The following is a 72,089-nucleotide window of genomic DNA, read 5'->3' on the forward strand; positions in this document are numbered from 1 at the left end:
AAGGAGCCAACTTGCACAGCCCCTAACCAGATCCCCAGTGAATTTCACAAACTGTCCACAAGGCCAATATTATTTTCTATAAAGGCAATATTGTAAAGAACACAGTACTCACGTCCACTTGCTGTAGCAAAATAAAGGTCACCCCCCCCAAGCCCAAGCAGGGTGAGTTTGCTGCTAAGGAACGGCACCTGCAAGTTGACTTCAGAACACCCACACCCACCACTGCCACATTCATCCCAGGCTACAAAGCGCTGCTTGGCCAGGGACTGGGCTGGGCTTGACTTTCCTGCCGGAAAAGAAAGCCCAGCTGCTGATCTGCAAGGCTGTAACTGATCTACCCCGGGAGGCCTCTCCGGAGTGCCGTTCCGTGCACACACACACACCCTTTCCCAGTATCTCAGAACCATTCCGGAGGAAAATGCGAGAGAATCTCTGCTTCGTTTTTCCCACCCGCAGAGAGTGTTGAAACTGGCTCAGGAACGCCTGTTCGTTTTGTGTTGACGGCCAGGAGATGAGATGAGCTGAACCAAACTGAAGAGGTCCCTTCCTCCTCTGGAAGCTGCCTTGTGTGAGTCTCCACGGACTGATGACGCTGCCAGCATCGTCATGCATTGGGAATGACTCCTGGCAGGACCGGTGCGATCAAACGGTGAGGCGCGCAAATTCTGGCGCGGAAGCAAGGCCCTCCCCTTTGACACCGAAGTACTGGGAGCGAAAGCGCTCCCCAACTATTCCCGGGGACACATTTCGGAAGAAAGGCGCTTTCGTCCTTACGATTCTGTGCACAGTTACTTGGGAATAAGCCCCGTTGCGATCAGTGAGGTTTCCTTGCAAGGAAGCGCTCGCAGACCTAAAGGCTGAAGTGATGGGCAGCAGCAAGGGTTGCCATATTTTGAAGAGCAAAAAAGAGGACACATGATTTGCCGACTTCTACTTTTAACTATGGATCGCTATGACGATTCTACCCACGGAAGAGAGGACATGCCCTGGAAAAAGAGGACCTATGGGACCCCGAGGATCATCTAGTCCAACTCCCTGCAATTATTATTATTTTATATATTTATTAAATTTATATGCCGCTCATCCTCACAAGATCTCAGGGCGCTTCACAGAGTAAAATACAAGATAAAAACACAGGTAAATAATTTAAACAAAAACAGCAAAACAATAACTCCCCTTCCCACATAATATAGCAATGCAGGAATCTCAACTATATCTAAGATTTAGGCACGTTTGCTGAACAGCTGCGATCATGTGCACGTTTGTCCACAACTCAGTGGCGCTTACTTCTGAGTAAGGGTGCCTAGGATCAGGCTGGGTAGGTACCACCACCGCTGCTGCCTGGGAGGTGGTTTTAGGACCGCGATCTTCCAGGGAACTGACTTGCCCTGAAATCTGTAAGCGCCACCCTCAAGTGGCAAGCGGTGTCCACGTCAGTGAATAGCTACCAGCCCTTCTTGTTTCGCCAGCAACGCCTCTTCTGTCACTTCTCCGTCAACCCGCACTCCAAGACATTTCACCCGCAAATTGTTCGGGTCTTTCCGCACTTACTAGTCACATTGGCAACGTTGCACTTTGAGCCAATGTTTTTCAGAGTGAATTCGGAGCTGTCTGTCTGCACCTTTGGTCCCATGTGGCTGTTATGGGAGAATGAGGGGAGGTTTTCTCTTCCACACTAATGGTCGGTTGTGCTCAAGTTGGGGAAAGTTCTGGGTCTGTAGTCCCACCACCTCGTGTTCCTCCAGCCACCAGGAGCTATGAGCATTTCGTGGGAATAACTTTTTAGCTTTGCTTATATATAATGCCTAGTATTACTGGAATTCTAACCGCATGGGAGGTTAGAAGAAATGTCCGTCTGAGCTAATCCCCGAACTCCCTTCCCTACTTGCCATGTCTCTCCTCCCAACTGAAGGACTGGCACAGGAAAGTAGCGCAAAACAGACGACTCGAAACCACACCCACCCATCCAATTTCCCCACAGAAAGTGAGCTGGTGCTTGTGCACATGCCACCCTAAAGAAAATATTGAGGATCCGTTCCAGATCTTTGACAGGTGTCAGATGGCGGGGAGGGAAGAAAAAGCGTCCTTTTGAGGAAGATATTCCGGAATAGTAGCGGAATAATGACGACGTCGTGTGGCAACACGCCAAAACATCGAAAACAGCAACAACCCCATAAAGTGCGTGTGTAGAATGGCCCTTTATTTTTGCACAAAGCCCCTCCAATGCCGACGAAGTTTTGCGCAAACTTGTGCGCAAACCCTTTCGCGTATCCAGACGCATCCCTGATGCCCAAATGTCGATTCTGAATACCTGCAAGTCTTTCATACATTCACCCTGCACTCAAACATGATCTCTCTTTCACATACACACGCACAGCTTTTTCCACAGGCTCAGTATTTTAAAAATGAAAATAAAGTCGGGGGGGGGGGGAGAGAGAGGAGAGGAAATTCTCGATCGTTTCCTTCGAAAAACCCCAAGAAATTAAAAGTCAGTTTTCCTGCCCCGGAAGGGAAGAAGCAAGATTAGGCCAGGAGACTCTCGGTGTCCTTATGAGTGAGGGAGCTGTGCAGATTTGGATCAACGGATTCCATTTCTCTTTGATCTCCTCATTTTGAAAGGATCTTGATGAATAGTGATCTTCTGGGGCTCCTCATCCCCTTGTGTTCTTTGAGTGGAGAAGCCTCTTTCGCCATCCCCCCACTTTTAAAGGATTATTGTCAAGTTCCTGAGAAACTGAGGACTGCTGGACAATGAAATACAAATCTCTTCCCATTCCTCGAAAGAAAGCGAAGTGTTCTTTTCCTCCTAAACAGGCTGGGGAGGGGAGCGAACCGGAGCTGCAATCCCGAGCGCTACGGCTGGGGAGTCAAATCCCATTGAGATAGTGGGATTTAGGGCTGGGCTAATACGCTGAGGATTGCAGCTAATGTGAAAATTAGGAACACCTTTGGGGCATCTTGAGAATGGAGTTAAATTGAGCGAAAGATTGGTGTGTGGTATTTGGAGGTGCGGGGAAACAAGGATTGGTTTCTTCATTCCGGAGCGCACTCTTGGAATTTCTTTCCAAGACTGAAATCGTTAGAATATCCTGAAAGAACTTCACTTCGCTGGGGTTTTCATTTGAGAGTGTCTGTTCGTGATTACCAGCTTCTGTCGACTCAGTTGGAAAGTTCACGCTTGCCCCCCCCCCCTCTCCAAGCTTTGGCGACCCATAAAATTTCTTTCACTCCAAAAAGAGGGTTGACGGAGGGGAGAAAGAAACTTTTCTCTCGCTTTGAAAACTTGCGGGGAGCCTTCTGTCATTTTTCATGTTGCCACCACAGAAGATTCGGATCATAGGGAACTGAATTTCCTTTCCAATCTGGTTCAGCCCCCTCTACATGTCCACACACCCCTTCCCGCTCGCTCCCTTCCGCGCATTTATTGTCTTCATTTTAATGTTCGCTGGGAGCTTGCAGCAGACTTCTATTTAAACAGAATCCGATTCGGCTTCGCTTCGCTTCCACACTAGCGGTAACCACGGGATCGTTTTCGGGGATTTTTGCCCCGAGTCTCATCTAGCAGTCAATTGACTTTTTGAGAAGAAGAAAAATAAGCGGAGAGAAGGCTATTATTTCTTTACATTGATTTCACTAATTTTTAATTTTTTTGCACTTTTGTCCTCCGCGATGGCCCTGTGAGGCAATGAGGTGATTTTCGTCTTAATGGTCTCTTATTCCTACCCCACCCCTCTATACCTCAAAATGTAGTTGGGGGGGGCTTTCTGCTCATCCTACTGCGTGGGGGGCTCTGGAATAATGTCCCCAAATCGGCACCGAAGACGTCCCCCACCCCCGAAGGCAAGTTGCGCCACTATCGACGCGATACAGTCTTTCCCCCTTGACAAGAAATCCATTGACACTGGTTTGAAGCGGATCCGAATTATATCGGTTGTACTGTCTCTAGCTTTTAAGCCTGTCCCTACCCGCGCCGCGAAACAAGGAAGACATGGGGAGCGGGAACCTTCACACTTCGACGTGAGCTCCCCCCCCCCCCCCACACGCACAGTTTCAGCCCGGACGCTGAAATCTATTAGACGACGGCGCGTCCTCCTGCGCGAAAGAATTTGGACGGCTTACACAGCCCCTTCTTCACATTTTAAGCGCCTTTACTGAGAAAATCCTTCCAACTCCAGTGAACGTGCCGGCATAGAGTTTTTCTCCCCTATGAAGTAAAGAAAGCCCTGTTGAGGTCACGGGAATTTGTTTCGGGGAAAACGTGGCAAGGATGGGGAGGCCGGTGTCCTTAGGATCCGGCCCAAGTTCGGCTAACTATAGGATACTAACCATGTTTACTCGGAAGCAAGTCCCAGTGACTACTTTGGGGACTATCGAATATCTTTTTGCTGAAAACTTGTATGTGCTTGTGTAACACACATGCGGCTTAGATCAGAAGCTAGATTGTACATGACAGTTGAATATGAGGGAAATTGGGGCTTCTAGGACCTGACCAAGAAAGAGGGCAGTAAATATAAATAAAATAAAATCCAAATTATTTCCAGGAGTTGGGCTCAAAGAACAGCGAACTTTCTGCCCCTCTAGAACAGAGAAACTCCTTTCTTTTTTTCTAGCTGTCTCTCCTTATCCCGTCGGCAGCATAGAAAATGTTCTGGAGTGATTTAAGTCCCAACGCTGGAAGACGCTACAGGGGCAGAAATAAAAAAATAAGAGTTGTTTTTTTCTTCCTTGTAAAAGTTTTCTACATTCTGATATTCCTCCCTCCATTTCGAATAAACCAAATAATGCTACAATGATGCAAATAATAAAAACAAGGATCAATTAACACACGTTGATAATTCCCCGCACCCCTTCCTTGTTATTTTGGACGCCAGTTCTAAATAAGCACATGAGCAAATGAGATTTAAATTGGGCCGATATTACTCCTAAGTATTGACAGTTCGAATTATTCGGCTCACTTGTTCCTAGTTTTCAGTGGAAGATCTCTACCTCCGAGTTCAGAAGTAAACCGTCATGGCTGGAAAATCCTACTGTCCCCCTCAGTCAAGCCGAAGTACTTTACTCAAAGTATGATTTGAGCAAAACGAGCTGCTTGGAAGGATGCCTCGCGGTTTTAGCCCCGAGCCACTTCTGCTGAAAGTGCTTGGAAACTCCCGCGGCAAAAGCGCGGCTTCACACGAAACCAGCTGTAGCGCATCGCCGTCCCGTGTCACCGACGTTTCCATGTTATGTACGTTCGAGTTGCTCACGGCTTTTTATCTGGAAATAGGCACACTAAATAGTAAGGGTGTTGTTGTGGTTTTTTGTTTTATTTTACTTTACTTAAGAAAGGGGGCACACACACAGAGAGAGATTTGGGGCATCTTCGTAAAGCTAAAGTCCCACGAGAAAGGGGTTTTGAACAAGGTCCGCACGTGGCAAAAAAACAAGGGCGAAGCAGCTCCAGAAGCGTTGGGCGTGGAAACTGGTCTCACATTGTTATGCACGCCTTAGTTTCACTACGGTTCTGCTTCTAACTTTGCCTAGGATTGCAGTGAAACTTTAAAAGTAACTTGACTTTGTGAATCAGTTGGCGTAATATGGTTCTGCAGTGATTTGTTCGGTAAGAATGGCAATGGGATCGCGACGCACTTAGAGCTAAGGCGAGCGCTGTGTGTGTTTGTGGTCATTTTTTGCTACTTTTCAGTTCCGGACCAACCTAAAGCCCGTCACGTCTTCGAATGGATGGATCGGGGCTCTTCCTGCTGTTCGTTTGAACCGAGCATCTGCCACCTTCCAAATCTCCTTCCTCGTGGCTGTGGGGGCTTCCCTCCCTCCTCCCAGGATGTGCGAAAGAGCCGCCCCCGCGCAGTCCCCGCGATCCGAGGATGACAGTAAAGGGCCGAGTTCCTTGGGGGTGTGGGAGAGTGGGAGTTACAGGAAATGGAAGAGAAACCGGACGATTCCCACCGACCCCCCCTCCCCGCCTTCCCTGGATCTCCCAGGAAAACGCTGGAAGCCTGGCAGACCGGCAACGATGCTGCAGGCAGCCAATGTCTGCATCCGACTTCTTCAAGAGACGTCATGCATTGGGAGTCGTGCTACTCGAGAGGAAATAGCTCGGAGACACGGGAGGATCTGAGAGATCGTTTGCCAGGGGAAGATCGATCGGGAGGCAGGCGCGCCCTGAAAAATCAAGTCCTGCCCCCCCCCAATCATTTCACAAAGTTTTTATTCTGAGGTCTGGCACAAGCCATTGTCTGTGGACTGGAGAGGGAGTCGGAAGAGGGATGAGGATGGGGAAGAGGGCCATTCATTGCCCCAAGGAAGGAGGGAGGGAGGATGGGGAGGCAGCGATGAGGCCTCCTTCCCAGTGCTCCTGTGTGGGAAAAGGACTTCAAGAAGTTTGGATGGGAAAGGGAAGGGACAGGGCCCAGGAAGGGAGGCTCTTCGCGAGGCACCCCTCGAATATCCTCCCCAAAAAGGAAGCAAGACCAGTCGGTCAGACTTTGATGCGCTCAACCGGCTTTTTAGAAAATTTCTAGCATTTTCTTCCTCCTCCTCCTCCTCCGAACAGGTTCGAAACTAAGTTATTATTTCCATTTTCGAGACGATGGTCACCTCCGTATTAGCAAGAGCACAACCCCCTTTCTTAGCCTCATGGGATGGTTAGCCTGAGTGTAAACAAACGGCTCCCAGTTTCGAAGTGATTCGAGGACCGAGGCAGAGAGAAGGATGGACAGTCGGCAAAAGGGATCTTTGTTTGCCGGGACAGGGCTACACAGGACGGCTGCAGGAGGACAGAAGGTGTCGCAGTTCGAGGTGGGAGCGAAGCGCTGAACTGGCCGGACAGGCGGAGCAGGAGCGCGCGGCCCCACTGGGACAAGGGCCTAAGTGTGACAGCATCCCCTTACGCCCTGCTGTCAGTGGTACCTCGTGCACTAGAAGGCCGAGCATTTGCGCTCCGACTCCGTGAATCCGGAGCAGGCTGCTTCGATTCCCTTTACTAATCCGAATCTCCACCTCACCCCACCCGCAGTCCCCAAATCTCGCCGTTTCCGGCTCTTTGATCGACGTGAGATGAAGATAACTAAGCCACACGATTTCGTGCTGGTTTATTCGACGTGCCCACTGAGTCACTGCGGCCTTAAGCAATCTTGACCGCACCCCCCCCTCCAAACTCGGTTAGACGGTTACTCAAATTATATGCCACTGGTATGCTTTGGGTTGCAGCAGCCTTTAAGCCACACAATATGCTGGGGTGTGTGTGTGTGTGTGTGCATGTGTGTATGTGGAAGTCTGGATGATGCTGGTGCGTGCAGGTAAAGAAACCAGCGTGCTGTTTTGCTAGAGCTCTTACTTCCCGCAAGGAAGATGAGAGGGGAAGCAGCGTTCATTGGGCAGCTGCCTGAACAGCCATCCCGCCCCCGTCTAAAAGATTCCTTCCCATCCTTTGGTCAATTGCACTCGAGTTAGCTCAGTCAGTAGATCTCAGGGTCGTGGGTTCGAGCTTCCCGTGGGACAAAAGATTCCTGCATTGCAGGGGGTTGAACTAGATGACCTGCTTGGTCCCTTCCAACTCTAAATTCTATGTGTTACTCCAAGATCCTTCTTGACTCCGCAGTCTCCGACGCCTCCAGGCCTTGTTGGCTGCTTCTTCACCGTAAGCGCATCTCTGCAGCAGGGACGGGGCGGGCGCGTGGAAACCACGGCCTACCCGACGGGGCGGTCTGGTCTGGTCTGCCGCGAAGCAGCTCGCTAGCCTCGGCGGCCCCCTCTCCGCTTCTCTCTGCCGCGGGCTCTTTAACGGCTCATTAGCCAATAAGAATGGCTAATCGCCTCCCGCAGTTTCCCCGCTCCCCGCCCACGGGGGCGGCGCGGTTAGCCATTGGCTGCCTTTGCTCCACCAAAGGGGGCTAATTACCATGCGGCGAGCGGCTCTTATAGGCTCCGAGGGGTGCCAGTCAGGCGCGCCTGCTCTCCGCCCTCCCGCGCTCCAGCCTGGCCGGCCAAGGAGCGCTGCTGCGTTCGCCACTCGCTGCAACCGCGAGCGGGACTAGACGGGAAGCGAGCGAGCGCTGCTGCTGCCGCCGCCGCCTCGCCTCCCCCCCACCTGCCGCCTCCTGCGCTCGCCTCGCCGTCCGGGCCCCGCGAGCCATGGTGCCGGGGTTGCCTCCCGCGGGCTGCAGCCTATGGGCCAGCTGCGCCTGAGCGGCGGCGCCCGCCTGCCCCCCGATGCCCCCGGCGCCCCTGCCTCGCCGCCGCTGCTTCCCCCGCCGGGGCGGAGGAGGCTGCTCGCGCCGCTGCTCTTCGCCATGCTCGCCTTGTGGCTCTGCGTGCTCTATTCGTGCGCCGCCGGGGCGTGCGCCTCCGCCGCGCCGGGTCTGCTGCTGCTGCGCGGCTCGGCGCCTCCTGCCCGGCGGGCGCACAACCCCGCGGCGCTCTCCAAGCTGCTGCTGCTGCGGGCGCCGGGCTCCAAGGGCCAGCTGAGCCCCGAGCAGGAGAACAACGACGAGGACGATGACGAGGACGACGACGGGGGGAATAACAACAGCAACGGGGGCGCTGCCGCGGATTCTCCTCTCAGCCCCATCTCCAGCTTCCTCAACGGCTCCGGCACCAAGCGGCTGCCCCAGGCGGTGATCATCGGCGTGAAGAAGGGCGGCACTAGGGCGCTGCTCGAGTTCCTGCGGGTGCACCCCGACGTGAGGGCCGTGGGCGCCGAGCCCCACTTCTTCGACCGCAACTACGAGCGGGGACTCACCTGGTACAGGTACGCCCAGCCTTGGGGAGAGCGTCCCGGACCTTTAGCGTAGCCTGGCGCCCTCTTCGTCGCGGGCGAGCCGTTAGAAGCCGGTCAGAAGGCGTAGCCCGCCTCCACCGGAGACCCCACGACCCCACCAGGGTGTGAATGGACGGCAACCCGTCCACGTGTCTCTACTGACCCAAAGTGGGAGATTTCCCTCTGCCCCACTCCTAGGGAGAATGCGACTCGCTGAATTCTCTAGCAGTTTACTGGTTACTTCACCCCCCAAAACACACAGGGCTTTTACTGGGTGTTGATGGGAGTTGAGCGGGTAAGGTAAGAGAGAGACCCGGGCCGAATCGTCCTGCTTTTCCATTGCACCAACAGTTACGCGCGGTGAAAGCCACCTCTGAAGCTCTTAGGAGTTTGAGTAGCCTTGACTCCCAAGTAACGGGTTTAGATGCGACTTGTTCGAGGGTTCTCTCTTCTCCCCGCTTTCCCTTCGGGGAAAGAGGGATGCGTTTAAAATGTGTCCGGGACCGTGGATGTGGATGGAAGCGGGAAATAACTGGCGTGGGTCAAGGTGGGAAGTAAGCAAGGGAGGCCACTGGCCCTCCCGGCCGAGCCGCCTTTAGAGCCTATAAGTGGTCCTGCCCACACGCCGCCTCGAGGGTCCTCTCCAAGCCGTGTTGTTTCGAGGCTCCGGTGGCCTCTCCAAGGTCTCCCTGCGTGGCCTCCAGTGTATCAGGCCTCAAGTATCCGTGACCCTCATGATGGACGGGGTGAGACTCGGCTGCCCTGCAGTTATTGTTCCCAGGAGCCCCGGCGTGGATTAATTCCGCTGGGCGTTTGTATTGGGGGCTGTTTGTGTGCGCGCGTATTGGGAGGGTGGGAGCCAAGTGCCAGGAAGGGAAACTTTCCCTCGCTTCCAAATCGCTTTCATGCGCCGTAGCCGAACTCGCTCTAGATCCACCCCACTCTAAAAAGCCCGCAGCCCCATTCAGACGGCAGTGAGGTCCGTGTGTATCTGAGCAGCGCGCCGGCGAGCGAGTTTGAAGGCAGCGCAAGGAGGCGCCGGCCGTGCGCGGAGAGGTAGTGAGCTCTGTTGGGCGAAAGGGAGCACTGCAGCTCCTGCTCCGCCAGCCCGCTCGGGATTCTTCTTAATTTGACACGGGAACCCGGCGATCTGCTGTGCCGACTGAATCTCGGCAAACGCTAATGAAAGTTAACCTTCCATAACTTTCCTGGACCTGCTTTGTGGAGCAAACGCGCCTCCACGGGGTACTTTTTAAGGATCCTGGGATTTAAAACGACAAATAGATCTGGAATGGTTGTGGAGTCCTTTGGGCAGTTTCACGCGTCCTCTGGGGGTGCGAGGATGGTTTTAAGGCCTCGTAGTAGCGGTCATACCCACCCGATCCTGCCGAGTTTAAGTTCTGCAGGACTGGGAGAAAGAGTTGCCCTTCCCAGTCTAGACAGCGGCGGCTCCACTCCGTCTCCTGCGCGCCTTCTTCCTTGTCATTTTCAACAGCAGCTTCTCGCGCGCTTCACATTTCTCGGTCCTTGGCCGATGGACTTCTCTCTTTGAAATGACGCTTTAGAGAGGAAAAAAGGGGGAAAGTTCTAAACAAAAATGTCCTGTTGAGGGTATGCAGGGAAAATCATCCAGAGTTCAAAATGAGAGCAGAGAGTGGAACGAAAGATCTTAGGCAACGGATTTTCTTAAGATCAGCCTGTGTGGTTTGACTTGCGATCTTGATCTCTCCGTTCTCTTACTAAAGGGGAGAATTTTGTTTGGGGGGGGGCAGAAATCCTCCGCTACCTTATGGGGGAAAGTGCTGTAGACACCAGTTATCAAGGCAGCGCCAGGTGGTTCTCTCCTCTCCTTCAGATGCATGGAAGAGCGGGAGATGGCGCGATTAAAAACACCACCACCCTGCAGTTTTTAAAGGGATCTGTCCGCTGACCTTCTGCACTTCATGGGGACTGACTGCAGACCTGCGAAGAGAAGCCTCTGAAGCATCTGTAATGGGATGCGGTCGTCGTCTGTGCAACATGTGTCAGGGCATGGAAATGAATCCTTGTACTGTCGAGGTGTCCATTGATTTATAGGGTGGTGATAACTTGGAGGGAGAGCCTTGTCTGTTATAAATAAAAATGGTTTTGATTTTACATTCCAAGCCCTGCACTCAGTCAGGTGACTTCCACTTCCATTCCCCCCCAACCCCCCCCCCCAGCTTGCAGAACTTTGAGTGAATCTGTGCAGGGAGATGGAAAAAATACAAATAAAAATTCCAAACCTGTGCTATGCTAAGCACATGGCCGAGTTTCTGTTTGTGGTTGTTGTTTTTTTTTTTTCTTAGACCATTCTGTTTTAAATAGGACACAATTTAAAACATCTCACAGGGAAGAAGGGTTTGATTAAGGAAGAGCCAGAACAGTGGCAACAATTTAACATGTACCAATCAATAGATGCAGTTGTTGCTTTCAGTAAAGGAAATTTGAGATGTATTTGTTTTTAAAGTAAAATGGAAAGACACAATGTAAACGTATTTGGAGACGCCAAGCTTTTTTGCTCATTTAGGGTCACACGAATGCTTCTTGGAGGAATTGTGGGCCAAGTGAGCAAGAGTGCGAAAGCAAAGCAAGGGCTTCCTGCCTTCTGCTCTGGCAGGAGGATCAAGTCGCTTGTTTGGTAGGCAGGCTGTGCTTGTCCCCGTCTTCCCGGCTCCTTCCTCCCCGGCTCTCCTTTGTCACTCCCACAGCCCAGCGCCACAGCCTTTGATTAGGGAGGCTAGTGCTAATTTTGTTAGCCGAGGCTGTGAAGAGCCGGATCTCTGTTATCCAGGGCGAGGGCCTTCAAGGTTTTCTAAAAGATCCTCCCCAAACTACAGCTTGTAGCTAATGAGCAGAGCTGTCAGGAAGACGAAAACCATTAAGTGTTGCTAAAGGCCAAACTAAGGGGGAATTTTCAACTAGCTTAGAAGTTGCGGGTTGGGTGGATGGAATGGGAGCCTGCATTTAAAACTCAACTCTACCTAAGTGGTTTAACTCTTTTTTTGGCGGAAACTTAATCACTGGAAAGCCACATGCTTAAAGGGGTGCATTTGATGTGCAATTTTGTTAAACGACGAAACTCAAAAGCCTTAACACGTAACGTGGCTGGGAAGAAGGTCTGTGCTGTTTGTCACTCACAGCCGTATTAAAGTAACTAAAGTAATGATTACCTCCATTGAACCCCAACTTCACAGGATTTTTATTTGGCATTTGGCATGATTTTGGATGATGCAACCACCTTTTGATCAAATGTGCATGTCTGCACTTTTCTCGGGGTCAGTCTTATTTTCAGGATGGCTTTTAAAAAGCTGGGCCTCGCTAGATAAGCTCAGAGAGTCTGGAGTGCCAGTGACTTGATCGAAAAAGTTTGCAGGTTATGCAAATATGAATTATGCAGATTAGCTGGATGTCCAATTGTTGCAGGCCTTGGAAAGATGCTAGTTGAAAGAATGGGAACCAAACATACGACCACCTTAATTGCCTAGAATAATATTCCAGCATCCTTGAGGAAACTGAAATGGGTTTAGCACTGGGTTTATGAGCTTTTTTCTCTTCCTCCCTCCAGCCACACAAGCCATGGAGCATGGGATTCTACCTGCTTGGCATATTCAGCACAATCCTGCAGTTTTACTCCTTTTATTTCCTCTTTCTCTCTCTGGTAAACTCTTTCTCCTTGAGACTGGCTCAGTGTATGCACAGTTACTTGGGAGTAAGTCACTTTGGATTTGCTAGGGATTCCTCCTGAGTAGACGGGCATAAAAATAACACTGTATGTAGCAGCATCTCTTTTTAAGACTGGCAGCCTTGCATATAGTATCCAAGCTTAGTTGAAGCCACTTTTATGTCAGCTGGAACAATGTTGCCTTAAAGGAGATGACATGTCGAAATGGCAATAGTTACAGGTGCTGATCTGGCTGGTGGCTTTTATTTAACAGGGATGTAACAGTTTTCCTAATTAAGGCCCAAATGAGCCCTTCTAACCCCCTCCCCCCCACTTTGCCAAATAGTCAATCTGCTGCTATTTAAAGGAAGGACTTCTGTACAAGAGAAAAATCAATGTGTAGTTAGGCAAATGATAGTTTCTTAAGCTAACTCAATATACACAAACTTGTTCTTTTGAATTGAGGTATACTTTTTCCTAGGAACTCCCCCCCCCTTTTTTTTTGGAAAATAAAGACAGACTCCAGCTTAGCACTGCTTTGTGTTGAAGCGGAATTATTAAGGGCAGCTTGATTTCAGCTGCAGCGCACAACATGCTGCTTTAATCGTGGGCTTTGTTTTGTTAAATCACTGTCTACGAAAACTCTGAGAAATACTGGTAGCTTGGTTCTCTCACAAACAATTCAAGCTGCTGTGAAGTTGTCACGTGACACAAACTGCCCGTGCAGCAACGGCAAACCATTTTTCAGCTGAGTTACTTCAATTTGATTATTATTGAAACTAAACCATCTTAGTCTCCTATATGATTTTAACAAGCTCTTGGATTGGGGTGTTAGTCCTGTTTTAATAAGACTAAATTGCCTTATGGTAGTTCAGCTGGGGACTGTGACTTATGAGTGGAAGCCATGATACGTAAACAAGAATAGATTTGGGAGGGATCTATAACGGAGGCAAGAGCCTGAGTGGCAGATTAATGATTTCTGCTTTAAAATACTTTAACAGTTGCAATCAATTAAATGTAGGCTTTAATTTCACTCAGCAGCACCCCCCCTCCAAGAAAGGGTGCTTAGAGTATAACTTACTGTTGTAAACAATGCTTTCTTTAACAGAACCATGTCCCGTCCCTTCCCTTCAGCAACCAAATATTAACAGAAACTAAACCACTATGTGTGCCTTTTCAAAAGTAGTCACCTCCCTTTCAAAAAAGAAAAGAAAAGTAAGCCCCATTTCAATTAATTGGAAATCTTTCCTAAAAGTAAAGTATATAGGACTTCAACTTCGTAAAAACTCCACTGCCAAGTGCTTGAACTGACGTATGATTTTGAACGCTATCTTTCTCCACATTGCCAAAGCAACTTCAGAGTTGGTGATATGTAATGTGACAGCATGTTAGTAGAACCACACTGACTTTTCCTAATGATCTATGTATACTACTGAATTTTATTTTGGCTTTGAATGGCTTCTATTTTTCCTCTTTACTGGATTGACACCAGACTACTGTACGTCTATAGGTTACATTTTTATGGGACTCCTCCACCCTGTCTCTGCTCTAATAGCTGAATTTGCTCAAGTTTTGGGTTATGGCTCAATTACATTATTACTGAGACAATAGCCACAAATCTTAATTCAACTTACTTGATTTTATGGGGAAGAGAAAACTGTGGTAATATAGCCATTGAAGTAAATAAGAAGTCTTTTTTCAAATTCTGCAAAGGCTATGAGTTTATTGCAGCTAACTCATCACGAGGAAGCCATTTATCCACAAGTGTGACCAGGATTAGGGGTCTAGTTTAGGATATTATTTTTTATCAAAAGGCTCGCCTCTGAAGGAAGATGCAAGTGTTCATCGTCAGCAAATTCACCTCTTGTGCAATATGTTTCAGCAGGAGATCTGCCACTTGGACTATTTGAAATCTACAAATTTTGATGAGGTTGGTTGGTTACTGCCATAACAGGCTTAATTTTTTTTTTATTCATTTTATCACATTTTCTGTCAACATTCAAACTAATCTCCCAGTGAAAATTTTGTGATACTTTGGTTAGTCCTACTTAAAGGTATTGCTGTGGATTTTGGAGATTTTTTTTTTAAAAAAACTATTTTTAAAAATTCTTATGGAAGACCCTACTTCTGGTGAAAACTAACAAGGCATTGTAGGGGTTGTGTGTGTCTGATCAGTTAAGCACCCCTAAATTAGTCAACTAATTTTTTTAGACCCTAGCCTAGAACAGTTGGCTCTTTAAGGGAAGTGGAGGAAATGACTCCTTGGGATTTTCTGTTCATATTGACTGCAAAGCTTTCAATGTTATCTATGATTAACTTCAAGGTTAGCCACCTTGAACTATTGAGAAAAAGTTGTGTTTTAAAGCAAGCAAGCTTCCATATGTGCAGTATCAAAACTGACTTGGGGGGGACGGACACTATAACACACCTAAAACATTTCAGCCTCAGACAGTGCAAATATACATATCTGCCCAGAAGTTAGCCTTGTTGCATTCAGTGATATTCATTCCTCAATAAGTGTGTACTGAATTACACCTTAATTTCTGAGTTAAAATGTTAAAAGTAATCTCAAATGGAAATGCTCCTGAGATCTAAACAGCAGCGTTATCTCTAACTTTGCTTAGGAAAAGGCAGCAAGCAACTCTATATATGGCTCTTGAGTTAGCAACAGCTAAAGAGGGTAAAACTGAGAAGAGAAAGTGTTCAATATCTGCAGCATCTCTTTAGCTATTTTTGGAAAAGTTTGATCCTCAATAGCATCCATAGCATTTTAAAAAGAACTATGTGTGGCTGGCTAAAGAACTGGCTGTCATGGTTTTATTAGCGAAATTATGTTAAAGCATCTTGAGTTCTGTATTAAATTAGCGACCTAAATTAGACTGTAAAATGGTTGATTAATCCTTCCCATGTAAAGAATGGGTACGCAGCTAATTGCAAATGAGATTCCCAGATCCAGTAAGTGGAATAAGTCAATATTTAAGAGAACACTTTGCTTTAGGGATGGGATTGCCTGCACTAGCAGAACCACACTACTTACACTTAAATGATTCACCAGAATAAAATGCCTCTTGTTTTAATTAATGTATCTATTAGTCTAAGGCCAATTCAGCAGACATGCAAGCAGTTTTCCTCCTGGAAAAAACTACTTCTGTGAAGCTAGTAATTATGCAGTTACAGATATGGGGCTCCAAGCAAAGATCGTGGTGATTATAATAATCTTAAGACTATGAGGTATCTATTTTGGATTTGGCTTATTTCAGAACATGGAGCGTAGTGGGACCTCTGAAGAACATCCTGTGGTATTCTGACAAATGTTGTCATGAAGTTGTGCAAGCCTAAGCACATTTACAGAGTTAATTAAACTGAAGTTGCAGTCCTAAATGTGCTTACCTGGGATTAAGCCCTACTGGTCTTGACCTGTGCGGATTGTGGTGCTACTCTACTAAGTATGTTTAGGATTTCATGGATGCTCAAAGGTGAGCCCTGCTGTGCTCATTTGTACCTACCCCAGATAAGTGCACATGTGTTTCCAAGCAAGAAAATTCAAACCCGAATGCATTTTTGTATTCTGATTTGTGCACAACTTTAGTCTGAATCGGTTAAATGGTAAAACACCCCCTACCTTTATTTTGCGTTTGTAATATGTACGCAATTGCTAACCTAGAATAATTTTATTTTCGATCTTAAAATCTTATGCCACCCCGATCTCTCTCCTCTCAGTTGTTTGTCATGGGAAGAGATTGCTGAACTTCACACACCAGGCAATGATTGTAGTGCAAGTTTCTTTTTGAAAATATCTCTGCTTCTGTTGCACAACTCCAAAAAACAGCAGCCTGATAGCTGAAGGTCTTTGGAAAGTACCATTTCTGTTTAGTGGCTTCAAACAGAAATGTTTCGGTAGGAAAGGAAAGGAAACTGGATCCAGCTATTAATGCTAAATAGTTACAAGCACTAGAGTTCCTGGGTTTTTTCTCTCTCTTCGGCACTGACTCTGGAATCCTTGTGGACAAAAGCAAAGTGGGAGAAAATGGCCCTTTTTGCAGCCAAGCTTGAAGGATGCAATCACTTTCTTTATGCACTCGAAGGCTTCTTAAAACCTTCAGAATAACTTTCCTGGTATTTGAACAATGCTTTCAACCTAACTTCCCCATGGCTATGTTACCCTAATATAATATAATATAATTTTTTTGGGGTGGCAGCAGTTGTGAAAATGGGAGATGTGGGTAACTTGCTGAAATATGCACACACACAGTCTACCAACCTCTTACCAAACTCGTGAGCACAAGTTTTTGCACTGTGAAAATGGTTAATGTGGAGTGCTGTTTGGCCATTTAAGAGTATAGCAAACTACACAATCTCAAGAATTTTTGTACCAAATGGTGTAAGTTTTGAGGGAAGGTTGTCTGTGTGTGTCCCTATGTTCGGCTGCATGGTTTCTGGTTTTGGGGCCTTGGGCCTCTCCTTATCTGCTTAGAAATTCTTTCTACTTACTGTAGATAGAAATGTCTGGCTGTGGAAGCAGTGCCTAGAATGCCGATGCTTGATTCCTAATGAGTAAAAACAACAACACCCAGACATTGACTTCTGAGAACTCCCAAATTTTAGTCAAATGCTAAAACAAGAACATATGATACAATAAAGTATTCCAGTAGTCTTTGGACAAATGTTGGATGCCATTTTTCAGTAACGGGAATTGTTCCTGTCTGCCTTCCCATCGTGCTTGTTAGGTTTTCCATATGGCTTCCAGGTTGATTAGCAAATATGTGGGAGAGAATGGAAAAGAGCTCATTGTTCTCTGTTTTGGATGCTTTGCTGAAGTTGTGACCCTTATGACTTATAAAACTCCTGGTGTCCTAAGCTAGTCCCACCGTCCAATACTGAGATTCTTTAGTAGGAGGAAAGCATTCTTTTGGGGTGGGGAGAACTGCCCCTCCTTCCCTGCGTCCAAATGAAGGTTGCTTGTGCATCTTAGACCAATAGAAGAAGGGCCCAGAGACTTGGGTTTTATACACACTATACCTTTAAAGCACATTCTTTCCCTCAAAGAATTATGGGTGCTGTAGTTTATGTACCACAGAGTTACAATTCACAGCAACCCTTAACAAACTACAATTCCCAGAATTTTTTTTAAAGAGAAATGTGCTGTTAATGTGCTTTCAAGTTATAGTGTCTTCACAGCATTAGTTGTAGACCTGTATTTTCTTCTCCACCACAATTAATTCCATAGGGAACCTTCTGTTTTCACATTTCTGGTAACTTGAGAATTCTGAACGTACTATCCTTTCCTACTTTAAACCTTGGTCTAGTAAGCTGAGTCTGTGGACTGATACATGCTTGCAGAGTTGTATTTGTACGCACTGTCTGTTCCTTTATTTGGGAAGGCTGGTAGTGGTAGCACCCCTGTTCTCAGTGTATTGGACTGGAGATTAATATGGTGTCAGACTGGTAGGATGCTGACATGTCACATCAGGAAAAAAGCCTATCAATTACTCCCTTGAAATCTGGCAACATGAACTCTTGGGCTGCTTCTAGGATTGGTGCTTAGATAACATTGGGACCTATAAGCAATTGACGTACATGCTTTTTAAGCCCTTGGACTGGGAATAAAACCACAGAGGGAACTTGGTATAAGAATGCCTTTTAAAAGAATTGAGGGTGTGTTTGCTACCCTGGGCTCCTTTGGGGGAGGAAAGGCAGTATAATAATAATAATAATAATAATAATAATAATAATAATAATAATAAAAAATGGATTTCTTATAACAGCTCCCCCATCCAAAAAAACAAATACTTGAACTGAAAAGCTGGCCGCCTTCGTTTTTGAAAAATGATTGAGTGGAATCGTAGACACTGCTTTAACATTCCGAACTTTGTCCAACTCTGTTGCCTGAAACAAACCGTAGAGCAAAGTTTTGTATCTGATTTCATGTTGCATCAGCTTCAGGGGCTCTTCACTTCTACTTCAGAATATACTTACAGCCTCTTGAATGAATGAAGCTCTTTGGAGACAAGAGCCTAGCACAATTCAAGATGGGGGTCTCCCTACTCTTTTTCATCCACTCTCCAAGGCACATAATGCCTTCCAGTTTGATTCCAGCAGGCCCCAAATCACAATGTCTTAGTCGCAGCATGAAGTTATGAGGAAAATGGCCCCCAAAGGAGGGACGGGCTCTTGTGATCCATCAGCAAGGCCCTTGTGTTTCTCTGGGAGCCTTCCTTCAGATTGCAACAGGAGCGTTGAGTTGTTCAGACAGATGGCAAAGATTATTTCATGTTGCTGAGATTTCAGTGCACTACTGTTTCAAGCATGTCTCCCAGTGCGGCGCAAATGATGCGTTCTTCCCAGCACGGCGCTGACGGGAACTGCTTTGTCTTCCCTGATCATGTTTCACAGCCTCACCTGTTGAGGAGTTGATTCTTCCCACCCCAACCCCCCACCCCCGAAGTTGAGCATGCGCCGGAGCGGACATATTTGGCTGGTGAGTCCACTCATGGCTCTGAGTTGTGGTGAGACTCTGGGGTGAAATGGAACGTTGCTGAGTAGCGTAAAAAAGTGATGATGAAAACTTTCTGCGTAGGCTTTTCTCTTGGTGGTTCGGGGATAGTAGATCTTTATTTAGAGACCCATGTTTCCCAACTCTTGCTCTTTAGCAGACCTGTTATTAAGAGCGGAAAATGGGCATTCCTATTTGGCCTATTCAGGCATGAGCAGAAGCTAAATAACTTTTTCATTGTGTCCGTCTCAGCTGCTGCATTTGCCAAATCTGGATGTCTGTATTATGTGCCATTTCTGAATAACATGCGCAAATAATGAAGGTGTGTATTTATGTGTACAAGTGCCATCCTAATTCCCTTCACCTTGCAGCTACAGTTTGGATTTTAGAACCAGTTGTGTGGCACTTCCAAGACCTTAACAGGCCAGTTCTGATGGCTCGTGAAGCAAGCCTATGCGTTTGTGTAGTCCATCATACTCTGGGCCAGCCCACCCATGAGGCAAGGTGAGGTGACCACCTCAGATGGCAGGATCCACAACGGCAGCAGAATCCAATGTAGAGCCTTATTCCCACCCCCTCTTGCATCTGATGTAGATCTTCACTCATCCCTTCTTTCTTGGTGGGGAGGGAGGCACCATTTTGTCATTTTCTTCAGGTGCAGAAAGGTCTCAGGCTGTTCCTAGATGCTCTTTATTGAGAAGTGACTGGGTATGTATGCTGCTAACAAAGCCCTCTCCTCCATCAAAATGGCTGCATTCATCTACATCTTGGGGATTGCTGTGTTCATACATACGTACATCTCTGTGAGCATGAGAGGCAACCTGCGCTGAAAATGCTGGCTGTATCCAAGAATGCCATCAAGGCCTGCACATCATTCAATCCAACAACTGTGTGAAATGTCCAGCTTGCCCTTTTAGATGGAAGGCTAAAATGAGAAACTTAAATCTCCTCTACTGAATATAGCGCCTGGACATTCTGCTTTGCAGCTTCCGATAGTTAGTGCTGAAAGATAACCAACATCCTTGCTCTTTTGTTGTTGTCGAGGACTGGTGATCAGTGAGTCAAAGGGATAATATATAGGCCAGAGCTCTGCTGGGTAGCAAACCATATGGCCTCAAAGCACAACAAATTCCAGGTCCCATATATTCCTGTAGCCTAATTACAGGGTTGGAAAGCAACCAAGGCTGCTACCTGTTGTCACTGTGTGGTGTCTGAAATGATTGAGGAGCTCTGTTGCTCTGTTGTGTGATGTTTGCACTCTCAGCACCGAGTTCTGCTGCCCTCGAAACAATTTAATGCTGGGCTCAGTTTCCCGGGTTTAATGTGTTGTATCTGGCTTTAAAAAATATTTTAAAATCCTTGTGCCAAGAAACATGAGCTTCTTTGACTAGCGCTCGTTATATATAATGTGTGCTGCATGCCGCCTCATTAAGAAATGGGGAAATCATTTTGTCAACTGAAGTGATGACTGCAATGTATATGTACATGAAATTGCTTGCCAGTTCTCCGGATTGTCAAACAGATTTGAAAGCCAATAACAGGCCAGCAGCCCCATGACTGGAGAGATCAGGCTTGCTTTGGCTGCATCAGTCACTGACATCCACTTGGCCACCCTTGTGTGTAATGCTAAAAGAAAAAAGAAAAGAAAAAAGGTACTTCTGTTTTGGGGCAATGCGTAGGAGGGTGAAACCTCTCCCATTTGCTTGAGGACAAAAAGAGCAGCTGAGAGCAGCTCTTTCAAACAAGATCCAGTGGAATATATAAATTTGCATTAATATCAATCACCAGCAAAAAATTAGTTGCATAAGTGGCTGTCAGAGATGAATGAGATTACTTGCTGCTTTTTGTTTTAAGCAGCAAATCAAACCTAGCATCTTAACTGCTGCCTTGGAGGTGGGGAAGCTGTTCAAAAGGTTTGACTTGATTCCTGACAATAAATCACTGGCTTTACCCCCAAATACGGCTGGGTGATACATTGATATACCATCCAAAACTGGTTTGAAATCCATGTCGTGAGATCCGTTTTATAGTTTTTGACCTGGCAATATATTGTGAATCATGGTGTTTGTGTGTGCTATGCAAAAATCACAACGTGGGAAAACCCTTCTCCAGGGTCAGGAAGTCTGTGCCCCTTCCAGATATCGCTGGACTACATCTCCCATCATCACTGACTGTTCGCCAAGATAGGATTTGAGTCCAACATCCAGAGGACCTTGCAGTACCCAAAGTTGAAATGCATATCTGGTGTGGTGTTTAGAGGTGAGAGAAAGTGGTGGGGGGCATGGAGGATGGAAATACAGTTGGAGGATGGAAATACAGTTGGGAGTGTAAGCAAAAAAACACTAAAAGCCTGGTTGGTAAAATATGGATTTGTTACTAATTTCTCATTCTTGGCGATGACATTCTGTCTTCTGCTGAAATGTGTTTTCTCGGTCAGGCTTTTTGGCTCCAATTATCTCATGAGAGAAGAGGAAATCTCTCATTGGATTATTTGTGAAGTGAACACACCAGATTAGAACAGTAGAAAAAGCAAGGCCTGCAGCTGTGGTTCCTTGCAATGTATTGTTTATATTGATTTATGCATATGCAAGCAACGTTGGGCAGCTGACCACAAGTGCTGGGACCAAAGAAGGTTTATTTCTTATTTAAACATCCATAACAAAGCATCATTTTGCAAACTGTCATAAGCCCAAACAAATTCTCTTCCCATCACTTCTCGTTTCCCAGAAAATTGTGCTCCAACTTTGCTTTATAGGAACTTCCGTATCATAGGATGTTGCACCCCTGATTCATGACTCGTGTTGTAATTTACCATTTTACCTGCAATCCTTCCATTTCTACCATTCTGTAGATCTGACTGGGAATGTCTCAGCATGGTCTGATGTGCTGGAGCACAGCAAATGAAAACAGGAAATGTGGGTTTGGGGGGAAGAAAGAACAGTTACCTGGAATATTGAAGTCCCCTCATTAGAAGTTGCAGTTTCTGGGTGGAACCCAGTATCATATAAATGGACTTCCACTTGCACAGTGTGATTTCACCCTCCTCTTGTTCTGCCCCCTGTGTAGAGGGGACTTTTGAGGGCATTTGGGGGACTCTAGGGGCAGAAGAGGACAACAAAAGTTCTGTTCTGCGTTCACTTGGACAGCTTGGGATGCAACTTTATAGTGAAGATGATAGGAGATGTGAGCTAATGGCTAAACTTGCTAGTGCATCCTTCAGGCAGGAAGACTGAATCTCTGGCATCTGCTTGAAGGAGGAAAGTTGGGTGTTGGTGCTAGGTAGAGCTGGTGAGGGAAGAATAGCTGGCACATCACTTGTCTTTTCTCTTAATATATTAATTTGCTTAAGTGTTAGGCACAGATGTGGTGGGGGAAATTCTGATCTCTTTCCATTTATATATTTTCTATCGCCTGACAAGCTTAACCATCATCTAGATGGTGTTTGGCTGATCTTTGTTGGGGAGGGTGGGGTGTGGAGCCAGAGGGTGACAACTAGTCAGCAAGAGAAAGGACCAGGCATTGATAAAGTGGGATAGCAGGCTAGTATTTCACTCCAAGCCTTGATGTGGCTAATCCAGAATGCAGCAGCTAGACTGGTGACTGGGAGCGGCCGCTGAGACCACGTAACACCAGGCCTGAAAGACCTACATTGGCTCCCAGTATGTTTCCAAGCACAATTCAAAGCGTTGGTGCTGACCTTTAAAGCCCTAAATGGCCTTGGCCCAGTATACCTGAAGGAGTGTCTCAATCCCCATTGTTCAACCCGGAAACTGAGGTCCAGCTCCGAGGGCCTTCTGGTGGTTCCCTCACTGTGAGAAATGAAGTTACAGGGAACTAGGCAGAGGGCCTTCTTGGTAGTGGTGCCCGCCCAGTGGAACACCCTCCCATCAGATGTGAAAGAAATAAACAACTACAGTGGTACCTCGGGTTACAGACACTTCAGGTTACAGACTCCACTAACCCAGAAATAGTACTTCGGCTTAAGAACTTTGCTTCAGGATGAGAACAGAAATCGTGCTCTGGCGGCATGGCAGCAGCGGGAGGCCCCATTAGCTAAAGTGGTGCTTCAGGTTAAGAACAGTTTCAGGTTAAGAACGGACCTCTGGAACGAATTAAGTACTTAACCCGAGGTACCACTGTATCAGACTTTTAGAAGACATCTGAAGGCAGGCCTGTTTAGGGAAGTTTTTAATATTTGATGAATATTGTATTTTAATCTTTTGTTGGAAGCCGCCCAGAGTGGCTGGGGAAACCCAGCCAGATGGGCAGGGTATAAATTATTTATTTATTTGTTTGTTTATTTATTTATTTCAACTGACAGGGGCAGGGAACTCTTTGTGTTCTTCCATGGTTGTTCAGGGCTCTCTCCTGTATTCCCTGGGTTTGCAGCAGGGTGTAGCCAATGTGAAGCCGTCCAGCTGTTGTGGACTACAACTTCCACCCTTCCTCTGTGTGCTGTGCTGTGGTTGGGGATGATGGGAATTGTAGTCCAAACATATGGAGCACACTGTGTTGGCTACTCCTGGTTTGTAGGTGAGGTGCAGACCTTTCCATTGATGCTTTTTGTAGCTGCATGATTTTTGACTATTTGTATTGTGGTTGTTTGTTGGCTTTGTAAATTTCAAGGAATTTGGAAACTGCTTGTTCATATGGTTTATGCCAAGAGTTGGGAACCTGTGGCCATCCAGAGAATGAATGCTGTCTGCAGTGAACATGACAAGCGGCTGGGGATTATGAGGATTATTGTCCAACAACATCTGGCCACAGTTCTCCATCCTTTCCTCAAGCGGTCTTGCATCTTCTCCAGCATTTTTACCAAGGCTATCAAAGAAGGGTTGTATTTTTATTTTTTGGATGGGGGAATATATGGAATATTCCCTTAGTGCTGTTCCTTCCTTCAGCAAATCTCTTTTCCCCAAAAAGTGGAGCACACTATATGATTGGGAAGGAGACACAAACATCTCTCATCCACCTTTTCCTCTGGAAAAATGAAAACAGTGAGGGCTAAATGAAAATGCCAGCTTGTCTAATGCCAAGCCATTAGCCACTGGATTCAGGATACAAAGAGTATTTGTATGTACTGGCACATCCCAAGTGTTGAAGGCCATTCCTTGTTTAGAGTCTGTTGGCACACACTTAAGAGCGCCTCGGGATGCTTCCACATAGCCTTCTCTCCCTCGCCCCTCTGCATATAAAGAGAGCCCATCCTGCACCTTCAACCTGTGAATCTAGCTATTGGCACCATTCACTTAACTGGTTTATTCCAGAGAATCCCAATGATGTTCGTGTCTCAAACTGTTGCACTCACACTTTCCCAACATGTCACTCCATTAAAAAAAATAAGTGTCAGGTTCAGATTGCTTTTGGAGTTTCTTGCACGATTGTAATGCTATTTCCTTACTTGGTTTGAAGGTGTGGCTTGCAATGTACTTGGCGATGGGGCTGGTGTGTAGCCTTTCTTCCTCTCCCCATTACCTGCTTGCTGCTCCATCATGTGGCCTCTTCATAACCATTGCCCTGCTGTAGCATCTGGACCGTATCTGAAAGTGAGTTTAAAGGGGGAAAGGATGTGAAATGACCACGGGTACCCTTATAGGAGGGACACGGGTGGCACTGTGGGTTAAACCACAGAGCCTAGGACTTGCCAATCAGAAGGTCAGGGGTTTGAATCCCCGCGACAGGGGTGAGCTCCCATTGCTCGGTCTCAGCTCCTGCCAACCTAGCAGTTCGAAAGCACGTCAAAGTGCAAGTAGATAAATAGGTACCACTCCAGCGGGGAAGGTAAACGGTGTTTCCGTGTGCTGCTCTGGTTTGCCAGAAGCAGCTTAGTCATGCTTGCCACATGACCCGGAAGCTGTACGCTGGCTCCCTCGGCCAATAAAGTGAGATGAGCGTTGCAACCCCAGAGTTGGCCACGACTGGACCTAATGGTCAGGGGTCCCTTTACCTTTACTCTTATGGGGGAAAGGTGGGCAGGGAAGATTTACCCCAGTTGTAGCAACTGGTAGGAATTCTTGTGTCAAGAGAGAGTGAAAAGAGAGGACAGGCTCCCTCCATATGTAATGAATTGTCTGCAAGATGGAATCTCAGTAAATATAGTGAGTTATGCTGAAGTTTTCCCTTCTATACAACTACTAAATATGCAAAAGCCTCTTTTTTTCACCTGGTCTGTATTGTGCAAATAATAGCACATTAGGCTCATGCTTGTACAACTTTGAGGAAGTTGCAAAGCTGTGCATAATTCCCTTGAGTCCTTCCCTGAAAGAGATGTGCTGGGTGCTATTTGATCTCAGTCTCGTGGTTGGTGACAAATGTCTAGCTTAAATGTGAGTGGATGTGAAGTGGCCTGAGAGCACCCAAAATATCTGAATGAAGTTCAGGCAGTGGGGGCTTCCCCTGGGCCCAGAGCCCTCCCAAGACTCTACTGATTTTGGCAGCAGTAGCAAAAAGAAAAGAATAAAAGAATAAAAATAAAACAAGCTGGGATGGGGTTCCACAGCTTGGAACCAATATGTTCAGCACCCTAATGGGGATGTTAATAATCACCTGTAATTAGCTGAAGTGTACATGTGAGGGTCACACCCACTGCTACTGTGGAAGGTTGGCCAAGGGTGAACATGATCCTCAGGCAAAAGGAAGATTGGTCAACTCTGGAAGGGATGAACACCACAGACACTCTCTCTGTGTACTTCCAGGGATATGTTGCTGCACAGGCATGTGCTTGGATGATTCAGATGAGAGGGGGCATTGACTGGATTCAAATGCTCCTCCTACATACCTCTTCTGAACGCAATTGCTTCTCTGGAAGTGGCAGCTTCCGGTAAGCCAAGAGGAAGCGGTGCCTGCATCCTGATGAACAGCCAGTTTCTTAATAATGGTGGAGGAAAAGGGAGCCTTTCTTAATTACAACCTTGCTCTGTCCCTGTCAAATTACTGAGTTGGAAATGCAGAGTCTTTCATTAAAACTTTATCTATGTAATTAGAAATTATATATACCTACAGCAGAGAGCACCTTCATGCCTCAGTCGCTCTCTTTAAAGATACCTTGATGCTATCTGACTAAAGCCGGGGGTGTGATCAGAATCCCCTTTCTTCAGATATCAGAGCCTTTCTGTCTCCCCAAGAGGGAATGTAGTGTGGTGCTCACATTTTAGTTCCAGCTTTTCAGCCTCTAAGTTTCTGAACTCTTCCCCTCCCAGCCACTCCCAAATGCGTCCAGTGCATCATTGTTCGGGAGGCAGCTGTTCTATTATGCATTCACCTCCTGAGTAAGCCTCGCTTACACAACCAAGAGTGTAACATCCAGTAGGGCTACTGGATCAAACCAAAGTTCTATGTAACAAGCACGATGTTTCCTACAGGATCCGGCTAGATGCCTCTCAGAAACCCAGAAGCAGGATATGACAGTAATGGCCCTCTCCTGTTGTTTCCCAGAGGTAAACTTGTATATGGTATGGAAGGTAATATAAAGCCAAGAGAGCCTTACCCTCCACAGCATTTTCTTGTCTTTTTTAAACACATCTAAGTTGCTGGCCACAACTGCATATTATGGTCACAATTTCATAGTTGAGCTGCCTTGGGCGTAAAAGTATTTGCTTTTGTCTGCTCACAGTGTAACTTCAATGATGGTATATGAGATAGGGAGGAAACACTTTGATTCAAAGAACTCCAGACTTCTATGCACCATGACAGATGACTCCTCCCTAGTACTGTCTACCAGCTTATCTAGGCAAAGGTTGACCTCTACAACTTTCACATCAGGCAGGCAAGTGGACATGCAGTCTACATGCCCATCACAAACCTCTTTCTATTGATTGAATTATTCACTACGAGGAACCCTCTCCCACTGGAGGCACAGCCTTGTCACAGGAGGATATTGGTTCACGCCTCCACATGGAATAGGTTCCTTCTAAGAGGTTCCTCTTTCTTGGGGCACCATCCTCTGCCCCTGAGACCATCCTAACAGTACAGGTGATTACCCTGGATGCTGCTATCTCATCCCCAAAAAGACTCTTCTATCAGTTTCTGTGTCTCTCAGCTGTGTGTCTCACCTTGGCCTCATTTCTCTTGAGAGCCAGGAGCTCATTGCACCAAACATGGTTTTCGTCCAGCAGACAGGTAGTGTCACATGTATAGCTATTTTCATAACTGTTTCGATTGGGTGGCGGGAGGGTGAGTTTGAGGGCTTTTGCCTTTTCCACCCTGTCACTGAAATCACACAAGTGCCTAACTTGCTTGTCTGCTATACTGTTTATCTCAACGCTTTAGCGCTGGGGTGGAAATGGTTTGTCTGCTGGGCCTCACCTTATGCTCTTAGCGGATTGTTTATCCCCTCGCAGCTCTCCTGTGAATCCTTGTCTACAGGAAGGATTTTGATAAGTCTACTTCCCTCCCTGCCATTGTGCCTTGTTTGGCTATCTTGGGTTATTCACAGGGCACTGTGCTTCTCTAGAGAACCCCAGTTCACCCCACCCACTCAGACTTAATAACCTTGCTGCTGTTATGCTTGTTTATCTTAGGAAAGGGAGGCGAGTTGGAACAGCTCATCTTGCCAGAGGTTTTGGACACTGTGCTGCAGCTCTTGCTCCTGTCGAGGTGGCAGTTCTGAGGGCACCGGCTTTGTTCTACAACCCGGAGCCATGCTGATTTTCTCTCCAGGCATGCCTGGGAGCTGATGTTCTCTGTTCATGACCAGGCTAATTCAATTTCAGATGCAGTGTCTGTCTATCTCTTTGACTAATCACCAATCCAATAATGGGAGATTGGAGAAGGCAATCCCATTTGTATTAAAATGCATTTAAGGCTCAGTGTGCAGAGAGGATCAACAGTGTATTAATTTGCTAGACCTCTTATTCCAGCGTGAGGAAATTATAGTGCAGCGCACATTGTCTGGGTCACCTTCTGGCTGTAAAGTAGTTTTAAGGAGTGACCTTTTCAACTTCTGACCATTTTGTACCCCCTTGTGAAGCAGGTGATATGGTTAAGGGTACACGTCTCACATCTTGTCCATGCACTGACCCCTCTGATGTGGTTAGGAAATATAAACCCTCTCAGAAGCTCTTGAGAACTTGTAATAACTCCAGCTACGATTGTAAACATTAAAGATTGATTAGCCCAATTTCTCCAAACATTTCTCTACTGCCTGATTTGCACAGGGACACAGGAGACTGCCTTATACTGAATCAGACCATCAATCCATCTAGTCTGGTATTGCCTGCAGCAACTGGCAGGGGCTGTCCAAGGTGTCATTCCAGATTCTCTCCCAGCCATACCTAGAGATGCTGGGGATTGAACTTAGCACCTTCTGTACACAAAGCAGATTCTCTGCCACTAAGCTGTGGCCCTTCCTCATTAGAAGCCACGTGCAAACAATAAGGAAATAGTAGGTACTGTGCAACTAATGCAAACTGCAAAACATGCACTTGAAACGACTGCTGTTAACGAGTGAGCTGTCCTGGCTCCGGTGAGTTCCTGTTTTAAGAGCATTCAGGAAGCTGTGTACTCAATCTTCTGAAGGAAGTGAGAAAGGAGAATCTCAGTTCTGCTTCTGGTGATCTGAATGCAATCTTAAAGAAGGTCATAACAACTGTGGTGGTGGTTTTTCAATATATATAAAAAAGCTTCACATAGAGAAGTCCCCTTCTTGACCTCTCACGGCTTCTCCAAGGTGGGAAGCCTGTGCCATAGGGAGAAGTCAGTGAAAAGGCTTTCAAGCAGCTGCTCCTTGAGAGCCTTGGTCCAGTGCACCACGGCACTGTTGGATAAATAGAACAGCTTCTGGCACATTGAAAGCTTGCTTTCCTTTTGTGTGCTTTGCCACCAGAGTGGTGTTGGTACCTCCCGTGCAGACGGGGCCCTAAACAAAGAGCTTAATAGCAGGCCGATCACATGGCTTCTGCCACCATGTAGCCAATCCCGTTCAGGGGTTTCAGCCTTGTGCAAAGTTATAATTGGCCTCTCCACAGCAGTGTGACTTTTTGTGCTCTTCAAAAGCTTTATACAGAGGCTGACTGAGAAGGTGGGAGGGTGGCTTTTGTTGAGGGAGGGCACAGAGACCCAATTGTGAAGGTGGATGGGTGATACTAGGGTGGCTATAGATGTTGTATCTCTCTTCACTCAAGTGCCCATTAATGAAGCCTTGACAGCCATTCAAAACAAATACAACCCCCCCAAATACATCCTGGACCTGACCAACCACTGCCTAACCAACACGTACTTCATCCACAATGGACAAAGATACAAACAGATAGAAGGAGCACCTATGGGATCACCCCTCTCACCGGTCATCGCAAATTTGTACATGGAACACTTTGAAACCAATGCTTTAGACAAGTCAGAACACAAACCCAAACTTTGGCTCAGATATGTTGACGACACCTTTGTAATTTGGCCACACGGGAAAGAAAAACTAGATAGCTTCCTCACACATCTCAACAGCCTACACCCCAAAATACAATTCACTATGGAAATAGAAGACAACAACCAACTCCCCTTTCTTGACGTCCTAATCTACAAAAAACCTGATGGCTCCCTAGGACACACTATCTACCAGAAAAAAACACACACCAACCGCTACTTACATGCACAATCACACCACCACCCTGCACAAATAAACTCCGTAGCCAAGACTCTCATCTCCAGAACCAAACGCCTGGCTGACAAAGACCACTTGACAACTGAGTTACAGAATCTCTCAAATGTGTTAATCGCCAATGGATACCAGAAAAACAGGGTTACGAAGCTAATCCAAAAAGAAACACCCCCCAAAAACCAAGACACAGAAGAAAACAATGGCATGGCCCTCCTTCCTTATATCAAGGGCACTACAGACAAAATCAGCAAAATCCTCCATAAACACAATATCAAAACAGCCTTCTGCACCAACCAAAAAATAGCCAATATCCTCAGAAACCCAAAAGACAAAATCCAGCTGGAAAACCAAGGGGTCTATGAAATACCCTGCAAAGTCTGCCCAGCCACGTACATTGGACAAACAAACAGACGAATAAATGCACGTATCGCAGAACACAAGAATGCCGTCAAAAAAGAAGAAAAAACTTCCTCTCTTTTCCAACACATGAAAGAAACAGGACACGAAATTAATTTTGCAGATTCCAAATTGCTCTTTAACATGGAACATCACCACAAGAGAATAATCATGGAAGCCATCGAGATAGAGAAACACCCTCACAACATGAACAAGCGTGACGACACGTCCCGCCTGCCAGACATCTGGAAATTAGCCCTCCCCACAAAAACCGACACCAGAACCAGAGGCACACAGAACGCCGTCACCAATCAACCACACCAGACCCAAACCCAGACCCTCTCCACAGACATATTACAGACTCCATCCAGTAGCCAAACTATAGTGGCACCTCCGGATGCTGTACCCCCCTGCAATCCCTACACAGATCTGGCTGGCACAAGGCACAAAACCACAGCTCGCCCCTATACACGAAGCCAAGCCAGAGCACAACTAAATGCAGCACAGCCATCTTCTCAGAAAAACTCTTCACAAGCTCAAGAGGTCAAGACACAAAAGCTTTAGCAACTAATCTACACTTAATGACCCACCCAGTGGTATTCAGAATATCACTCATGAAATCACTCAAGATATCCCTCAAGTAATTAAGGAACAAAAGAAGAAGAGGCACACTAATCTAGGAACTTCCTCTCTGCCCAGAACGTTGGAGGCTATACACCACACCCCTCAACAGTATTTATAGGAACTCAAACACCAGATTCTGCTCTGTTCCAGTAACAAGAAGCCGAAAGCACCAGCCTGAAGATGACGAGTGAGACCTCGTCGAAACGTCGCACAGACACCCCGACTCTTACACGGGAAGACACCCGAAGACACCAAAACCTGCATATATATATATATATATATATATATATATATATATATATATATGGGCTGGCTCTTGTCAACCCATTCTTGAAAACAGCCCACAGGCATTGAACATGGCTCCCTGGAAGGAAGAATATCCTGCTGAAGGGAAACAAAAAAAGCAAATCTTTCCAACAAGAACTCCTGTGGCCAGCCATTATTCTTTGGACGTCTCACAGAAGCTTGTGTTTCTGCCTGGCTCTCCCCCACCCCCATCCAGTGAAATCTGGTTTGGGGTAGAATTAAAGGGCCCATTTCTCAAAAGCTGTAGATCAGAATACTGAATACCACAAATCCTGTCCTTGCATTGCGATTGTCAAAGGAAACGACTTGGCAATAATAATAACAACGGACACCTTTCCTTTTCAGTTTATTTGCTAAAGTAGGCAAATAAACAAAGGTTAACAAAAGTGTTCAGGCCATTTAGGGTTTGGCTTAGGAGTGTTTTCTTATGGACCATGCTATATCCTTTGATGCTCACCTGTTATTGGAAGGTGGCTGTTGGGCAAAATGAACCATTGCCCTAACACATTTTTTCTTCATTTTTTATAAAAGTGTCTGTTCCCCTAAAACTCGGGTAGTTCTTCAATAAGACTATTTTAGCTTTACTGTGTTTAAAGTTTCCTCTCATAATTACCTTGGGCTATATCAGAGATGTCTGTTGTAAGGTTAGTGCTGCATTTTTGTTTTTGATTTTTGCAGTGTTCACGTGATGTCATTGGCATAAAAATGCCAGCCTATATTCTCTCTCCCCCCTCCATTTAAACCTGCTGTATGTAAGCCCAATCTTTGCTTGGTTTAATTTAAGATGGTAGAGCAGTGGCTTTTACAATTCTCATTGAAGTTTACTTGGCCGAGTTGAGCCTTGCTTGCAAGATGGAAGGAAGGCTGCTGGCAAAAGAAGCTTAGTGGCAGCAGGAACAGACAGGTGGGTTAAAGCACAACTGCAGACTGCATGCAGAGCATCTTCTCATGGCCAGTTTTTGATATGCGGCTCTTGAGAGTAGCACCACAGTTCAAGAAGGACACTGACAAACTGGAACGTGTCCAGAGGAGGGCAACCAAAATGGTCAAAGGCCTGGAAACGATGCCTTATGAGGAACGGCTAAGGGAGCTGGGCATGTTTAGCCTGGAGAAGAGGAGGTTAAGGGGTGATATGATAGCCATTTTCCAATATATAAAAGGATGTCACATAGAGGAGGGAGAAAGGTTGTTTTCTGCTGCTCCAGGGAAGCGGACACGGAGCAATGGATCCAAACTACAAGAAAGAAGATTCCACCTAAACATTAGGAAGAACTTCCTGACAGTAAGAGCTGTTCGACAGTGGAATTTGCTGCCAAGGAGGGTGGTGGAGTCTCCTACTTTGGAGGTCTTTAAGCAGAGGCTTGACAACCATATGTCAGGAGTGCTCTGATGGTGTTTCCTGCTTGGCAGGGGGTTGGACTCGATGGCCCTTGTGGTCTCTTCCAACTCTATGATTCTATGATTCTATGATCCAACATGTCTTCTCAATTGTTACCCTGACGGTTAAGTTAGTTGTCCCAGTTAATGTGAATGCTTTGAACCTTATAAAGAAATAAAAAAATCAGTTATTGTGTGCCTCAGATATGCCCCTTTGGTCTATTTCCAAAACTGGCTAATTTGGTTAAGTGTAGACGGTACTGAGTTTTTCTTACCTAAAACTTGGTAGTGATTTCTTCCATTTTTCTACAGATTTTAGTGAAGAGTGATTTGGAAACAGTTTTGGGATGCTGTCCCAATGCTACCACATTATTGCTGTCTGGAGGGACTTGTAGTGTGACAACGGCAGGACAATGATAAAACAAGAGCATGTGTGTTATAAACAGTTCTGGGATTTCAGCAGGAAATTCTGGGATGGACTGTGGTTGGAAATAAACCACCCTGAAACTTCTTCAGGTACAAATGTTATTTTAACAGGTATTGAATATAACTGACCTGATAGCACTGTGAGCCCCAATCTTTTCTTTTCTTTATTGTTAATGTTGCTTTTTCTCCAAAGAGCTCAAGATAATAGCACACACACATCTCCCCCTCTCCATTATACCAATCCCACCCTGTGAGGTAGGTTAGGCTGACAGTGTCTCTCAAAGTCACCTGATGCATTTCATGGCAGAGTGGAGATTTGAACCCTGGTTGCCCGGGTCCTAGTCCAGCATTCCGGAAAGAAATGAGAGCTCCAAAGAATAGTTGTGGCCTTTCTCTTTTCTTAATGCTCTTTTTTACAAAGATGAGTTCCTTCTTTTTATTGGCCGTTTTAAATGTTTCTCTTCTCCCCTGCTGCATAGTCCTGGGTGTTGTAGTCTGGAGCTGGGATATTCAACAGACTAAAATATTTATCACCACAAATCTCTAATAGTGACGGTGGGACTTACATCCTGGCAGTGAGTAAGCAAAATTGAAAGAGTAGCTTCATGTGCCCTGGCAAAGAACTTGGAAAATATTTTTTTCCTCCACAACCCCCAAAGCATCTTTGTTAAAATATATCAGTCCTACACATATGCATTCAAAAATAATACAGTGGTGCCTCAGGTTACATATGCTTCAGGTTACATACGCTTCAGATTACAGACTCCGCTAACCCAGAAATATTACCTCGGGTTAAGAACTTTGCTTCAGGATGAGAACAGAAATCGTGCTCCAGCGGTGCGGCAGCAGCGGGAGGCCCCATTAGCTAAAGGGTAAGAACAGTTTCAGGTTAAGAACGAACCTCCGTAACAAATTAAGTACTTAACCCGAGGTACCCCTGTAAAGTGTATGGGTTTTGTACAGTCCACATGCCCTTAGTGGCTAAACTTTATATGGCCTTTTGAAATCTCTAGAAGACACATCTTCTCTTCAAGGGCAGGAGAAATATCTTTTTCCCCAGGTCTAAATCTTCTGCACTTCTCAATCGAATGCCTGTTAAATCTGTTCTTGTAGGAGAGCTAAATCCATAACCGGAGCGATTAAACCAATTTGGCTACATGGAAACAGGGTCTAATTAATCACGCTGTCCAAACTCCTCTTGCTTTATGGAGCCGCTTCTTATTTTACATTCCTTTCTTGCCACTTGAAAAGCTTCTATGTTAGTCTTAACTTCTTTGAAGCAGATCTTATTGAATTTAAATGTATTCACTCAACCATGATTGCTGCCGAAAAGCCCTTGTCTGTGCTGGCAGTCCATGTAGGAGGAATAGTGTTTGGTCTCCTCCTCCTTTCCTACCTCTCTCTCTCCCCCCTGCCCGCTCCCCCCCCCAACATGCAGCAGGCAGTGTGAGGAGTTGAAAGATTACTCCCTGGCCAGGATAGGTGGACAACCATAGGTGGGTGAACAAGCATGGGGGGATATTGCAATGCAGCGAGAAGCTCTTGCCTACACAGATAAGTGAGCATTATTCCAAGGAGTCCTGCAGATCCAAAGCATCAAATGTTGGATCCAAAATGTGCGAGTGCGGTATGGGCTACCAAAATATGTAGAAGTGATTCCTCCTCCTCCTCCTCCTTTTCTTAATGACTTGTGGCTTGCTTCCTTAGCTGCCTGTAAAAAAGCTGCTGGTGCCTGGTTATTTTGTGGGGGGTTCTGAGCTCTTGAACCAAGAGAGAGAGAGAGAAGCTTATGAATAATGCAACTTCAGTGAGCGAAGGGATTAATGAAAGCACAACCCATTTGGTCCGATGGAGGCAGAGTCCTCATTGGGTGCCTCTGCCAACTGAAAACATTAAAGAGGCCACTGAAAACTCCTGTAAACTATGCGTATAATTATTGGTGCCTCGTCTTGTGGACTTTGCGCAAGAAAATGGAGCAAGCAAGGAATGGTGGTTGAGATGCGCTTGCATTTCTCTCCTAGAGCACAGGCCTGGTTGTGTTGTGCAGATGGAAACATACGTCCTGGATGTTGGTGGAATAGCGACTGTAGTCGCAGGACTAAGTAAGTAATGAAGAAAAGGGTGGTGGGAATTAGCACATTGAAAAGCGCCTCTTGTGTGGAAAGTCCTTGACCACTTTTTTTTTATCTCTCCCTCCCCCACCCCCGAAATTGGCTGTGTCTGTTTTGAGTCATTTCATTTCCAAGAAACCTTTCTCCTCCTCCTCCTTCCCTTAACATGACCTGCAAAAAGCCCATGCAGGAAATGGCTGCAGATTACTCGACTACCCCTCTGGCCAAGCCATGTGAAATGAATGCCTGATAATGATGAGAGAGTGTCTAAAGGAACGGCTCCGTAAACAGCAGTGAGCTTTTAATCTAACCACTATCCAGTCATCTGCACTTATTTTCCGCTCCTTCCCACCACCTCCTTTTCCTAGCAGGCATAAAACCTTGTAGCCATTAAAGTGGTGCTGAGGGGATCCTTCAGACAATGGAAGGGGCGCCGAGTGGGACAAAAGGAATTCAGATGCGCTCATGTCTCTTGGGCAAGTGAGAAGCAAGGGGAGTTCTTGTAAACGGCAGTGGAACTGGTGTGTCTTGAATGATGCTGACAATTAGGAGTGTCCTGCTGGTTTTTCTGAAACAAACAAATACAAATACCCTGTATAAAGAGTCTAATATTGCTTTGTGTTAATCATCTCCAGCATGTCATTCAATCATGCAGAATATTTACTGCTTAATTCTACCTATTGCCCCAAACAGTTATATTAATAAGACAGCCTTCTCTTCAGGAATATGGTTGGAAGTGAAATCCTATATGCCATGAATCGAGGAATAGGATAGCTAGTATGGCAGAGCTGTGTATGGTCAGTGTTTGGGTGGGAGGCTACCAGGGAACTCCTTGTACTTAGCTCAGCTTCTAGAAGGAAGGAGCGATATACAACTGTAATGTGTGAAAGGTTCACAGCCATGTGGCTGCCATCGTCTAATTTGTATTTACTATGGCAATCCTTGGTGCACCTATAGTGCTGATATACCTATGGTGGGAAATAGCTCCAATTCTGTGTTGGTTAGGAGCTGTTACCTCTCTCTGTAAATCAACTTGCACCTGTCTGAAAGCTTCTCACATGTGAAGGCTACCTACAGATGACCTGGCTTCTAGCAGCAGCTTTATTTGAGTCTCGAAGGTACATATGGACCTATCACTTTCTGGCAAGAAGATTGAAGGCCAGCAACGAGCTAATGACTATGAAGGGTGTTGTTTCCTGCCATTTCTAAAAAAGCAAGAGGCTCTCAAAGCTTACGGTGGTCTGCAAGTGAGAGGATGACCTGGCAATCTAAATTCCAGTATATGATGCTTGTCTCTGAAGGCGCCAGGGTAAAGCATGAGGTGATTGAATCTAGTTGAAAGCCACTTCTGCATTATTCACCACCTTGTAAGTCATGTCAGGGGTGCCATAGCAGTAGATTCCCTACATCAACAGGGGATCACACAGTTGGTTTCCAGAACTATCCACTTACTCTTACCAGGCTCTCAAGAGTCCTTCCATCTCTGCTGCTACTCCTGTGCAATTTGCCCCTTAAGCACATCCTTTCCCCATCATTGGAATAGCTGAAATTTCCCCATCTTCATCCCAATTGATGCAGTTGTGAAGCATCTGCAAAACTGCTAGCAACCAGTGCTGGAAAAGAACATTATTTCCAGTGTCTCCAGCTGAAAACCATTTTATTTGCCCCCCCTCCAGTTGCTTGATTTTTGGCTGTGGAGATCCAACCACCTTTCCTTTGATAAAAATTAGAGAGGCTGTTGAATATGCAATGACTGCTAAAGTGGCTGTGGAAGAGGGTGAAGTGAAACAGAGCAATTCTTGAGGTGGAAACCAGGAGAAACATCAAGACCAGTTGCTTGCTTTTAACAAGCAAATGGCCCTATTCTCTGGCTGCCCCATTGGTTAAGAGGAAAACTCTGCACATGCATTTCTGCAAAGGCACCAGATCACTCTCTTCTGTTTCGTGTTTGCTCTTTACTCTTGATATATTCCTATGCATCTTGGTTCTTCTGTGTTCCAACCTGGATCATCTCAGCTGTGCTGCTGCCTGGCACTTCTGTTTTTGTAGCTTCTGGCCTTGCAATAAAAGCTCAAGAGCCTGGTTGTTTGTACCTGTCAGCTTGTTGTTGTAAGCCCAAGACAGCAACAGCATGTAAAATACTTCTCCTCCCCCCCTTCTGCCACATCACTAACAAGAGCCCCCCCTCTCAATTTTCTTTATTGGGAAGTGTCAACAGATTAGTGGAGAATCCCTCTGTGCAGACAAAAACCTGCCACAAAAGGCATTAGGCTTTCAGCTATTGGATTACCACGTGGCCACCTGTCAACTGACTTTGTAAATGTATCTGTCTCCAAACTGTTTTTCGCATTAGAGGGCTGAGGTGTTTTTTTCTCCAGGAATGTGTGTTCTAAATGACTATTTCAGAATCCTGCATTTAAGCCTTTTTGGGGGGTGAGGGAGGAGTTGAGGAGATTAAAGCTGTCTTGTGCAAGAACACTAATGTAATAAAATCTTAAGTGGTTAACGGGCAAAGCGGGACAGTCTGTCTGCACGGTAAATACATTGCTTCACCTAGCGCCAGGTGCCTTGTGGGGAAAATCTTTATGAAAGGAGTTCTCTAGCTCCTAAGAGTTTCTTTGTCTGAGATGGTTCTAGGAGGTAGGGCTCTATTGCTACCTGAAGCAGTATGCATGGAAATGGTTTGTGTGGTGGGTGCTTGCATCTTGGACTTCTGTGACCATGCCCCCAATTTAGAAAATATTGGTGATTGTCAAAGGTTTGTTTTTTGATAGAACCTGCATCCTTTGAATGGGCAGCATCATTCAGTTGATCACCTGAATCACATTTAAAGTCATATAGTGAAATAAGCTGTGGTGAGCCTCAGACATAAACTCTGTTCCCCTCCTCATCTCCTCTCGTGCATACAAGGAGATGGGTGCATGGGCATAGGTGGGGGGGATGCATGGGGGCAGCTGCCTCCCCCCCAGATCAAGTAAATAAATAAAAATACTTAACTGACCAATTGCATGGCAGATAACTTGTTCTGCCTCCCCAACATAAAGCCTGCCTCCCCTAAAATCAATCATTGCTTTTTCCCATGGATGGGTGGACATTTTATAACAAACTGTTATTCATGAAGGTGGAACTCTTGGTTCATTCCAACCAAAGTAAGCTTAACTCAGCCAGAGTTGAAATGTGGTGGGCACCAAAATTTAAGCAAGTTATACAGCGGTACCTCGGGTTAAGAACTTAATTCGTTCTAGAGGTCCGTTCTTAACCTGAAGTGTGCTTTCACTAATGGGGACTTCTGCTCCTGCTGCGCCACTGGTGCACAATTTCCATTCTTATCCTCGGGCAAAGTTCTTAACCTGGAGCAACCACTTCCTGGTTAGCAGAGTTTGTAACCCAAGGTACCACTGTATGTGGCACAACTCATAATAAAACTTCCTGACAAACCTCCTGAAGTAGGAGTGCTTAAGATACCTCATGCGAAGTGATTCATAAATGAAATAAACAATGCCATTACGGAAGAGACCTTTGGAAGAGATCTTGGCCTTTTGATTCACGATGTACTTAAGTCTGAAATGATGCTCTGTTGTTCCTTGGCTGAGTAAGTAATCTTGCTGGGTATTGTCAGTACCAAGAACTGTAAAAGAGTGCTGTAATTCATGCCCATCAGTGTTTTTAACCACTCTGTGCTTTTCTTCTCCTTCCCTCTCGCTTTTTTTTGGCAGGGATTTGATGCCAAGAACTCTCGATGGGCAGATCACCATGGAGAAAACTCCCAGCTACTTTGTCACCAAGGAAGCCCCGGCTCGCATCTCTGCCATGTCGAAGGGCACCAAGCTCATTGTGGTGGTGAGAGACCCGGTCACCAGAGCCATTTCTGACTACACACAAACTCTGTCCAAGAAGCCTGACATCCCCACCTTTGAGAGCCTGACCTTCAAAAACAGGACTACGGGCCTCATTGATACCTCCTGGAGTGCCATCCAGATTGGCATTTATGCCAAGCACCTGGAAAACTGGCTCCTGTACTTCCCCATTGGGCAGATCCTCTTTGTCAGTGGGGAAAGGCTAATCAGTGATCCAGCTGGCGAGTTAGGCCGAGTCCAGGACTTTCTGGGCCTCAAGAGGATCATCACGGACAAACACTTCTACTTCAACAAAACCAAGGGTTTCCCATGCCTGAAAAAGGCTGAAGGCAGCAGCAAGCCCCACTGCTTAGGCAAAACCAAGGGGCGGACCCACCCCAACATAGACCAGGAAGTGGTCCAGAGGCTGCGGGAATTCTACAGGCCCTTCAACATGAAGTTCTACCAGATGACTGGACATGACTTTGGCTGGGATTGATGGTTTAATGCAGAGGTTCTTGCCAGAGTTAATCCCATCATTTCAGCTTGCTATCCCCCTTATATATGTAGATAGGTCTATATGTAAAATGTACAGAAATCTATTTTATAATAATTTATTTTTAATTCTTAAGCAATTAATTCACTAAGCTGCCTAACCACACTGTAGCAGCCCATAGCTGTGTTTTTAACATTCCACAGTGCTGAATCCTTACTCTGCTCTTTCTCTTTTTTGTAGCCTGGTTCAGTTTGTGCTGGAAAGTGCTTCCAAGTATCTTCTATGAGAAAAATTAATATAAAAAGAAAGGTTGGTGGGTAAGGGAGAAAGAATTTTTAAAAGCACAATTTTATTTTCCAATACGGGTACTAGGCATTTTGAAACACTTTTGTGAAAGGCCCTCCAGCTAGCATATTTTGCCTTCCCTCTTCCAGATCAACCCACTTGCAACTGAGTTTTTGGTTGGCTATGAAATTTCGTGGAACTCAAAGCATTTAGGCCTAGCTTAAGCCTTTACAGGTGGGCATGGCATGAGTGCAGAAGGAGATTCTCTCCAGCCATATAGCTGCTGCTGCCTGTTTCTCAGATATGTTTTCCTGGATGTGTACAACTCTCTCCTTGTAGAAAGCTTTGCTACAGTAGTTACTGAATGTTCTACAGTTTTTCCTTCTGCTTTCTTGACCTTTAAGCAGATTTCCTGGACTGACAACTATGCATATTTGGTCCAGCTTTAACTTGTTCCTGCTGAAAATGTGAAATGCTTCCTTCGGGCACAATTCATACGGGGTGCTGCTTCTTCTTCTTCTTTTAAAAAAGCTGGTCTTGCAGAAGAAGACCATGCAGTCTGAACTTGTATAGTGAACCACTCCCTGCTATGTATAACTGAATGATAGGCCTGATTGCTGATAGCCCTGCAGTCAGGGTGCTCTCAGATTAGAACATGCAGAGTTACATGCCTCATCAGCCTTTTTCTAAGAGAGTTAATTAAATCCCCCCCTCCGCTGGTGCTGAGCTGAAAGTTTTGGACTTTCATATGGGGTCAAGTGGGATGTGGGGGGGAAAGTATGCACTTCATTAAACCCTTGAGAGAGGGGTTGGAAATGATCATGCAGGGACCATAGACAGTCTGAACCTTGCCAAAGAATTTCACCCCCCCCCCAAGACTAGCAAACAGCCTATTCCTGCCCCTGCCCTCAATCACATTATGCTAAGGTGAATTGAATGTAACATCTTGGCACATTTAATTGGACCTCCAGGAGAATTGCTCCCAATGTAGGTGCTTCATGGCAACTTGAGAAGGTTGGGCATGTCTGACCAATGTTGCGGTGAGTGAGCTACCATCTTGTATTAAAACCTCTGTTCAGCTGTGCTCTATCTCTTTCTCTTTCTGTGTGTGCTTCAGTTCTCAACACATTCTTGAAGTGTCCCACATTGGACACAATATGGGCATAACTGTCAGATTTATTTTGAGAAGTAACTGCATAGGGAATGTGGGATTCCTCAGAGGGCTGTATACAATTTGTGTGTCCATGAGCACTTGCACATTATTCTAAGGATGCAGACATTCATATGAACATTCAGCCTCTGTGTTGGCCATCTTTGGACCTATGATGTTTATTATCACCTGCTGGTGAGGCAGCACTCTAGGACAGGCTTCCTCAGTCTTGCACCCTCCAAATTTTGTTGGATAGCAACTCCGATCACCCCTGACCATTAGGCACCTTGGCTGGGGGGGATGACCGGGATTCCAAAAACATCTGGAGTACCAGAGGTCCCCCTTCCTGATTTACATGTTGAGCACTACAGAAGACATTAAATAGACCCCTTGCTATAGACCTCATTCAATCCTTTACACCAGGGTTGGTCAGCATGTTGTCCTCCAGATGTTGCTGAACCACAACTCCCACAATCCCATGCTGGCTGAGGCTGATGGGAGTGGGACTTCAAAAACACCTGGAGGAATGCTACTATAGAAAAAGTTGCTTGAACCCACCTCCTCCCTACTAAAGTGAGATGCAACACATGTGTCCTTAGCCTCTTCTTTCTGGACCCCCCCCCATAGAATCTGTGACATGCTTATGTGATAACCACGTTGTCAAGCCATGCAGCTTCTCTTGCTCAAGGAGATTGTAGTGGGTTTTTCTTTTATAGCTCTCCTTTGTTTTCCATTTCCAAACCTTTTTCTTAGTTGGACTGCAGAACTCAGTGCTTGGACTTTCTTCTTCTTCTCTGGGTAGGTTTGTAGCCTGATGCCTTCCTCTCCATTGCACAAATCAAATTGGCAAAGTAGTTATTGTATCCACAGAACCTGTTCCGAATGATTTTATGAAATAAGTTGAGTGATAACTCTGCCACTACTTCACCGTTCAGTATCTTGAACAAAATTGGCTGAGCAGATTATATAGCAGAAATATTATGAAACCAGTTAAGACCTTACCTACATATCATGGTGGACCTTGTACCATATGGCATTTGAAACTGTCCAAGCTAGCTTCCATACATTAACTTTTTAATGTCCACGAGAGGGTACCCAGTTGAAACTCAGAGGTGTGGTTGGACTTGTTTCCCCCCACATGGTAACATTAATTTATGGCTGAGTTCCATTCAGCAATACGTCCAGATTTTAGCAATATTTTTGTGTGTGTGTTTGCTGTAACATGATACATCTTAGACTAGTCTACTTGTAAAGGAAAGCAAAATGGCAAGCAAAAACTGTAAATTGAGTATTTTGTGGTATGTACAACACAAATTAATTTTACACAGAGGTTTCTAGGAAAATGAAATTTTGATTCATACTATTTCTTTGTATGAAGAAATAAAATATATTTTACCAAACCATGGAGACCACCTCATTTTCCTTTTCAATGTGTGGGTAAACAGAAATCAAAACAAAAGGTTTGGCTATCAGAGGAATCCAAATTGGGGTCAGGGGAGTGGGGTGGTGGATAGACTAGTGCAGTGACTGCTGAGGGCAAACGGCGTATCCTCCACCACTGTTTCATTTTTTTAAAATGTTATGTATTATTTCACTTTTTATATAATAACCCTCTCCTGGTACAAATCTCAACAGTGAAATACAGAGCGGTTATACATACTCTTATCAGTATCGTTACAAATTACCTTGCTCCTTGCATAAAGAAGTAAAGTGCCACATGTAAAATAAAACAATTTAAATCCACAGTATAGGAAATATAAAGATGCAGATGTCCTCAGGAGAGCTCTCCATAACGTTCTGTGTTGAAGATGGATTCTCTCTGAGGTACAGATGAAATAAAGCCATACCATTTTTCATGGAAAGTGTCCCCCATTATTATTTACTGAAGGGCTCTCATCCGGCCTCTCTGAGGGGAATGGAGCAGCTTTGGATTGAGCAGATCAATGGTCAGCTCTGCTCCATCCCCATGATGCCTTGCTTTGGGAACTTACACTGGCAACTGGCAACAGGAACACCAATAGCATTTGTGTTCTCTTTGTTGCACATTCTTTAGTAGGAGCCTTCATGATGGTGGAGCCCCCTGGCTGGACACCTCTGCCGTATCCTAACCCCCTCAATTATGGGTGATCAAGGGATTGCTCTCAGGTCTACTTTTGGGATTATTATTCCACAGAAAGCAATATTCTACACAGGGATGTTTGGAACAAATTCTGCCCCTCAGCCCAATTTCAGAAGCCCTGTATAAGCAATCGGATCTCTTGCAGGAGTACACTATCCTTCCCTTGTGGCTGTACTGGGCAGAAAGAAAGAGGGGAAAAAGAAAAAGGAGTATTCAGGAAAGAGAAGGGGAATGGTTCTGCTAACTGCTGGCACAGATGGATTATCCCAGAGGGAACGAACCCCACATTTATTCATTCACTCTGAACCCCCTGATCTCAGTAGCACTGCACCGAGAGAGTGTTGTGGTGCATGTCCTCTATTTTGGTGATGCAAGGTCTCAAGAGCTTCCCAAACATTTTGTGCCTCTGAAAAATAACAGGATGGCTCCATTTTAAGGTGACTCTTGATAGAGACTTCATTTGCAAACAGTTCCTTGAGGTATTGCGATCAAGTTGTTAGCAGCAGGTTTTTGAATTAAAAAACATCAGCCAGATTTTCTCTAGAGAGTATAAACTGGCATTTTGATAGCAATGCTGTTGTGAACTCTGCAAAAAACAAAAACACACCGCATGCAGGAGGAGGAACAACTGTACAACAAGTACCCACGTGGAAGCACCCCTGGCCAGAGATTTGGCAGCTACTAAAGTGTTAGTGAAGAGACAAGAAGGGTTGAGACAGACCTGGACTGCTTTCCAGGTAGAAATCGCAAAGCAAACTCTACTGTTTTAAAGCCATGAATGGATGTTTATTTTTCATGGCCTACAAGTTTCCCAAACCCACCTTGAAATATATACTCTGATCGGTAATTTTGCTGGGACCAAAACAAATGCTTCATATTTTACAACATACTAAGAGATCAGTCCCCCTCTTCCCATAATAAATTAGGAGACCAGTTGCTTAATGATTAGGGAAATACAGATGTTTGAAATGCAGGCACCATTTCTTGAAAAAGCAGCCTGGTTTTCATATTTGTTCTGGAGGAGGATAGTGAGAGGTGCTTTTATGCTAAACTTTTTTAAGGAAGGTGGGAAAGAAAATAAGCTTCTGCATATCTGGGTGTGTGCATGGGGGGGGGAAATGGAGCACTCCAGACAAATCCAAAATACGGTAGTCTGCAGCAACTGACCCACATGTACTTTTATCTCTCTCCCACCCCCAGCAATAAAAAAAGAAGGACTATTAGGTTTGCAAATTAATGCAGGAAGTCACAAGCAGGTTAATAGTCTATTTTCCTCACTGAAGAGATTTGCTTCGGATCCAGTCTGACAGCCTGTGTCCTGCTGTAGCCTACCAGCTTCCTCTAGGTAAGAAGCTGCAGCTGCATCTAGACTTCTACATGCGGTTGGGAGGGAGTGGGTAGGTGTAACAGGATTCCTCTCCTTCTCCACTGTATATTCAGGCTTGCAAACAGACCAGGCGTGGTTCAGCCCTAAGTCTCCAATTGTGTTGGAAGAACTAGTCATTCACCCTGAGATGCTGAAGTAGAGGAGAAATGGTCCAGCATGGGTTGTACCAAAAAATGATTTGTCACCATAAGGTAAAGGGACCACTGACCATTAGGTCCAGTTGTGGCAGACTCTGGGGTTGCAGCGCTCATCTCGCTTTACTGGCCGAGGGAGCTGGCGTATAGCTTCTGGGTCATGTGGCCAGCATAACGAAGCCACTTCTGGTGAAACTAGAGCAGCACATGGAAACGCCATTTACCTTCCTGCCGGAGCGGTACCTATTTATCTACTTGCACTTTGATGTGCTTTTGAACTGCTAGGTTGGCAGGAGCCGGGACCGAGCAATGGGAGCTCACCCCGTCACAGGGATTCGAACCGCCGACCTTCTGATCAGCAAGTCCCAGGCTCTGTGGTTTAACCCACAGTGCCACCCGCGTCCCCTTTGTCGCCATAAACCCTTAGCTAATTGGGTGACTTGAGCCTTCCATTCAGGGAGAAGAAAACAGTGGAGCAGCATTCACAAAGCCTTGTTATTGCAGCTGATTCCCATTGTATGCCACAATCTAGGCCACCCCTACGGGATCGCACCCACTGAAGACAATATAAATGGTGGTTGGGGATTGGTAGCACATTAATACGGATGTGAGGTGATAGCAGTAGCCGATCCTTCAGTGTGGCGGCCGCCTCCACTCGAGAACTTCCAGCCCATTCATATTAAGCAGTCACCTTCACTGCATAGTTCTCAGTGCCTGCCAAAAACTTTTTTTTGCAAAAGCAAGTCTCCCCAGACATGTAAATTTGACATGTATTTTACTACATAACTGTATTTTATTATATATCTGTACAGTCATACCTCAGATTACAGACGTTTCAGGAAGTACCGGAACGGGTTACTTCTGTGTTTTGGCAGTTGTGCATGTGCAGAAGCGCTAAATTGCGCCTTGCGCATGGGCAGACGTGCCAAATCGCAACCTGCGCGTGCGCAGATGCGCCACTGTGGATTACAGATGCTGCAGGCTGCAAATGTGCATCCCACAAGGATCACGTTCGCAACCTGAGCGTCCACTGTAATTGCATATATAGCTAAACCACTGAGCCTCTTGAGTTTGCCAATCAGTAGGTCGGCAGTTCGAATCCCCATGACGGGGTGAGCTCCCTTTGCTCTGTCCCAGCTCTTGCCAATCTAGCAATTCAAAAGCACGCCAAAAAGTGTAAGTAGATAAATAGGTACCGCTCCGGCGGGAAGGTAAACAGCGTTTTCGTGCGCTGCTCTGGTTCGCCAGAAGCGGCTTAGTCATGCTGGTCACATGACCTGGAAAGCTGGCTGTGGACAAATGCTGGCTCCCTCAGACTGAAAGCAAGATGACTGCCACAACCCCATAGTCGATTTTGACTGGACTTAATCATCCAGGGGTCCTTTACTCTTTACTCTTTACCTTTACCTACCTTATATAGATATACCTGATTTTTATCAGTAAATTTAACATATATTTTATATTCCATGTAAAACACCGAGAGGCTTTGATGATGAAGCAGGATACAAATCCTGTTACATAAATTAAAAGTAAATGCCCTCAAATGTCACTGCTTCTAAGGGGAGTGACATTTATTTTTAACAGGGCAATGAATTTATTTCTTGCATTCCTAAACCAATTCCCAGTAACAGCCCTGAAGCAGTTTGCAATAAAATTAATTAAATTAACAATAAAATATGATTGCACGCTTTTGAGCTCCATACAGCATAATAAGCAAGAAGAATGACATTTGGTGCATCAGTGGCATGTAGTGGAAAATGCCTCTGCAGATGGAACACTGCGGTAGTGTGGACAACTGTGAGTAACAGGAGAGGATATGCCCACTGGAATCCTTCAAGACTCAGGAAGAGATTACACACTCACAAACAACAGCAAAAGTTGCCTTATCATCAAATAACTGATCAGTGCTGGTGATCAGGGGAACAAGTACACCGTAAGAGTAAAACCATGCAACCTGACACTTATACTTGCATTGCCAGGGCATTCTGGGCTCGTTCACACAGCCATCTGGTGGCCACAAGAAATGCCTTTTAACCAGCACTGGCCAATGTGAGCTGTGAGTTAAATCTTGCAAATGGTGCTTCTAGGAGTTACACAGCAGCAGCCTGGGAACTGGCATGCACATGGTTTTCAAATGTTCATCCAATGATTGTGAAGAATGTTGGAGTTTGGCAAATGCACTGCAGCCTTGTGTAGACATGGTCTAGTATGACTGCTGGTTGAAATGAAAAGGAAAATGTTTTTTGTCGTGGCAAAGAAAGCCCTAAGTTTAAGTTTCACCAAAATGAGATGTAGCTACTCCTGTATTGATAAATGTGCCATGGGTGTCAGCACAAAATGGCTGCCATGGCAGCAAGAAAGAGCTACTGGTACTTTATACTGGTGAGTATACAGTAGAACCTCGGGTTACAGACGCTTCAGGGTACAGACACTTCAGGTTACAGACTCTGCTAACCCAGAAATAGTACCTCGGGTTAAGAACTTTGCTTCAGGATGAGAACAGAAATCGCACGGCGGCAGCGGGAGGCCCCATTAGCTGAAGTGGTACCTCAGGTTAAGAACAATTTCAGGTTAAGAACGGACCTCCAGAATGAATTAAGTTCTTAACCCAAGGTGCTACTGTACACACATAAAGTCCTGAGTTTTAAATGTGGTAAAGATGGAACTAGTAAGTTAACTCTGCATCTTGCTAGCTCATACTGACACTGACTGACTTGGAGAAGAAGCAGGAAAGCAACAAATGAGGAAGTGATCTATTTTACCGACAAGTAGTTACTAAAACAGAATGAATCCCTAAGGAGGAAGAGCAGCTTGCCTTTCTGCCTACTGCCCCCCACCCTGGTTCAGATAGCTTATTGCTAGCATTGTTGCTTTACTTCCAACGACGAAGGCATTCAACTGGCATGGGAATCAGGGCCACCCCAAGGCATTTTGCTTCCTGAATCAGAGAACAAGATATTCCCCTCCCATTCCCCTAACAGAATCCCATTGGCCTGGTGGTTGATTCTTATGTCAAAATTGGCAATGAAATGGCATCTCCCGCTGTATCTGAAGGCAATAGGCAAGCACAGGGCAGTTTAGCTTAAGGGACTCAAGCAGAATAGAGCTGCTGCCTTACCTCCACCCACCCCAAAATCTGCTGCCTGATTGGGAGTTTAACATCAGGGTGTGTCAATCAATTGATTCACAATGTAAATAACAAGAATAAATATGCACAAGCCTACTAGATGCATCATTTACTTACCAGCAAAATGCCCAGCTGTTGGGGTTGTCATGGAATTGATGGGCACCATACATCACTGGGGCCATCAGAGCGCACAAGCGCTTGTGTATATACATAGACCTTTCACATCCAATGGACTCTCTCTCTGTAGACATCAGATTACCCAGTGTAAGGGAAATGCAAAGCAATTGCTACAACGTCCCCAAATGCAGCACTGAATCTCTCTCTCTCCCCCTCACCGCTGGGTTGAATCGCAGTCACTCATCTATTAGGGAAAATAAAAACATACAATTTCTGACACCATCTGTATCTGACACTGATTACTCTGATTTCTTGGAGCAGAACAGCTTCCCCCTACTCTAAAAGTCTTGCCAATTGCCGTCGGTTTACTTAGCCCTGGAGAACACAAAAGGACCGAGTGAGAATTCAGTGTGCACGTTCTCCCACTCTCCTTGAAATAGCCTACTTTAGTTCTGTATCTTGGTAGTGTTAGAGTATGACAGAAAGACAGACTCACTTGTGCTTGTAAAATGTAACACTTAGAAAATCAGCATGTAATGTGTGGGTCCATTATTAGGACATGTGCAACTGGCTGGAGTGGTAAACAAGCTTATTATGGGGATGAAAGACCAATCCCTAGGATGTCTCAGCTGCAGTGCCCTTTGAAAACCCTCCTTAAAAATATGAAAAGCACCCTGCTGTCTATAAAGAAAACTTAAATCAAATTTCAGAATTATATGTGTGTTTTTCAAACGATGTGAGTGAAGAGCTATAGCTGCCTGCTTTGACATCTGAGATACTTAGCTCAGAATTTATGTGTCAAAAGCTTAAAAGCTTAACCTAAGCAACTTTAAAAAAGCACTATATTTCCAACTAATTAAGTCATGTCATCCAAATATGATTTATTTACTGCCATCAGTCATGTCTACAGCAGAATTATCTCATTTTTTGATTTCTAATGATTTTCCCTCTCCTCATTAATCTGGTTGTGAATTATTTTTAATATATCTTTATGGCATGAAAGCAAATCAAATCATTTAAAAAAAAAATAGCCAAAGGTAATTCTGCACTACAGCTGAATGATGGACGTCAGAGCTTAGTTCTGTTCCTGTGGTTTGACACAAGCCTTTCTCAGCCAAAGGGGAAGAGTTTGCTACACAGCCTCACTGAGAGCTGCTGATACAGAATGCCATCCCACCTGGAAGCAGGTCCTCTTACTCAGCTGTATTTCTGGATTTCCCTTTTCTTAACAGGTATCTCCTGTGCCCCTGGCAACCCCATTCCCCCAGAAAAGAGGGTAAATGAGAAAGCCCAGCGTTTGTCAAAGAACACAATGCCTGTGAATGAGATAATAAAAAAAATAGAACATAATACATTTTTTTAAGACTGGGAAAGCTGAGAAGGAGTACTTCATTAATGCAAAAACAATTAGCTGGCACTTCTAACAATGCACAAGGGTCAACCCTAGATTTCTCCCCCGAGGAAGTAGCTGCAGACCCTTAGACAAAACCTCCACAGAGAGATCATTTCCAGCCAGAGCTGCTGCTGGTACCATTTCCATGTCACAGACCTCTATTATCTCCATGTGAACCATATTTCTCTGCAGCTCACCTAAGGGCAGATCTTTCTAAGAGCTTAATTGCAGGTAGTTTGTTAGTTGGTGACATTCCTGGCAGAGAGCGTTGGCCTGCAAACCTGTTGCACAGCATGGTTATTAAGGTATTGAGGTATCCTTGCATATATCACGTTTAAGTAGCATTTTTACTGCTGAGTGCTGCGATGGATGTTTAATCTGCATGAACGCACAGGATGCTAGTGCAGGGAAACTACAGATGTCCACTTAGAATGATATATTTGCAGTTTTCCGTTCTGCATCTCAAACGTGGACATTCAGCATCTTCAAGTTCCGTTTGGAGCCAAGACACAAAAGCAGTCAGAGTGTCAGAGCAGAGCTGGGAAGGTCTCGGGTTTAAATTCCCACTTCAGCAAGAAACTTCCTGGGTGATCTTGAGCAAGTTGCTCTGTCAGTCTGGCCTACCTGACACGGTTGTTCTGAGCATAAAATAGGAGGCAGTTGTGAGCAGTCATGTCTCTGGCTCCCACCATGTAGGCTTAGAATCCAAAACCAACCTTGTAAATATGAAAAAACCCCACTAAGTAAAGAACCTTTTTTCTTCTTCACCAATGGGACTTCTGTGTGTTCTGTTTACCTTTTAAAGCAATGCTGGTGATGTGTGAAGGAGTGAGTAGGGGGCTGGGATAGGGTAGCTCCAGCTTCCGAGCTTTTAACTCTGCTATATACAAATCAATTATTTTTCTTTGTTTTTAAACCCAAGTATCAATCGGTTAGCAGCCTTTTCTATTACCGGCTCCCTGACCCTTTTTATTGGAAACACCTGGAATTGAACCTTTATTCAGTGGATCAGGCCCCTGCTTTGCCACGTCTTGTGTCATTATATCCCAGGTGAGCATCTTCTTTAGTAATGTGGGCCATTTTCAAGTGCATAATGAACCAGAGGGCTGTACGTAATTTGCATTTTTATGCGCATATAATTTGGATGAATGTGGTAGGTATTAAACCATAGCTAATGAACATGAAGCATTTCTCTGCTGATGCCACTCGAGCCATGAATCTTTTTACTCTGAGCCTTCATCTTCATAATATAGTTGCCGGCAACTATGTCTTTCAACTACCAGAGGAGACCAATATGAGGTACAGGTTACATACGCTTCAGGTTACAGACTCCGCTAACCAAGAAATAGTGCTTCAGGTTAAGAACTTTGCTTCAGGATGAGAGCAGAAATCGCATGGCAGCGGTGCAGCAGCAGCTGGAGGCCCCATTAGCTAAAGTGGTGCTTCAGGTTAAGAACAGTTTCAGGTTAAGTACGGACCTCCGGAACGAATTAAGTACTTAACCTGAGGTACCACTGTAGTATTTACTACCCCAAATATTCAATAGCAGGCAAGATGAGCTGAGAAACAAGATTTTTTAAAGCACACACAGGCAGATTATCTTGTTTGCCTTCCGAGCCCTATATATGCTGCTTAGACATCTCTTAAGCACGAGGACTAGAAACCTAACCTAACTTTCAGGATTTCACCACATTGCCTGTAAGCAGTATGTTGACCACCCCTGGCTTAGACTATAAGGTTGATGACACAGGACCACTAGGACCAGAGGAAACACCGGCATATATTTTGTGATATTATGAAATACTGCCCTTGATCAGGGGAGTAGCAGGAAAGGGAAACAAATCTTGAGAAAAGGAAATTCTGGGGGTGATTCTGTCTTCCCCGGAGGCATACCCTTGCTCCTGATATGTTCTCACCAAGAGTTCATTGAAAATATCCTCAAAATGCTCACTGCCGCTTAATGCAAGATGCCAGGCCCCAGGTCTATCATGTGAGGAAGAATAAATTCCTTTGACAGGCCTGCTTTCCACTTCCCAGCACAGTTATTCTTAGTGAAGCCTTTGTTATAAAAAGCATGGCTGAAGAGTTCACCGTAACATAACATCAATTGACCCAGAGATCAAGTATTGGATAAATAATAAATGGGAATAGCAAAGTATCAATGAGCGGTGTCTGTAGCTGACATCTGTTTTCCTACCGGCCTGCAGCTATGCTGCTCCAGGCTGTGATCTTGTACGCTAAGCAAGGTCAGGCTGGGTCAGTGCTTGGTTGGAGAGAAAGATGCAGATTCTTGGCAACTGGGAGCTGCTCATGGTAGCTTACAGTGTACCTGCTCAGGCCAAAGTCAGCAAGAATGGTACGCAGCTTGTGAACTTCACCAAGCAGAAAGGTTTGAAATACTGGACAGGGGTCTCCAAAACTGAGTTTGTGAATGCACACCTGCTTGCAGACACCTTCACTGGTCTCCACACCCTACTGAAATTAGGTTTGAGAGAAGCATTCTGTTGATGCCAGCAGCACAGCTTGCAGCATGTGCTTGGTTGTGGCACGTGTGTGTGGTGCCCACAACAGCTTTTTTCAGTTTGCAAATGTGTGCATGGGGCCCCCAAAGGCTGGCGACCCCCTGTACTAGAAGCTGCAGATAAACATATAAATAACTGGGAAATCGTGGCCTCCTCCCAGAGAGCAAGTGTTGCGGTGAGTTAATCAAGACTGATCTCACCGCTGTTGTGGGTGGGAGCGATTGGATAGCCACAGCAACCCAATTGGTGGTCCCTCGGTGGCTGGGGTAATTCTGGCCAATGGGATCATTCCATGCATTAACCGAGGGATCTATATATACTGCTGCACATTGCATAGAGCTTCCTCTTTTCACCTCGTGCACTGGATCACCCGCCCACCCTCCCTATATTTCGGGTTCATTATGACCTTGCTATGCCATCATGGGTCATCTGCTGTTGGGACAGGGGCCCAGTAGGAATTTTCCCATTTGGCTAATTGGCTGGTGCCACTTGGGTTTCGCCTGCCGCATAGCAAATCATCACAACTTTTTAAGGTTTGGCGGTTAGGCATTGGTTCAATATGGAGTGGAGGGGAGGTTGTCACACCTGACCCTCCAATGCGCAAAGGGTATTCCGTTAAAAGAATCCAGGGGCTCGCCTTGCTTTTGTCCGATCCCCTTCCAGGGGTAGGGCCACACCAGAACCCCTGGGAGCATTTGGGGTGAGCTTGAGTCAGAGACCAGTCCAATCCTCCCCCAGGATGTTTACCCTTACTGACCTCTGCCGGAGTCCAGTCGTCAGTGCTGCCCTGCCAAAGTCAGGTGCAGCTAGTTGGGAACCAATGCCTAAACATACCACTCACGATCTGTAATCAATAAAGTTGTGGCCAAAATTATGCCAATAACCTTGAACTAAATTTTGTTGTGTCTTTATTTATTGGGGGAGGTCTTGGGATCTTAAAGGTAAAGGGTAAAGGGACTCCTGACCATTAGGTCCAGTCGGGACAACTCTGGGGTTGTGGCGCTCATCTTGCTTTATTGGCTGAGGGAGCCGGCGTACAGCTTCCGGGTCATGTGGCCAGCATGACTAAGCCACTTCTGGCGAACCAGAGCAGCGCACTGTTTACCTTCCTGCCGGAGCAGTACCTATTTATCTACTTGCACTTTGACGTGCTTTCGAACTGCTAGTTTGGCAGGAGCTGAGACCGGGCAACGGGAGCTCACCCCTGTCGTGGGGATTCAAACCCCTGACCTTCTGATTGGCAAGTCCTAGGCTCTGTGGTTTAACCGACAGCGTCCCCCGCGTCCCCTTGGGATCTTAACACGCAATCAAATCTGTCCAGATAACATTCTGGCAAATACAAATTACATATTTGCAATGTACTTAGAAGGTGATAAATTGGAGCTCATTGTGAGTGCATTGTGAAGTTGGGAAAGTGAAATGCAAACCAAACCAGAAAGGGAAACCCAATGATCCCCAAACAAACAGATGTCCCCTATTCTATCGCCCTGCAACACAAGCAAACTTTAAAAATATACACAGCCGAGAGGATTCTTTGGCTCCTGATAAGAAAATGTCAAGGGCAGTGAGGAGAGGAGACTAGAGATAACAGACTTTGCACATGAGTCAGTGTGTGTTGGGCATGGTGATGAAAATAACTTTAGGCTGCAACCCTATACACACTTGCTTGGGAAAATAGACCTGCTTCTGAGTAGCTATGCATAGAACTGTATGCATTCTACTTTCTAGACATGGAAATTTAACCTTAAAGACATGTGCATGTTTGTTGCAGTTCCAAGTGCTGGGATTTTGTTTTAACACACTCACATTACTATTGATAACATATTTATGCATTTCAGATCTTGAACATCAAAACTTCACTCATGGTGCCTGAACCCAAGCAGGTTGTGCCTTTAAACTTGGAATCTTGGCTCCTCCAAAATGTTACATGATGTGCGCTGCACACAGAGAAATGGATGAACTGGACTACATATACTGGTGTGTGTTTTTTAGAAGGTAGTATAGCATTGCATGCAAAATCATACTTCATCTTCCCTGATTCTCTTCTAGTGTGGCCCCTCAACGTGTTATTTCAACATGGTTAAAAGAGCATCTGAATGGGACTGTGGTTTGCCATTTTATACAAACTGGGTACTGTGGTTGATTTTAACTTTGGTTTATCCTAAGAGACTTATCACTTTATACCAACTAGAAACTTTGGTATAACTAGAGTTTATCCTTGGAGTCTTGTTCGGACAAACCATAGGTAAACCTAATCACACTTTGTCCTGGCTTGCATGAAACACCAAATTGTGGGTAGTTGAAAGTAGAAGCAAATCCTTTCAATCTCCCAACCTTCCACCCATACCTTTGCTGAAGGAAAAGAAAAGAGGGAAGAGGAGAGGGTACAAGTCCAGGACTCATTTATGCAAAACCTCACTGCAGTTTAGTGTAATGTCCGGATGCAGTCAATAAGTAGGGTCAGAGCATAGCTTGGGATAAGCAGTCCATTGGAGTGCTGTGCACACCTTATCCTGGCCACCCACCTGTGAACTTGTTACTTAGAATCACCTGTCTGCTCTTCGTTAGCAGCAATCATTGGAAGGAAGATGGGAGCAAGGATAGCAGTGGGCGGCTGAAAGGATTTGTGACCGAAAGATTCATTGCTGCCCCTGGCAGTGTGGGTTAGTCCTGTATAGGGGCCACAAGAGTGCATCCATCTCATGTCAGGTTTCCTATCTCTCATGCCTTGCCTTCTCCATTTCACAAAAGCCAGGTGAAAATGGGGCCTAATATCAACCACATTTTTTATTTGATTGATTCTATGTACTAATTGCTTCCTGTGTGTTTTAACAATAAAAACATACATAAAATAATTTCATGTATAACATGTAAAATACAATAGAGATACAGACTGGGATTGGTGTTTTGTTTTTTTAAGGGTTGCTGAGAAAGGAAGGTCTTCAATGGGCCCTGAAAAAGACAGCTCTTGTCTGATATGTAGTGGGAAGGTCTTCCAAAGCGTAGCTGCCACTATGCTAAAGACCTAAGTCCTACATTGTATGGAATGGGCTCTCTGATGGGATGGTATCTGCCGGAGGCCCCCTCTTGAAGTGGCCAATGGGGCATATAAGACATGAGATGATCTTGCAGGTGTCCTTTTAGGTAGATTGTTGCAGGTGTGTGCAAATAGTAAGAGGCACAATACTGGTAACATATTGCCTTTTTATTGGACCAATGCCTGTTGATATATAAAGATTGTATTACATCTTCCGCACTGCACAGAACGCTTTGTCAAGCAAACCAACAGAGTCTTTATTCTTAGTATGCTCTTTTTCACAGTGCTGATGGTCCATTTCAATCCCTGGAATATGAAGGAGGTGTTAGGAAACGCAATGCAGCCTTATGCAGCATCCAGGAGTGCTTTTACTTCCCAAGGCAGCGCTGGTATAGCACAATCTCCTTTTGCACCTGCACTGTCCTGGGAAGGAAACCATGGCATTTTTGTTCCCCAGGGCACTGCAGGGAAGGGAGAAAAATGCTGCTGCTTCACTAGTGCAGTACTGGTGAAAATCAGTATTTCTGCATCCCAGGGCAGCCCTGGGGTAGTAGGAGAGTAGTCGCTCCTCCTAACCCAGCATGGAATGAAAAAAAAACAGGGAGAGGGAGCCTCTTCTCCCTCTGGGATGCCACTATTGCAAGAGGGTCTTAGTTCTCTGGAAACAGAGCATCTATCCTTGACCGATGGCTCACCAACCTCTGTTTAAATACCTTCAGTGAAAGGGAGTCTGTTGTCTTTTTCATTACATAGTTTGAATCATCAGGAAGTTTAGCCAAAATCTTGGCAATTTCCACTCATTCATTCTCATCCTATCCTCTGGAGTATCATGTGGAAGATAGTCCAAAGGTACAATCTGTTCAAGGCAGGCCTTATAATTCACATTATAGACCAAGATATGGCCATGTGTCAAGAGCATGCAGACTCCTAAAGAGCTGACATTTTCACTTGCTCAAAACTGTGTGCATGTTAATGCATGCAACTGGATGATTTTAAATACCCAGATTTGCAAAATGGTTAAGGGAAAGGAGCAGAACTGTTAGGAAAGCAAGACCCATTCAGTCCAGTCCTTAAAGGTCCACTTGGTCTTAAGTAGTACCTGAGCCCAAACTGACAGTGTGGATATTGACTTAGGAGCCAGGCAACTAATGGACGCTTCTAGGTTTTGTCTCCTAGGCAGAAAGTTAACAGAGACAAGATCTAGTTTCCACACAAACAGGATCTCGCACCATCTGTCCTCTGTGAGGAGGGGGAAGTAGCCATTTGTGTCCAGTGACTGTGCCTAACCTGAAAGGGGCTGATGAATGGGGGGTGGAACCTTTGACCTCGAGGTCACCAAAGGTTTGAACTATGTGCAGGCCAGAATGCAAAACTCAGGTTGTTAACAAGGGGCTTCCTCTTCCCAAAGTGCCTGCCATCACTGGTGAGGGAGACAGATGACTTTCCTTCAGTGAAGGATGTTTCCCTTGCCTCTCTTGCTAAATCAACCTCCAACCGATCTTTCTTTCTCTCCTTGGCTCCTCCGGGGTCAGAGCAGATGACTTGGCAGCTGCTTAAAAAGCCTTAACTGTGGCTGCAATCCTATACACACTTTCTGGATCTGTTTATTTTCTGTGTTTATATCCTGCCTTTATATCAAATGATCCTCAAGGATCCTCAAGTGATTATAATCACACACATACACAAACTCACTCAACCAGGAGTGACGAGCACAGTATTGTGGAGCTGACCTCCCAACAGCTATCATCGTTGCAATTTATGGAGACACAGTTTGGGGGCAGGGTGAAGGTGGGGGCACTGGATTGGCTCTGCCAGTGCAGCCAGTTTGCCACTGCCCACCAATAAGCATCAGCGACACCAGTGTTGGGATGGTGATTCCTCTGCAGCAGCAGCCCATCACACTTATTACTCCTGCCCCCAGTCCAGCAGTTCTTAGTCCCCTGACTGTTGGCTGAGTCCAGAGTATGCTTCCTTTCAGCTCTGCAGCCCCAGGGCAACCAGCAACGGGACTCTCTGGTGGGGAAGAGGGAGCTAGCTCTCTGTGGCTGCTTCTTCTGTGGCTGATGGATGGAGCCAGGCTGGTCTTCCCATTGCTATTATATTGTTTCTAGAAGGCAGGGCGTGCAACTTACCAGTGACCTTTTGTCACCTAACTGACAACAGAGAGAAGAGTGTACTTCCCCTGGAAGTATAAGATTGCATTGTTTAAACCGCGGGTGGCACTGTGGGTTAAACCACAGAGCCTAGGGCTTGCAGATCAGAAGGTCGGCGGTTCGAATCACCGTGACAGGGTGAGCTCCTGTCACTCTGTCCCAGCTCCTGCCAACCTAGCAGTTCAAAAGCATGCAGTGCAAGTCAATAGATAGGTATCGCTCTGGCGGGAAGGTAAATGGTGTTTCTGTGTGCTGCTCTGGTTCACCAGAAGTGGCTTAGTCATGCTGGCCACATGACCCGGAAGCTGTACGCCGGCTCCCTAGGCCAGTAAAGTGAGATGAGTGCCGCAACCCCAGAGTCGTCCGCGACTGGACCTAATGGTTAGGGGTCCCTTTACCTTTATTTGGAGAGAAGGGTGCAATCACAGGAGTAGTGTCATTTGGATCCACTTCAATCTGGGTTCAGACTGGTTTCAGATCAGGCAGAAGGAGACCCTGATACTCACATTCACCTTTGGTTCCTTCAAGCATAATATCCTTCTGATTGTATGAGATGGGCAGTGGAAGCACTGTCTTACAATATTTCCATTCCAACCTTCATAGTCAAGTCCAGAGAGTGGCATCGGGGAAGTGATCTTTGACCCTTTGCTGTTGGCATCCGTCTGTTTTGGGAGCCAATGGAGGAGTGCACCTTTGCAGGTGAAGTCAAACTGTTGGAGTTACAATGCCTCCTGTGGCTGTAGAGGCAGATATGGAAGAGACTTGTTCTGTTGTAGCTGGGGCAGATGAAGGCATCCAGTTGTGCTGCTGCAGATGCACGATGGCATTTCTTCTCTCTGCTCTCTTCCCAGTGGTCATTCCTCCTTTGGTCACTACGGTTGACACATGACCTGACTGTGATATTGGGTTCCACAAGGCACCATCTTGTTCCCAATATTCAACATCTATATGAAGCCATTAGGAGTAGTCAGTAGGGTTCAGCAAACGTTTTGCAGCATAGTGCCATCAGTATGCTGATGACATGCAAGTCTATTTCTCCATAACATCTGAATCAGGAGTGGCTGTGCAAGCCTGAATGCAGTGGTGGACTGGATGAGGGTCAATAAACAGAGCTTGAATCCTGGGAAATTGAAGGCTCTGAGATAGGAGTTCCTGTGTCGAAAAGATAGATCACTTGCTTGTTCTGGATGGGGTAGAACTCCTTCTAAAGAAGCAGGGAACAAGCTTGGTGGTACTGTACTTTGCCTGGTGGTACTGGATACTTCTTTGCCATTACTGACATCTGCAGCTATCAATGCATTTTACCATACCAGCTTCATCTGATATGCCAGCTATATCTGGTACCTGGCCACTATAGTCCATGCATTTGGTAATCTCAAGAGTGGATTATTGCAATCTACTCTATGTGGGACAGACCCTGCTTCAGATGTTCCAACTATAAGGTCACCCAGAGGAGGAGCACTGTTAGTTGTCTCCCATGTTACAGAGGCCCAACTGGCCTCAGCTAGAAGTCAAGCATTTAGTGTTGCCTGTCCTATGCTGTGCAACACTCTTTCATCAGAGTTCTGATAGACACCCTTCCTATTGACCTTTTGATGCCAACAAAATTTTTTATGCAGCTAATTATATTTTCTTGATTAGTCAGTCATTTGAATTATGACATTGTTTTACACACACACACACACACACACACACACACACACAGCCTTGATATTTTATATGAATTGGCAATATAAAAATACTTCACATTCACATTCAGAATATATTGTTGTTTGGTTTACCTAGGATTAGGGTCAAATGCTTAATGTTCAGATCACACTTTCATTTCTACATCCTGAAAACTCTGCTAGCACAAGTGAAGTCTATGGACACCCTCCAGTGGGAGGTTCTTCTCTGCACACTCCAGCAGAATGAATGAGAACCGCACAAGTAAATATTATTACAGTATCTGTTTATAAGGTAAGCAAGTTTCTGTAGCGTAATTGTGGCTAATAGTAAAAGAAGTGGGGGGAATTTTTCCTCCACTTTAATCAAGACTGTTACTATTATTTGACACTAGGAGGTCTCTAATGGAGCCCAATGTAATAGGAATCCTGCTTTTTGTTAAAAAGAAGTCATGATTTTTATAAAGGCATCAATTATCTGAGCTACTTATGCCTGTGATCTGTGCTACTGTTGTTGACTTGGTTTGCAAATATGAGCATTGGTACATAATCGTTTCTTGTAAACATCTTAATTAAGAATCCATCACATCTGGTGGAATAAACTTTGGCTTAGACGAAGGGGAAGGATTAGGATAAGATTTAGGGATATATTTAAACTGCAAACTGCATTTGGAGTTTAGAATGCTAAAAGGATTAAAGCTACTGCCTGGCGAAGACTGAGCCACCAGACAGCTACTTAATTTAATGTACAGTACTGCTAATTAACTCTTTGAGGACTGTAATGCGTGCCGAAAACATCAGCAGGTGCATACACAGGGATGTAATAGGCCTGATATGACATGCGTTTAGTGTGTTGCTCAATTAAGCGGCATCAAAGCATTTTACATGTTATCTTGGTGGGCCACATTATGGTATTTATGTCACAGGAACACTCCCTACATGGAACCAGTGTCAATGCCATGTGGGAAGGATTAATGCAAAGGATTAATGCATGTCATTACTTTCCAGAGAGATACAAAAATGCTAAGGATTTAGGAATCAATTGGCAACATCTGTATCTTTCTAGGACCCAGTAATGTGTATGAAGATACCCTCCTCCTGCATATTTTTGGCCTAGTTGCCAAACTACTTCCACGTGACAGACATACCACCCTGGAAGCAGCCCTGATAAATCCAAAACAAGCATGACTTGAGAAGAAGATGGGACCAGGTCTTCCCGTGCTTCTTCTTTGTTTTTGTTTTTATAATTTATTTATTTGGTTTTTCAAATTAAAGTTTTACAATCACATATCCAACATACATCATAAAAGCAAGATTCCAAAGAATCTCCTGGACTTCCTTCCTCCCCTTTGTGGGTCCTATTGTTAGTCATTTCCTCCTGCATCTTTTATAATAATCCAAATCTTTTACATCTCCATTATATCAAAAATTCACAATTAAACCACAAGTGTTATTCCAATCCTATTGATGATTTTAACTGTTTACAATAATTTTTAAGATAAATTATAAACTTTCCCTATTCCTTATTAAAATTTTGGTCTTCCTGATTTCTGATCCTTCCGGTTATTTTTGCTTGGACAGGTGGAGTCCCCCCCCCAACCCCAGGCGACCCCTGAGCGGAATAATGACTCAAGACAACGTGCTTTGGGATTAAAATTGGCCACAACTTTATTAAGTTTCAGATGTAAGGAGACCTTGGCTCAGGTATTGGGTGTTTATCCTTCCCAGTCCCCAGTCGGGGATCTGGGAGACTTCAGGGTTATCCAGAATGTGCAGGGATTGGGCTGGCTCTGGAGAACATATGTCCAAGCAGAGAGCCTGCCCCCCATTTCGCCGCAGTCACAGGGGAGAGCAATGATAACCTCTCTGTGTGTGGCCAATGCCTCTCCTCAAGACCCCTTTAACAGGGAACCCTGGGATCACCGCCGCAAGGGGGGTGTGGGTCACCACTTCATGCCCCCCCCACTTAGGAAGATAGACGAAAGGATTCCGCCCAAGGCCTGAAGCCGCCAAAGTTGTGATATTTTGCTATGGGGCAGGCAAAACCTGCTAATGCAGGAAAATTCCTTTCCAGTCCTTCAACAGCAACCCTGACATAGCTGTGCCTGCGTACCTGTGGAGAAGAGGTTAACCTGCAAAAGAAGGCTTAACTGAGGGTGGGAGAAGCTCTGGAGCCAACTGATGCTTCGTAGGTAAGATTCACCTTCTGATGTGTGGGCAGGGTGGTCCCTCCCCCTACCTGGCCAATCCCCTGGCAACGCCTCCCCAGGCGGGATTGGGCGACTGGCTGAGGTAGGTGGAGACCTCCAGGTATCCAGCCTGGGAAGGATGAAGCCAGCCCGAACTACTGGGATGGGGGGGGGGCTGTGCGCAACCATGCAAAAGGCGCCCCCCATTTGATATGGGGAGTGGTCATTGCCATTTTGGCATAACCCATCAACTGAATCTGCCATTCTTCTCTGGCTGGGACTCTACCTTCTTTCCATCTCTGGCCCAGGGGTCTCCCCATGCTTCTAACCAAGCATGTAAAGAAGGCGCCCAACTGCCTTGTGTCTCCTCTCTCATCACTTGTCTAGATTTAGAACATTCCAAGTAGGGAATACAGTATCACCCACTGAACCATCCTTCAGGACAGGTTGTCGTGGTCAGATGCGGTGACAGCCTTTTTGTGAAAAGACCCTGTGCTAAGAGACATTTCTTCCTACCACCACTTCTAGTTTAATAATACAGCACTAGGTTACAGTCATGCTTACCAGGGAGTAAGTTCCATTTAGGTCAATAAAGCAAGTTACTTCTGATTAGGCATGCATGGGATTGTGCTATTAATCAGGTGCTGCGCTCATTGGATCAATGTTAATGCTCCACTGTGTCTGCAGAATATTCCTCCCCAATAGAAAATAATGGGTCTGTCCTTGGATTTCTCTATGCGAATGCACTGAAACAACCACTGGATTATAGCTCTTAAATTTCATCTAATATTGTATGGCTGTTCCACAACATTAACCCTCAGTGTTCAGGTGTCCCTTCTTACAGAGTCGTGTTGCTGTTGCTGTTTTAAACAAATACAAAAGGACCTCCCCACCCACAATTAAAAGAATTGTGAAAGATTTCCTGTGAAATTTTATGATCAAATTATTTGACATTCTGCCAATCTTTTAGGATCATTGCTAAAGTTACAGTGCTATAACCCCCCCAGACCTTTTTTTATTCTGAATTTCTTCTTTTTGTACCTCTGAAAATGCTAGACCTGAATCAGGCTTCCATGAGTAATGCACAGCTTTTAACAGGACGGCGTTTGCGGACACACTAGTATCTTTCATGTCAGTTAAGACAGTGTGCATGTAATGCACGGCATTAATGGGGAATCTAATAACGTTCCTGTTGGAATTCTCTTCCCATTAAATTGCCAGCAGGGAGCTATACTGTATGTTTTCTGCAGGCAGCATTGTTTAATGGAAACTTTACACAAATTAGACGGAGGCCTTTTGGTGAAGTGGGATCTCTAATTTAATTGGATTTTGCTGCCAGGAGGCAGGGTGTGCACTGCTCCTCTGGACTTTGCCAGCAAGTAGCCAGTCAAAATTAGGCTGCGCTCTGAACGCTAGACTAATGGCTCTTCCTCAGCCTCTTTCCGAAAAGAACAGTGTGGCTTAGTTATTGCTAGAGCTGTAAATGGCGTAAATAAAGTCCTCCAGGGGTAATAGCAGGGAAAGACAGTCTCATAAAATGCCCTAATCCTAGGCTGCGAGGGGAATTCCTGCCCTCCTCAATGGGAAACGTGGAAAGCAAGAAAATAAAAAAATAAAATGGAGAGCTTGTGGGTTTAAGAGAAACAAAAATAAAATGTAATCCAGTGCCAACACATATTTCTAAAGCTTCATGTAACAGAACACTTTGCTCCATGGTGGCAGCCTGGTGCCCTTCCTCTTCCCTCCCCTCTAGTGTAGTATTATAGGCAGAAACATTGGAATTATAAGCAGAAACATTGGAAACAAGTTAATCATGCCTAATACTTGTATCTGTTCAAATACCGTATTTTTCGCTCTTTAAGACGCACCTTTTCCCTCCCAAAAAGTAAGGGGGAAAGTGTGTGCGTCTTATGGAGCAAATGCAGGCTGCGCAGCTAACCCAGAAGCCAGAACACCGAGAGGGATCGCTGCGCAGCGATCCCTCTTGCTGTTCTGGCTTCTGGGATTCAGAATATTTTTTTTCTTGTTTTCCTCCTCCAAAAACTAGGTGCGTCTTATGAGCTGGTGCGTCTTATAGAGCAAAAAGTACAATAATCAAATTCTTGATGTTGGATACATTTAAATCCATAGATGTAGACTGCTGAAATGCAAGCTTTTGGGGTACTTATGGTAGTTATGAGTTAGCAATATTTCTGCACCTTAGATACGTAAAGAAAGAAAGAAAAATGCATAAGCAATGAACAAAAATTTAGCTACTAGAGAGACCCTTTCAAGAGAACAACACGTGTTGTTGTGTACAGGAGGCCAACACTGTGGACCCTGTGACAAGACTAATGGCAGGTTACAAGTAGGATAGCCACAGTTTCTTTGTTACATTTAGGCTGGAAATAATAACATGTTTCCAAGACCAAGCCTTGTAGCTGGTTGCCTTGCACTGTGTCAGGAGCAAGGCCAGGACAAATGTGTGGACAGTTTACCTGTTTGGTTTGGACAGTGGCATAGCAAGGGGGGGTGCAGTAGGTGCAGCCCGCCCTGGGCGTCCCCACTGGGGTGTGTGTGTGTGTGACAAAATGGTGGGCGGCACCCACTGTGGGGCCTGCAGCTCACTCAAGCCATGTGTCTCTCCTGGGAGTGAAATGGTGGCTTAGGCACCCACAGCCTCTGCACTGCCCCAATTGGTCTGCCCTCTGTCTCCCCCTCAGCTGTAGGGTGGCTGAGTGGGAGGAGGCAGGCAGACTCCTCGTAGGTCCTGCGGAGCGTCCTGCCCTGGCTTCCCCCACCCCGCGGGTGGCTGGCCCTGCCCCTGGGTGCAGTGCATGTGCACTGCCCCATGCGCCCAATTGGCTTGTTCCACTACTGGGTTTGGAGCCCTCCAGTACAGCAGAAATCTCTGCTTCTTCTAGTGGTTGGGACACTGCTGTGCTACATTGCTTGATGTAGAAGCACTTTAAATAAGCAAACAAATAAACATGTTGCTTTGAATTCCCGTCGGTGTCCCTAAAACAGGTATCTTCAGACTCCCCTCAAGGAATCCCCTAAGTTAGAGCAAGCAAGACTTCAGTAATATTGGAAAGTCATTAGGAGCCGAAAGTCTGGATACTTGCCATTTTTGCAGAGAATGAATAGCAATGTACATGTGAACTGGGTGGATGGACACACAAGCCTCCTTATGTTAGTGAAATCTTCCTTCCAGCACAACCATCCAGTTCTTGATAATGGCCGTGTGCTCTGTGTGCACCAAACAAAACCACACAATGGGTCCAAAATATGAGATTTGAGAAGCTGTTTTGCTGCCTTGCACCACAGGCTTGTGCAATATCCCCCTCCTCTCTTTTGCAGCCCCCATACCCTCAAAATTTGCTCCAGAGGGCTGGAGGACCATTTGGAGGAGATTTAGGGGCACATGGGTTGAGGAGAAGAAGGGAAGTCCTGTTGCATGAACGGAACACCACTCCTGCAGCATTGGTTGCAAGCCAATGATACGTATCACAGTGCCATCTGATTCCTGAGCCTTTGTGACACAAAGTTGTCAGGTTGAGCTTTCAGTTACAAAAGACTGGAAACGTATTGTTCTAGCAAAAGAAATGAAAGATGAGCTTCTCATTGGCGTAACAGAATCGGGCAGGCCTCACAAAGATGTCTTAGGACTTGTAGGTTACACCCTCATGTTTGGACAGCATCGTAACTGCCTTTGTATGGTGTTTTGTTTGTCTAGTGCTGTTGGAAGCTCATGAGAAGAATTCAGAAGAATACAGGCAGTTCATTCCTATTGTACCATAGAAGAATGTTTAGCTGTGCATTAGCTGTCGTGTGTTGTCATGCTTGATAAAGTGTCCTCCATTATAGCATAATGAAGTCACACAATATATTTAGGTTACATTGAGTGCGATGAGGCAGTTGCAATAGTTGCTGAATGTCACCGGGTCTTGCTGGAGGGTTTGGCAACAGGTGATGAAGGGGACCAAGAAGAAGAAGAAGAGTTTGGATTTGACAATCCTGCCTTTCACTCCCTTTAAGGAGTCTCGAAGTGGCTAACCAACCTTCCCCATTCACAGGTTATGTGTTTTTTTCAGGGAAGGGGAGTCTCAGTGATTAGGAGGGAAACAGTGGCTCCAATTGGCTGGTGGCTGCCAAGTTATTTTTCTAGAATGCTGCATTGCAAGAGTTACTTCATTTAAGAAATAGCTGCTTCCAGTGCTTATTTTTCTAGAAAAAGAGGTGCCAGAACTCCCCTCCTCTCATTCTCTGAGAATGGCAATGGTGCCCACTAGAGAGGTGCTGGAACTGAGTTCCTGTGAGTTCTGGCTGAGAAAAAGCCCTGCCTGCCACTACTGACAACCAACATTATTGTGTGTGTGTGTGTGTGTGTGTGTCGGCCACTATTCACCCCCCCCCCGATTGCCTCTCAGAATGGGGCAGTGATTCCTCCTCTCTCCCCCCCCCCACACTGTTCCCAAATTCTTTGGAAGTTTGAACCAGTCCTTGCTCAAATGCTTAATCTGTAAATACACCCTCATTCTCTGAGAATAACTTGGCAGACAAACTCCATTCCTCTCTTCTCAAACAGTGTGAAGAACTGTCTTGACTACTAACTTTGGCCTAAGATGTACCCTGATTGTCTTTGTGCAAGATTACAGCATAAATCATGGCCATCCAGATCTTTGCCTGCACTTCTTGCTCACTACTCAGTGGGCCTTATGTGTGATGAAGGACCTGATGTCCAGGATTATATGGACATTAGGTGGACATTAGATGGCAGGGCAAGCTCACCCTATGTCATTTGTTTTGTATGTGTGGAAGTGTTTGAAGCAGCCCATCTTATTGCTCGCAGAATGAGGGGGCTGCAAAGTTTTATTTCCAGTTGTCCCTGACAAGATTCTCATTGGAATGAAAGCCTGACAGGCCCTCTGTGCTGCTTAATACAATGATTTATGTGGAGCATTTGTGCTGGGAGGTAGGCTGCACACATCCAGGCAGCCCTGACAGTAATGGCAGTGGAGTAAAACCCCCCCCTTCTGCATTTTCTAGCTTCAGACACTGATGGGAGTAGTTTAATGACTGTGCTGTGCCTCTCTTCCCAAAGCCCCAAGTGCTAAGGTTGTAGAGGTGGTCAATGAGAAACATGATTTGTGGCGAGTCCACTGCAGGCTGGCGTAGGTGTGAGAGATTGAGCTGCCATCCCTGCGGAAGCCTCGTGGCTCTTATGTCAGCGCTTGCAATGAATGTGATAGCCTGAGATCCTCTGGATCTTAAATTCAATCCACCCAGGCATTGCACATGCAGAAAGATCTAAAGCACCACATCAACCTGCATGCCAGAGCATTATTCTCATGTCTGACCTCCAGAGTGTTCTTCAAAAGGCCAACATTTCAATGGTTGTTTAGGAAGACCTACCAGAATCCTGGACCCTAGACCCTGAAACCCTAACTGTGCCTTGCCACATCTCGGCTAGATGTGATAAGCTAGACTGAGTTAGATGAACAAGTTCCTAATAGGGAAGCTCCCCTGTTACCTGTTCTGTAGGGGAAGAGTCATAGCTTATTGCCAGAGCTTCCATTTTACATGTAGAAGGTCCCTTGTTCAACCTCAGGCATCTCCAAGCAGGGCTAAGAGAGAAACTTCCCTGAAAACCTGGAGAGCTACTACCAGTTGGGCCAATGCTCTGATTCGGTATAAGGCAACACCCTATGTTGTAACACTGGACAGATTTATTGTAATTACCTTCCACCGTTTTTACATAGGATGCTCAGGTAGTCTCTCATCCATGCATTGAACAGATCCTGACCTGCAAGGTGGCCTCATCACACACTGTCCCTTCAGACTATGCTTTAGGACAGTGGTGGCCAACCTATGGCCACCCAGTTGTTGTTGAACTTCACCTTCCATTCCTGGGTAAGGTGATTGAGAGAGCGGTTGCTGAACAGCTTGGTGGGTTTCTGGATGAAACATCGGCTCTGGATCCATTCCAGTCCGGCTTCCGCGCTGGTCATGGGACCGAGACGGCTCTGGTCGCCCTAACAGATGACCTTCGTAGACAGCTGGATCGAGGCGGGTCGGGGCTGCTGATTCTTCTAGATCTATCAGCAGCTTTCGACATGGTCGATCACGAACTTCTGGACCACCGCCTTGCCGACGTGGGGATCCAGGGCACAGTCCTTCAATGGCTGTGCTCGTTTCTCTCTGGTCGGGGACAGAGGGTGGCGCTTGGGGGGGAATTGTCATCGCGCCACTCCTTGGTGTGTGGAGTACCTCAGGGTGTGATACTCTCCCCGATGCTTTTCAACATCTTTATGCGCCCCCTCGCCCAGCTTGTTCGGAGTTTTGGGCTGGGTTGTCATCAGTATGCCGATGACACCCAACTCTATCTGTTGATGGATGGCCATCCTGACTTGGCCCCAGACACACTGATCAGATGCTTGGAAGCTGTGGGAGCCGGTTGAAGCTAAATCCTTCGAAGACAGAGGTCCTGTGGCTGGGACGGGGCGATATGGGATTGGGGGGGCAACTCCCATCTCTTGCGGGGGCGCAATTAGTGCCAGCACCGTCCGTTAAGAGTTTGGGTGTAATCTTCGACACCTCCCTTTCCATGGAGGCGCAGATTGCAGCTATAACAAAGGCGGCATTTTTCCACCTCCGCCAAGCTAAGCAGTTGGCTCCTTACCTCTCTTGCCCTGACCTAGCCACTGTGATCCATGCGACGGTCACCTCCAGACTGGATTATTGTAACTCGCTCTACGTGGGGCTGCCCTTGAGACTGACCCAGAAACTCCAGCGGGTGCAGAATGCTGCAGCGAGACTCCTTACGAGGTCTTCGCTGCGAGATCACATTCACCCGGTGCTATAACAGCTGCACTGGCTACCGGTGGAGTACAGGATCAGGTTTAAGGTGCTGGTTTTAACCTTTAAAGCCCTATATGGCCTAGGACCCTCGTACCTACGGGACCGCCTCTCCTGGTATGCCCCACAGAGAAACCTACGGTCTTCAAATAAAAACATCTTGAAGGTCCCAGGCCACAGAGAAGTTAGGCTGGCCTCAACTAGAGCCAGGGCTTTTTCGGCTGTGGCTCCGATCTGGTGGAACACTCTGTCACAAGAGACCAGGGCCCTGCGGGACTTGACATCCTTCCGCAGGGCCTGCAAGACAGAGCTGTTCCACCAGGCCTTTGGCCAGGGCACAGCCTGACTCCCTCCCTCGGCAATCTTCGCAGAGCTCTGGCCCAATGGTTGCTAGTGGCTTGAATTAATTAATTTTTATAATGAATGATTTTAGAATGTTGTTTATGTTGTACTTTTGTACTGTTTTATTGTTGTTAGCCGCCCTGAGCCCGGCTTCGGCTGGGGAGGGCGGGATATAAATAAAATTTATTATTATTATTATTATTATTATTCCATCATCCTTGACCATTGGCCATGCTGGCCGGGGCTGATGGGAGTTTGTGAGCCACGTGGGTTCCTCATCCATGTTGTAGGATATCTGATGTCACATAAGATACCAAATTTGTTGACAAAGGTTGTTGTTGTTGTTGTTTAGTCGTTTAGTCGTGCCCAATTCTTCGTGACCCCATGGACCAGAGCATGCCAGGCACTCTTGTCTTCCACTGCCTCCAACAGTTTGGTCAAACTCATGCTGGTAGCTTTGAGAACACTATCCAAACATCTCGTCTTCTGTCATCCCCTTCTCCTTGTGCCCTCCATCTTTCCCAACATCAGGGTCTTTTCCAGGGAGTCTTCTCTTCTCATGAGGTGGCCAAAGTATTGGAGCCTCAGCTTCACGATCTGTCCTTCCAGTGAACACTCAGGGCTGATTTCCTTAAGAATGGATGCATTTGATCTTCTTGCAGTCCATGGGACTCTCAAGAGTCTCCTCCAGCACCATAATTCAAAAGCATCAGTTGACAAAGGTAAACAGAGGGAAATCTAGGACGCTGATCTAAGGGTGTTTGCCCAGTTAGGTCAGTTTTGGCTATTCTGACAGGCAGCAGCTCTCGGAGGCCTTTCACACCTCCTGCTGCCTGGTTCGGTTTCTAAAAACTGGCCTTTTCCCACTTCTGCTTTGGTGGAAAGCAACATTATTCAAGAAGTTTGCAGTTCTTCATGCCTCTGAGAGATGCAGCAGGCAGAAAGAAGCACCTGTCATGGCTTCTTGCAGTGGAGTAATAATTGAGTGGGGCTGCTGCCACTTCCTACCTGTGTTCCACACGAGACCCTACTCAGAGATGGGCCTCTTGCAACATACTTGATTGATTTTCCAGGTCAGAGCTTGTGGAACAGCACCATGTGATTAAGCGTCCTTCATTGCCCTGACTGTGTATTAAATTGTCCGCTGCAAATCAACCCTTTGGTGTTTAGTTCCCTAATGTTACTTTGAATATTTTCTCTCATTTTTACCAATGAGCTAAAGCTAGTGATTTTTTATTCCTCTGGGCCTCAGAGTAAATGGAAAGGTACTTATGTTTTATTCATCGCAGTCTCTATCCCTTGCTAATTTACTTACATTATTTACAGAATTGAAAAAGTAGTCTAGTAGGTTGGGCAGGCATCCCTTGTCCTATTAAATGCTAATTTTTCAAACAGTATCAGAGCCTAAAATCTTCGCTGGGCCTCTGGGCAGGCATAGGGTCATTCCCATTTTCCATCAGTTGCTAATGATCCTATGTAGAAAAGCAATATTCCTCTTCCCTGTAGCATCGGCCCTAGCCAACCCAGTTCTGCATACAATTCTTTGGTGCATAGGCTTCATTTTTTTATCTAGTTTTAAACTAGTTGACCTGCTGTAAGGTACTAATAGCAGTGCTTTTTGGAAGCAGTACATGCCAATACACTGTACTGCTACCTATTTCCCCCCTTGCCACCATCCCAAACCTTGCCCGCCCGCCCACTTGATCCCTCACCCCTTGCTCTTTTCTCTCCTGCTTCCTCCTCCTTCTCCGCTTTCCATGGTGACAGGCGTGGCCTCCCAGAGGCACTCTGGTGCAACCCTTGCATGATTGCCAAAGCACCTTCCAGGAAGGTGCCTGATGGTTGTAAAAGGTCATGCCAAAGAACCTCTGGGAGGCTGTGCCTGCTGCAACAGGAAGTGGCAGCTGCAGTGGAGGAAGGGTGGAGCAGGTAAAGGTGTGTGTGGGGGGGGACAGGGACTGAGCAGGGGGGCGGGCAAGCAGCAGCGGCAGGATAGTGGTGGTGGGAGAAATAAAGCATTGACTAATAATAATTTGCCTTTACATCTTTGCTCCCAAATCACACCATATATATTTCCCTGAGATCATCATTCCCCCAAACTCCTATGACCAAGAATTCAGAAGGCTACAATTGCCTCATGGTAAGATGTATTATTCTGTAATCCATTTAGTGTAGCATTGTTGTTTTCATCACAGAGCATGAATAACCCGTTTGAATCCACCCTTATTCATCAAGACTTGGGATCTTTCTTCATTTGCTCAGTTTCATCTTATGGTTCATTGGGAATGAGAATGTGGATCCCACCTTCCAGTAGAGGTTACTCAGTAAGAAACCCATCACCCTAGTTCCAGGCCAACAAAAACTATTTTATAATTTCTCAGCTGCCTACCCCTCCTCAGTGTATATTTCTCTGTATTCCCCATGGGCATTTGCATATGTAGCATAGCTTGTAGGTTTATATGACAAAATGGAATTAGGCAAAAATGTTTTGAAGGGGAGCACATGTACACTGATTTTCCTATAAGCCTAATTTGAAAAGGGACCTGCCAGAAATGTGCCTGGCAAAGAGATGATGCTCTATTTATGACGACGATGATTAAAAGATGCTGGCATACTGGCAGACTTAATTTCAGTCTTTGTGGCCACCATGATGAGAAACTAAGGATATCAAGTTTTCCCTTCTCATTGCAAACACATGGCTTTTCTGATTGCTTTCTAGCTTATGGATTGCATGTGGCTTTTTCATCAGGCAGACTGTAGCATGTTAATTTTCTTTGTCTGTGTTTAGTATCTTGTCTTTGGAAGTCTTGTCCACATGGAGCACTGCAATCATCACTGATCAGAGTAATTTCCTGAAAATATCCAGAAAATACATACAATGATTATATTCTAGTTGGCATGAGCAGGTCAACCATATGATTTTATCTTGTTGGACCCTGGTGATCTGTAATGTGTAATGGCCTTGTCTTTAAGCTCACAGTCAAAGGTGTTTGAGCCTGCCAAACCCAGAATGCTGTACCACTGGCTACTGAATTGGACTAGGTTGAATTGAAACTGGTGGGTTTGGGCTTACAGTGCTGGAGGCTGATGATTCAGAGGCTCTGGAACCTGAGACTGCACTGCCATCACAGATAAAGTCCCTCAAACCTGACTCACCAGGCATCAAGTGCTTCCTGCACTATTGCATTTGCCCATCAGGTGGAAAGCCAAGGGAAGTTGAAGATGTGCTCATCTTCAGGCCATGGGACTGGTCCTTTAAGAACTATAGTCTTCAGGCCCCTGAAGATACTCTAGTGGTCTATCTTCTTAGCCTATGATCCTTCCTAAATAACATGGCAGTTGCACAATACATTCTGAAGTAGATCAGAACTAACAGGCCCCAGGATCTTGGACTGTGCATGGATTTTGATGGGCTAGATATCATGTATTGATTGCCTATGGGAGTAAGGCATATCCTTGGGGCTTCAGTACTGTAGGCTAGGCACAGATAGAACACTGCCAAGGACTAGGTCCCAGTGCTAGTGAAGCAGTGCAAGACATCTCTGACATATCCCTTATCTGCAATATAGTTCTACTCTAAAAATGGCAGTACAGCTTTCAGTTGGAAACAGGGAATTCAAGGTTGCATCACTGTCATTTCCTTTGCAAGAGGAGTATAAAAGGAGACCAACTGAAGCACACTGTTAGAAGACCTTCTTTCGTTATGCACATAGATGAGGTGCAAAAATTTCTTCTGTTTGTTGCCTTGGTTTCTTGAGGAGCACTGAATTCATTTTTCTTTTTAGAGACTATCTGGGAAAGCATACAACAGACAGTTCATCTTTATACAATGCGGTCAGAGAATACTGTTCTCCCCTCACCCTCCAATTCTAATTACACCTGGAGATAAAAGCAGCACCATTAGCAGTCTGGAATGCCTTCAGATCACCAAGGTCCATGTTAGCCAGTAACCACAAGGAAGCCCTGTAATGTATTCTGAGTTAAAATCCACCATCAGATCATTCCAATTGCCCTTGCAGGATTTTATTGTGCTCCCACGATGTAATTTACTTGAGGAAAATTGTCATTTTTATTCCTAAATAGTAAGCTGCTGCAGAGCTAAAGACAACTCTCCACGGGGTGACCTTGAAGTTCACACACCATTACCGAGGTCCTGTTTCAATTGTACTAGAACACAGGAGCTGCATAATAACATCTTGATTGCCAGCCTAATCGAGCCATGCAGAGGCAAGAAAGATGCAAAGTTTCTTGTTCGCTGTGACTGTTCCTTTGCCTTTTGACTGCATAGTCACTGGCGGTGGAACTGGGAAGGTTTCCTTTAGATGGGCAGAATCTCCACATTGCAGCCAAATCCAGCTGCTGTTCCATCAGGTCAACACCCAGACACAATACCTCCGTCTTTATGGGGTTTTAATCCGACCTCCAGTGCTCTCTCTCTCTTCTGATTCTAGCACCTCATAGTTAGCATACTCAGTTTTGGGATCAGGGCCATGCCAGCTAATTGTATGCCTCATGATGGCCCAGGCTGTGCTGGAGA

At 45.7% G+C, this 72,089-nt stretch overlaps 1 protein-coding gene across 1 annotated transcript; it reads left to right on the forward strand.

Moving 5' to 3' along the window:
- Positions 1–8,033: 8,033 nt before the first annotated feature.
- On the forward strand, positions 8,034–41,931 carry LOC309527227 (heparan sulfate glucosamine 3-O-sulfotransferase 3B1-like). Its single transcript, XM_082213883.1, has 2 exons — positions 8,034–8,749; positions 38,481–41,931. The coding sequence occupies exons 1-2, from the start codon at positions 8,169–8,171 to the stop codon at positions 39,097–39,099; spliced, it is 1,200 nt and encodes a 399-aa protein (XP_082070009.1). The 5' UTR covers positions 8,034–8,168; the 3' UTR covers positions 39,100–41,931.
- Positions 41,932–72,089: the final 30,158 nt, after the last annotated feature.

The sequence above is a fragment of the Podarcis vaucheri genome, assembly GCF_965113315.1.
Source record: "Podarcis vaucheri genome assembly, chromosome: 2".
Lineage (NCBI taxonomy): Eukaryota > Metazoa > Chordata > Lepidosauria > Squamata > Lacertidae > Podarcis > Podarcis vaucheri.

Bases quoted from the DNA above. Each gene is read 5' to 3' on its own strand.
- LOC309527227 (XM_082213883.1), top strand. From the start codon at position 8,169: ATGGGCCAGCTGCGCCTGAGCGGCGGCGCCCGCCTGCCCCCCGATGCC. The intron at 8,750-38,480 runs GTACGCCCAGCC...TTTTTTTGGCAG, and splicing joins CGGGGACTCACCTGGTACAG to GGATTTGATGCCAAGAACTC.